Here is a 72,089-nt window from a genome sequence, read left to right as displayed (position 1 = left end):
GAATAGCAGAAGCGAAATCATTGTGGATCAGAGTTTAAGCAATTTATCATACAAAATTCCTTAAAGAAAAAAAGGGAAACACTTATATTTTTCTTTGGGTGTATCTCTGGCATTGTCTGTACCACAAATCACATGCATGGCATGTTTTTGCACCTGCTGTACTAGATGTAAACACCACAGCCTTGCAAACATACCAGGTATTTAGTGTGATTTTCTTCTCCATTTTGTTCAGATCATCTACTGTAATTTTTTTGGAATTACTCCCTTTTAGGAGATGGTAATTGCAGCAATTTCAGAGCTTTTCAGTTCATTACAAAGCTAGGTTTGAAATTATGCATTATTTTACATTGACTGGTAATTGTTCTAAAATCCTCTATCATAAAAAGAAGCAAAAGCTGTTGTTGAAGTCTTAGGTACTGTAGGCTCTCATGTCTGGATGGAGCATGTCAGATCTACAGGGGAAAAAAAGTGGAAATTGTGCAGTGCTAACAATTGGTAGAAGAAATTAGATTATGATACATAATATCAATTGAGATGTCTTTGAATATCACTGTTAAATGCTGTTTCTCAAACTGTACAGTGTATTTTATGAGGCATTTCTACCAACTCAAGTGCACTCGAACAACCTTTCGTGTTATTTCTTCCTCCAGACTTGTGCTGTTTAATCATTCACCCAACAGACAAGCACTATAAATCATTTCAATCATTCAGCCTTACCAGGCTTTCTGCAGCAGCTTTCAAAGAATGAAGAAGTCACAGGAGGAGACTTCCTCAAGTGCACTTTAAATCATGTGCAGCAGGTACCAGCAAAGATACCCTCATCAATGTGAACTCGGTGTGGTCAGGCTAGCAATCACACTATTATTTATTATTTTGGACTCTATATGCATCACTGGGCTTCATGGTTTGCACTTGAGTGCCAGAAGTTTCTGTATGTTTATCATTGGTTATAAAGAGAAAGTAATAGAGAAATAGCATATATTCATACAAAGTCTCTGCTAAAAACACAAAATGCCCTCATGGTGCCAGTAAAAAATTTTTGCTTTCACAAAGTCTTCTTTACATTTGATCCTTATGTTTCCATGCTTATCAAGGTCATAATATGCTTACATTTTAGCAATAAAATCTGGTGTTTGCCAAAGTGATTCTTTCAGAGTGCTTGGCCATAAAGAACTGGACTGCGCTGCCCCTGACTGTTTGGTCCCTTGAGTTGCACCAAAACTTCCAGGGTTGAACCAGGGCATTGTTCAAGTTTTCAATATTTGAGATACAGGATGAGAGGAATAGGCATTCTCCCAAATATCAAATCATTACTGCACTCAACAGCACTGTTTTGTGCCTTTAAGTAAGAAGGTGTTGTTCAAGACAGTGGTCTTACAGTGCATCTCTTTATAACTGTTCCATCAGCTGGTGCACCTACAACTACAATTCTGACTGAAAGATGAGGATCTAATTCAAACGAAGTAAGTGTTTTCTGGCTAGTAAAGATTTAATCTTAAGGGCACTGAGCCATGGGGTACCAGGTGGCACCAATTCCTTCACTGACTCAGTAGGTGCAGGAAGGCCTGACCAGCTTCTGAGTGACCCTGCTCTGTGCAACACCAACTTTTGTTCTTCAAGTTGATCCCTCCAATACCTGCAGCCTTTAGGTGGAAAGGGGATTCAGACCCTCCCTTAGAGTCAGGCAAGTCCCATTTCTTGTGTAAACCTGACCCTTGACTGTCGGTGAGGTGACAACACACTCCTGCTGAGATTTCACTGTCAGCTCTAGGGACAATAGAGAGAGGTGATACCAGTCTTTTTGGAAGGAGACAGTGGAGGGAGAGACCATTGCTTGATGGCTTCTGCCCTCTTGTCCTGGGTTTGCTGTCTGGCACATTCCTAAGTAGGAGGCAGTGATGCATTCACTACCCTGAACTCCTCCAGTGTGCGCTCACAAGAGTTGAGGTGTGCTGGGATCATCCATCCCACCTGACATCAGCATCAGCAAAGAGCCAGGGCTTCTCCTCATCACAGGCAAAGGTTTGATGAAACATTCTGTGTTTCATGACTCCTGCTACATTCACCTCAGCAGGAACACCTTCACCTCCAAAAAAAGGGCATTTTCCTGGGTAAGGCAGCAGCTCCAAGCCTCCAGTTTCTGCTGAGTTTGCTGTTCAAGTTACTCTTCTGTACTGCTCCTCCTGGATTCAAAATCATACTGAGAGCTGTATAAGAAAATGCCTTTTTAGGAGAAAGAAGCCTTTTTGTTCTTTTTTCAAGATCTTATTTCTCTGTTGAAAGCATTCCGCTAATGCTTTTTTTTCTTAGGCAATTTATTTAACTACAACAAAAAAAAGATTTAATGCTTGATGACTCATTTGAGGATTTAGGAATGTATCTGGAGCTCATTGAGCTTTCACTCTTGAATGTCTTCAGTGCAAGGTGCATCAGTCTTTCAGTCTTGGAGCTGCCTGTGCTCCTCAGAATGTATTTTTTTTTTGTTCATCTCTGCTCTTCAAAATTATTTAGATATGAATAAAGATGAAAACTGAATGGATAGCAAGAGTGACATACTATAGTCCAAGGATTCTTTTTGATGCAAGAAACTTTCTCTCTGCAAGATCTTTTCTGGCAAAAGACGTGTGGATTGTGACTTTAATATCTGATCTGTACTACAGGAATGAGCTTCTTTCCTTATCATATTCTCTGCATTATCTCTTGGGACTAGTTTTGTATATTATATATATCCTTAACCTTAGATTTTCTCTCAGAAGGGAGATATTTTGAGAACTCCAGAAGTTTAATTTCAGTTTGAAAATGCACAAAAATTTGTTTATTAAAATGAAAACACAAAGTATTTATAGAACTCCAAATGAAGTCTCAGGAGAACACTCTTCTTTTGATACTGAGATTCAAAGTCACCATATGTTCCCACAAGCACATCAGTTCACAAAAGCTGATTTCTTATTTCTTCAGGGCTTGAGCTGCCAAGTGTGTGTTTGTGTATTCTGAAAGCAGGATTTCAGACGAGCAGATACAAAAGGGGCAAGAAGAAATTATTACAATTTCAAGACATGAGAAACAGGGTGCAAGGGGAAAGAAGATTAGGGACGCTTTCAGTTTAAGTGAATATAAATAATACATGCTGATTTTCTAGTGGGAGATGAACATGTTGGGTCAGGTGCTGCTGGGAACCCAGGAGGGAATGGGATGGAACCAGCCTGCTCTCCTTGGCACTGTCTCCCTTGTCCATACCTGCATCCAGCCAGAAGAGGGTTGTAAGGGATGCTGCCATGGATTAGGGTTGGGGAGGGATATGTATGTAACAAGAATTATAGTATTGCTAAGTCAGTCTTTTGAGCTTCCCAGGGTCCTGCCACAGGAACATCTCAGTGACTCAGACTTTGCTTTGTGTGCTGAGAAATCTGATCAAAGGCTTCATAAATCTTGTCACCAGGGATAGGACATAAGACACAGTGTTCCTGCTCTCCTGCTCTGATTTTGGAGCAAGAAAGACAAGAAATTAATTTTGAAAGTAGAGCTGAAGCTAGTAACTCTCCAGTGAGAATTTACTCTTCTTATTTACCCTAGATCTCCATTCCTAGCAAGTTCATGGAAATGAGAGAGAAAACATGTCAACAATGTGCCAATTTGATTTTTTTAATCAAATCACAGTTTCATTAAAATCTTGGTTCACTGAGCTGCCCAGCCTTCATTCAAAACCTCTCAGGCTCTTAATGACTCATGATCAAGGATGTTTACATCTGCACTTCAAAGAGATGTCAGAGAAGCAGATCCAGTGTACAGAGCAGACTTCAACCCACACTGTGGCGCTCAGACATCACTTTGCTGGCTTGCAACACTCCACATACACAAATGGGCAAGTAATAGATAACTCTAATAAATTTTTTTTCATGGCCTAATGGTTAGAAAGACTAGGAAAGGGAAAGACAAAGAGAATAGATCATAGGATCATTAAATCATTACAGTTGGAAAAGACCTCCAATATCATTGGGTCCAACCTTTTACAGAACACCATCATGTCAATTAAACCTCATCATAGTACCTCTACTGCCTCATCCAGTCATTTCTGGAGCTCCTCCAGGGACAGTGACTCCACCACCTTCCTTACTAATGGTTGACCACATTTTCAGTGAAAAATTCCTTTCTGATGTCCAACCTAAACCTCCCCTGGGGCAGCTTGAGATTATGTCCTCTTGTCCTGTCACTTGTTGCCTGGGGACCAACCTGGCTGCACCCTCCTTTCAGGCATATGTAGAGAATATTAAGGACTCCCCTTCTGCAGGCCAAACAACCCCAGTTCCCTCAGCTGTTCCTAGTGACTTATTCTCTAGAACCTTTGCTAGCTCCTTTGTCCTCCAATGTTTTTTCTTGAAGTGAGGGGCCAACAACTGACACAGTACATGAGGTGTGTCTTCACCAGTGAGAGTACAGAGTCATCATGACTGATGATCATGACAGACTCTGATTTCTCCTTCCCCCCATTTGCTTTCCCACTGCCTGTGTGATCCACAGGTGGCTCACTGGTGATGGACCTGTGTTTGCATCCCGATGATTCAGGACCAATGACACACACACACTTCTTCAACTGAAATGTATCACCAAAAAACATTTTGGCCAAGTACAAACGTGAGCTTGGAAGTGTAAGCAGCTCTGCTGTCTTACCACTTGTTCTTTGCAGATGCCCTCTCACATGAAAACTCTTTTGATTTTTGCTCCCAGCTCATTCCCAGACTTGTACAGTGAAGAGGCTCCGAAGGTCACCATCTGCCTTTAGAAAATGAACACATTTAGTAAACTCCCATCAAGGCTACACAGGTGACTCCTCTTGACTTCATATTATTTGGTTGTATTTAATATTCTGTTAATTTGCCAGATGCTTTTTCCAGGGTTTTGAAAGTGCTTCTGCTGCAGTAAAAATCAGCACTGCTTCTTGGATCTGATTGCCTATTTCGGCACTGTCCTATGGAAAAGGATCTCACATTGTTAAACAGTTTAATTTACTGAAAGCCTTCTAACAAATTCATTTACCAAATAGTCAGAGCCATGGAATATTTTAAGGCTTTCAAATAAAAATGTCTGAAAAAAAAGGCCAGGCAAACTGATGTTCTAAGACCTAGGAGTGAATAAGGGATGATATTTAGGGCTTGGAAGTTGTAAAGATGGGTGAGGTTAGTAGAGAAAGAGATGGAGATTCATCTGGGAAGCTGTCACTGTCAGCCCCTGGATCCTGGACTGGTATCATTTAGGTCCCAGCTGAGTTATGTGGCTCCACATTAGTGATTTGATTTTTTTGTTACTTGCTCAGGACCTTTGTCAAGGGCTGGTTTCACCAACATGTAATTCACTGTGCCCACTGTACAACCTGAAGTCTTTTAATCTTATCTTCCTTTACTTTAACATATCTCTTGGTCATGATGTTTTGACACCATCTACACTTGTACAATTCAAATTGTACTGAAAGAGAAGCACTTTGGATGACTATGAAAATGCACAAAATCCATAAAAAAATCTTGTTCAAACATAGAAAGACCAAATTTAGGCTCAGTGAGATCTGACACTGGACTTCTATATTAGCATTTGCAGCCCCAGTTTCTGTCCTTGGCTTTCTATTTCTTAATTTTTACTGTCCTTTTCCATTCCTTAGGTACATTTTCTCTTTGATCAGTTTCTTAGTTTATTTCTGATCCTCCCTATACCATGTGTAAGAACCCTTCCTTTTTTGTTCTTTCTCCATGCCTTACACTTTCCCTTCCTCTACTTTTCATCATTTTTCTGACACTTTTTCTTTCCTTCCCTCTCTCTTTCCTTCCCTCACTGGTCCTGGGGCTCAGCTGTGGCCATTGGTGACTCTACACCATATCCTCAAGTGTGTGACACAGGGAAGGGACATGACCCTGTGCTCCCCTCATCTCAGCCTGAGGGCACAAAACCACACATTCCCATCTCTCCATAGCACTTCTCCTTGGGGAAAGCTGAACAGATGCTGGATTAGATGGCCCTGGAGCCACCTTCCAGCCTGGGTGGCACTTATGTTGAAGAAACCCTCATGTCTTTCCCTGGAATTAGAGCACAGCAGCACTGCTGAATGTGAGGCTGCACTCAAAGCACATCAGCAACCAGAGTCCAAGCTGGTACTTAGAGCTGTAGTAAACTGATTTCAGTGTTGTTCATGGGGACTGTGAATGTTTGGGGAGAGTATCTGTACTGGGAGGGCTGATTTAACACTTTTCTTCTCTTGCAGTCAAGATTAAATATAACAGGGAACATTTCTTGCCCGAAGGCCTTGTCATTGTCCTGCTAACAATAATATTCCCTGAATAGATTTTAACATTTTTTTCTTGTTAATTTGAAATTTGTATTTGAAAGTTTTCTTTAAATTCATTTAGACATCTCCCTGGATGATAAATTATCTTAATTCATGTAAATTCTCATTCTCATGCACAAGCTTTTCTTATGATGGCAATAAATTAAATTTAGTAATAAACTCTCATAAATTTATTAAGGTGCATAGCCACAGATCATCATTGTTAGTTCATATAATGCTTCCCTAGTTACTTAAAAGCTGTATTACATGCCATTACACTTATAATCCCACTTAATATTAGTCCACTTAACTTCTCAAACATTCAGAATTGAATTTGCAGTTTCTCATCAGTTCCTCTCTGAGGTTTATTGCAACATTTCCTCTCTAAATGTTTTTGTGGTCTGAGAAAGGATTTTCTCATTGAAATGTCATAAGCCTTGCTTAACAACTCACTTATTTCTCCCCTCTCTATTCTTTATGCCTTTTTGGTTTTTTTCCTACTAGCTCATTTATTCTGTGTTCCACTCAAACTAACCTCTCTCAATGCAGATGACAGGTCTTGGTTGTAAATCTTCAGTGCAAATAACCCTAGATCCTGTACACTACCTGCAGGGAAACAATAACTTCTGGGGATGTCATTGCTTTTGTAGCCTTAGCTGGTGTTATCTTGTAGAATAAGCTTTATATCTTTGCTTTCCACTGATTATTCATAGAAGTACACAGCAGTCTGAATCTGTGTCATGCCAACCTTTCTCCCTGACTAATGACCCTTCATTCAGGTGGGTCAGGATGCTGACAGACCCAGGCATGTGTTTCCAGACTGAAATATACAACCAGTTCTCATCTAGTGTTGCTGGCTAAATGAAATTCAAATAGGCTTGGCTATTAGAAAACCCTCTGGAGTGTGCAAACCACAATGAACTGGAACTACTGGTTTCTGTTGTGTCCCTCAGATCAGAGGGCTTCTGAATTTACCAGGTGAGGCATGACATGGGTTTTACCTTTTTGTCACACTTTCTGCTGACAACTTCTACAGGAAATGTCTGACAAAGTTCCCCCTGTCTGAACAGTTTCCTGGGCAAGTACATAACTCCTCATGATTACAGTGGTGTTTCTGTCTGTAATGAAGCACGTCAGTATTCCATTGTGAAGCCAGCCACCCATAAACATTACAGCATCATGCTTTTGCAGGGACTTTTGGAGGAAATCCTCATGAACCGTGGGTTTGCCAAGAATCTGAATGCAGATCCAGGATGTTCTTGCCAGAGCCAAAAAAGAATGTCCAAGCTAACTGCTGATCCTGTCTCAGTTCTTCTGCTTATCCTGCCAGCAGCTTTCCCCCCAGTAACACTGGAGTGGCTTCCTGCCTTTCATAGTCCTTGCTGCTGCATCAGCCCCAAGGATGGATATGGCCCAGCCTATCCCACTCTGCTCTCCTCCAAAGATCCATCTCTGCTTGTTGTACAGCTGACTTTGTCATGGAATAAGGCTGTACTGACATAATGCTCCAGCTTTCGTGGAAATACAGGAACACACTGTACATGATGGATGGATTGGAAAACAACTCCTGCCCGGCAGGCTGGCAGAGAACACAAGCACTGCTGTGTGATCCATACTGTCCTGAGGTTTTTGCAGCTCTGCTCAGCAAGGGACAGCCAGAAAGCTCCCAAAATCACCAGAATAAAGCTTTTCCCAAATAACACTATTAAGATCAAAACATGTCTTTCTATTCCTATATCTGAGTGGAGTTTTAATTAGGTTTTTTTGGCCTGGGGTAGTTTTCCTCCCTCACTTGATGCTGTAGGCTCCAAGACAGTATTTTCATATTATTTGATGAAAAGAAATGAAATTAAATTAAATGGTGCCTCAACAAGAGAAAACAAAAGCAAAAGGGCATCTTTTTCAGCAGAATAAAACCAGCCTGGTGATTAATCTCTGCCACCAGACAAGACACAGCCTCTGGGTGCTGGTACACAGCCACCCAGCAGCTGCCTGACAGGATTTTAATTTGAGATTGCCCCTCCAGCCCCGAGGGGACTGCCTGCTGCTGGAGGATAGCAATGGGGAAGCAAAGGCCCTTGCCTCTCAGTACCTTCCATAAAACGTCTGTGTCTTTAGCTAAAAGTTATAATAAATGAAAGTTTGTTTAGGACTTCTATGAGGTTTGGGGATATGCCTTGCCCTCCCAACCCTGCTGCATGAGCAACACTCTGGCAAAGAGGCCAAACATTGCACTGGGAGTGGAATCTCCCCCAGCCCTCTGCAGCCTCCTCCTGCAGCCTCACCTGCCGTGCCTGCTCCTCTGGGGATGCTTTCATTCCCATCTGGCTTGGGCCATTTCCACAAGCAGCAAGCTGGGCTAGAGCTTCTCCAGGGAAGCAAATGGCAGAAGGTGATCAGAGACTGCATGATCTGACTCTTTAAACTGCTTTATACTTTTTTTTTTTTTTTTTTTTGTGGGCAATCTGGCTTGTCACACAGAAGGTTGTATCTGTATCATTGCACCTACATATTGATAGAATTACACTGGGTCAAAAGGTAAACCTTTTCTGTGTATTTGAGCTGTAGCATCAATGATTTTGACATTTCCTGAAATCCCCTTGCATGCTTTCTTCACATCAGTTTAAATTAGGTAACTGATGATTGTTATTTCTTTGTTTTGTGTTTATGGATGCTACAGAAGGGATTGTTTTCTCCTTTGCCCTTCTTTTTTGTTGGTCTTGGTATTATGATGCTGAGGCTTCAAATAGCCAAGTTCTCTGGAAATTCATATCTCCTCAGAAGAACCACTTGGCTCATCTGCTGATAGCAGAGAGCACAAGTTGGCACACTTTCAAAAGAGAAATCTTATTTTACCAGCAGCAACTGTGCCTTTCATTCAACCTGGACTAGCAGATAGGAAGCCAAGGGACTTTCAAGGAGAAATTCCAGGCAAATTACAATCTAAAATCAGTTTTAAAAGAAACATGATGAAAAGGACCTATATTATTTCTTTGAGTTTGGTCTTGTCATTTTCGCCTCATTTGTTCTTTTTAAAGAGAAAACTAGAGTGAAACCAATCTTCATTCAGGAAGAAAGTAGAAGGTATATTGATTCAGTTTCGTGCTTTCAGATGATTTTTCTCTCAGATTTGTGAGCTCCTAAAAGTACACTTTCTGTCCCTTTGGTGACATGATATGTCCAATATTGAAATTTGTGTCTAATGATTCCTCAGTGATTTCCTTGACTTAGAAGTTTTTGGGTTTTTTATTACTGTATGATATCTGAAATGAGTTTCTGTTTGATCTAGAGGGATTCTTTAATTTCTTTAATGAAATAAATTTTATTTTCAAGAGAGTTCATAATCTTGATTCTCTCACAACTTTAATGTACTCAGTGGCAGACTGTGCCCTGTGGCCACACTTCTCAGAAGGGTAAAAGGTCACAAGCAGCAAAAGTACAAAGCAGTAACAGTGGATAAAGAGTTCCTGTTTCCTCCCAGCTGGTGATCTTGAAGAAGAAAGCAGATGTGTTGCATGTACTGAACACTGTGCCTCCCTGTGTGTATATGTGCCTTTTCCAGTTTATAGCATGGCAAAACGTGGAGCAGCAGCAAACTGTACCAGAGTTTGAAAATCAAGGACTGAGGCAGTAACTGCAGTACCCCTAATGTCTAAGTCATATTGTTCTCCACCAGGAGATCAATTCTGTATTTTGCTTTTGTGGTCTCTTATTGTAATAAAAGTCCTGAAGAGGGTACATATTCATGTGGTTCTCCATGTTATGGTGCTGGCTGAGGCCACAGAACCCATCCTGCTTGGTCTGCAGGAGGTTGTGGTGACTCTCCTGCCTAGGTGACCATCCCATCATGGTGGACACTTGGGTGCATGTTCTAGTGCAGTGACTTTGCTGTGCACAAGCAGTCCAGGGCTCAGATGTGCTGTCCTAGGGCCACAGACTGGGCACCCTGGTACCCACCTCAGGCTAATTGCACTGCTGAAGGCATGATGGGCTTGTCCACTTTCTCCTCATCATCCCATGGAGCTCAGCATCTCTCACAGCTCTTCTGTCACTGCATTTCCCATTATATGGATGCCTGAAATAATTCTATAGCAGTCCAGTGAAGACTGTAATGGAAATATAAAACACCTGTACTGTGTGAGTTGAAAGATACACCCAGCCTCCAGCTGTGGCCAGAAAAAGATTCTTATGAGAGGGCATAAGAAGCAGGACAAATGCAAAGTAGCACCTTCCCAGCTACAGGCTTCTTTCAAGGGGCTTCCTGAGCCAAATGTTGCATCCAGACTGTCACATTCCCTCACCACTGGTGGACATCCATGTTACATGAATTTGTCTGATCCCTTTTTAAATTAATTTATAAGTTTAGCCTCTGCAACCTCCATGAGCCCTTAGTTTCACAGTTTAATTAGATGTTAGGGGAAAAGGCATTTCTTTCTCATTGTTTTAATCCTGCTGCTGATAATTGGGGTGCCTTCTGATTCTCATAGCGGGTGGAAGATTGAGTAATTGTTCTGTGTTTACTTCAGTTATCATTATAAACCTCTATTATCTCCCCTCTCAGCTGTCTCTTCTTTTCAGCTGAAGAGTCCAAGTCTAATTAGTCTTTCCTCATTTCTGCAAGGCTGAAACCAGCTCAAAATAATTGCCAAGCACGATCTTAGCACACTGTCCAAATCATACCTACATTACTCTGGAGGTTATTGGGCTGCTTAGGAAACCAATGCACATCTTTGCAAAGCCTGCTGTGAATGCTAAGGGCATGTCTAGGGTGCTCAGAGCAGAAGAATAACACAAGAAATATGTGGTATTTTTGTACAAAGTCACTTTTGATCAGCTATAAGGTGTAACAATGTACTGGTAAAGACCATGTGCTTTTATATACACAGGAAACTTGAACCTGGCAACAGAAACACCTGAGAAGATGCACCAAGAGCTAAGATGTTTTGCAAGTATATAAATATAACTTAAAAGTGTCAAGATTATATAAAATCATATTAGTAGATGAACCAGAGGTACAAGAATGAACAGCTTAGGTATGGTCATTTAAACTGATGAATATCATAATCCAACTTGTCTTTAGACAAATCACAGGGAAGGGCATTCTGTCCTTTGATTATATTCTTGTCCATGTTTCTCTTTGCAAACTAATCTTTTAATGTGCACATCCATTACAAGATGTAAAAATGAGACAGACAAAACTTCATCTATATGCACTTTAAAATCAATCTGATTTCACAAACCAAATTAAGAATGAGATTGTACTGAGTGTAAAAGGAGTCTGCAGTCATGAAGCTCCAAATCTGCTGAAATAATCTATATAAATTTCAAGTGAAGGGAATTTCTTTTACATTTCACATGGCACTGCAGTGTACTATGTATTCAAAATAATCTCAGCAGCCACAGCAGCTCTTTGATTAGTATCATGTACAAAATTCTGTGCACAATCTGACAAGAGTCTGAATTTCTGCTTAGAAGCCACTTTTCCCTCTGACAGGATTTGTCTCCCACATGCCATATACACAAGCTGTATTTTCACTTCCCATGTGGCTGAGATCCAGGAGTTGGGTTCCTCCAGGCACTGGCAGGACAGTGGCACTTTTGCCTCCTGGGCTCCTGCTCCATAATGTAGGTTATTCCCTTCCAGTTCATACAAACTTTAGAAATGCAAACTTCAGAAATCTAGAATACTATTCTAGAATTTTGGGAGTTTCTAGAACACTAGAAATACTGGAACTGGAGGAAAACCTGATTTTGACACATCTAAATTCTCTGTGAGATAAAACTGACCATCTCTTTCTCACTCAGCTCTGATTCTGAGGTATATTTCAACCAGGCATTTTATCATTTGCAGAAATTCAATAACCTTTATAAACCAGAGATTTAAGTTCTGTGATGAGGCCCAAATTTTCAGATCACATTTAGACTTAAAATATGGTTGTTGTCTGGTCTGCTTAAAGGGAGACAGAGGGAAGTTCCTGAATGGTCCTGAGGTCTTTCTGCCTTGCCTTATTTGCCCTTCATCATTCTGCACAAATCAAGTGCATCTTCATCCACCTGAATGTGAATTATCTCCCTGGTAGTCAGCAGCACTTGTAAAAATCTTGCTAGGCCAGCATCTTTTAAATTGCTTGGTGTTTTCTACATTTTGAAGATTATTTGTCCAGTGATTCCCATCTGCTTCCTCCTTATCCTTCTTCTAGAATAATCAAAAAAGTGTAGTTATTAATATATTCAAGAAACATGGTATAGTGATTCCTCAGTCTTTGAGGTATCATCCTACTTGGTTATAGAAAATCAATTTTCAGACTCTTGAAATGGAAAGAAAACTTCCTAGTGCAGCAAAATGGAGCATCCAAATATTCCTTCAGCAACAAACTAAAAATTAATTCAGACTTCGGGACAGAGTCACATAACACTGTTTTCTTCTTTGCTTTTTTAAAAGTGATGTAAAATCCTCATTTATGTTCAAGGGCTTATAGTAACCTTCTTATTCTGGAATTGGGATATATTTCAAGGCATAAATTAAGAAAATGTAAATCCTGATATCTCATGGATGGTGGGCTCTTTCAGCTTCCTTTAGGATTTGGAAGGCAGGCACAGGGGGCACCAGCTCTTTTGAGTAACCTATAGTTGAACACAAAAGGTACATCTTGCAGGTAGCTGAAAAGAGAAGTCTTGAGTTTTCTGAAGTGTGGGGCTGCTCAAGGATGACACATGGAAGAAGGTAGAAATGCATTGGTCCTGAGCTTTCATTGGGTCACTCCTTATGAGTACAAAATGAGTTTGAAGTGCAGTCTGGGGACAGTTTTACAAACATTGAATATGGGTGTAAATGATTACATGGGCTGGATGTTAGCAGCAAACAAATACTGACATGGCAGCAACTTCTTAACTCCTTCTTTCCTTTTTGTGCATCTGGGTATCAAGGAATGTATTGGGATACATCAGTGGCTCACCCCAAACCCTGTGGAAATGTCCTGTGTCATACATGTGCTGCTCTCTGTTATGAAGCTGGTGACATCCCCCCATAATCTTTATTTTGTTTCAGGTTTCATGTTCAGAAACATTACAGATGTGTTGCACAGTATAACTACACGGTGTTTTACAAGGTTTTATTGAGTAAAGCAATAAGGAAGGAAAGAATCAGAGCCAAGACAGAAGCAGGAAAAGCATCTGTCAGGGAGTACAGCCTCAGTCTCCAGTGGCTTGTGCCTGCATTGACGTCAGTCAGAACAAAGTGTGTGTTCTTACATGTACCCTCGTGATGCCTGGCTGTTTTTATTTTATGTGTGTACTGCATTGTTTTCCCAGCAGCAGTGTGCCCTGGGTAGGTCTGACTCTGTCAAGGAGCTGAGTTAGAGACAGTGGGGCTGTGTCAGCACAGCAGAAGCCATGCTGGGTGGTGGGGCTGTCATCAGCAGCTGCTTGCAGCGCAGCAGGGCAGCTCTCAGGATGCCTGCTGAGTGTCAGAAAGTGCTTCTGATATCATCCCAAGCAAGCAACAAGGTGTATTTTGGTCAGTCTGTAGCTTTTCCAATTACAGATGATTCTGTAATTTTGGAAATCATCTCTCGTCTTTATTACAAACCTAAAAACTCTACTGTTCACCAGGTATACACAAAGGTGGAGAAATGGTGATGTTGAACACAAAGTGCCGGAAGATATAGCTTTGATATATGTTTTCTGTGTTAAAAATAATGAACATCCATGCTCTGAGAGGCTGGTTTTTCTTGCTGTGATTAGTGCAGATCTAGTACAAGGAGAAACAACATCTACTGATTCATTGATCAGATAAGTAGTAGATTTTTCAAGCAATACCCCCAAAGAGAGAAGGAAGAAAAGAATGTCAGTTATTGAATGTTAGAGAGACAGTGTGGGGACACTAGATCCAGCAGACATTCTGTGCTCTGCTCGTTATTTCTAAGAGCTACACAAATATTAGTATTTTTAAATTCAAGCACAGAATTCACTTTATATTTACATCATTTCAAACTAGTGTCATAGGATAAATCAGTCACTGAACAGAATCAGCTGTATCTTACTAAGAAATGCCAAAACCTGCTGTGTGCCACACCACAGGTGTGACAGGGAAACTGGGAAATCAGCCTCCTATCCATTTTAAAGGCTCTGTTTAAAAACTCCCAGTCCTGATCTATGTCACAGAGATTGCACAGCAGAGCTCCTACACAGAGCTTGTGACACAGTTCTCACAAAAAAAGCTTGGGCTTTTCTGGCTCATGCAGATCACATTAATGTGATTAAGTGAGCTGAGGCATCCTTCCATTGCAGCTGAACTGTGCTTCCATTCCTCATGCTACTCTGGGAAGCTGAAGGCCCTTCATGTGTAGGTGGGGCTCCTCTGCAGGCAGAGCATGTCTGCTTACAGCCCTGAACCCAGCAGGGCAGAAGCCCTGAGCACTTCAGCCTTTCTGCTGCCACTGCTCACAGCAGTGACCACTGCTCAGCACACTGAGGGCAGCACTGTGACACTGCCTCTCCTTCCCTGCCTTCCCACCTCAGCCACCTCTCTCTGTGTCTAGCTCAGCAAGACCCATCTTTGGAGGAAAGCAAAATTGAATCACCAGTTTTTTCCATGGATTTCTCTAGGAAACAGCTTTGTTTTGATAGAGCTGCTCCTTATGCTCAAAATGTGTAAGCTGGAGAGCAGCAAACTCTTCTCTGCAACAAGCTCTAGCTGAGTATTTGCTTTTTCCTTTGCAGATCCCCCTGGATCTACTCCATTCCATCCTGCTCATTGTGCAATTAAGAACTGAAATGGGAATGTGATCGTTCAGTCTAATACTGAGGCCCCTGTGGATGGTCACTTCATTTCTCTCCTGCCTGTTGTAATGGCAAGTCCCCACATTTATTCCCCTGGTGCTCTGCTGTGCTGCTCTGGTGAGAAAGTCATTACTCTTTAAAGGGAAAAACTCCATGGCATGTCAAAGACCTGAAAAGTCAAAAAGCTATTGCTTTTGAAACAAGAAGAAAACAAAAAAAAAAAAAAAAGGAAATGGAAAAACAGATTTTGGAAGCTGCAGCAGTTTTCTCAAGGAGAGCTGTAAATGGCATTTACTGCATACAAATACGAGCCAGCAATGATGAAAAGAAAGCAACAAATAAACAAATCAATGACAATGCCAACAAAAAAGTGTTCACCTGCCAAGAACATACTTTATCTCTCATTAGCCTAATTATGGCTTAGAGTTTCAACCCCAAATGCCACAAACCATTAAAAAGTTGCGTTATGCTTAAACATTTTGTCACTTTTTGGCAAGAAGGCAGGCTTAGGGAGAGAGGGTATGAATTGCATCGCTGCCTTGTTCTATGAAGTTACCTCACTCTTTTGAGGAATTACCCTCTTGCACTGATAAGCCAATGGCAGCCAAACCTGACAGGAGCCAACATGGTCCCTGTGCAGCAGAGAAAGTAGAGGGAGCTGCTGCCAAACTGCAGCAGCTTGTAGATTTTTAAGATGCTGAGGATCTTTTAAGGACTTAAGGATTTTCGCCAAACAAAATTTCACACTGAACTTCTTACTGCCAGGGAAAGGCTGGGAGAGGCAAAGAGGTAAGGTCTGGTCAAGGAAAGTTGTTCAGATTGTTTTTCCTGGATATTGCTTGAGCTGCCTCTTTCCGCAAACCTTACAGCATGTACAGACAGAGCCTAGGGACCCAGAGGGGCAGCAAGCAAAAGTTAGGTGCCAGCTGGGCAGGAAGCAAAAGAGCAAGCAGCCTCTCCCTCAAGCCAGAGAGAGGCTGGCATTTCCTAATCCTCCTCAAAGCACTGCTTGTAACTGTGGATAAAATTATCACATATCCCTCCAAATGTAGCCTTATGTTTAGGCAGTGAAAAAATCCGCATGAAGACAGTAATTTTTACCCAGCCTGATCCATTCCATTTAACTTGGAAAATAGTTACTGGCTTTTTGGGTGGCAATTACATTCTTGAGACTTCTATGAACAGATAAATATGAACTACATATTTCTACCTAAATACTGCACTTTCTCATCTCAAGGATGGTCCATATTGTTTCCAAAATAAATTTAAGGGAGCTTTGTTAGTAACCTCTCTGGGATTAAGGTCCTGCAGCTGAGTGAGTCTTGTGTAATGGATCCAGCTCTGAGAAGTCCCATCAATTAAAAATCAGGTGTGCTGCAGGAAAGTGCTCTGGCAGCAAATCACCATCAGAAGGACCTTTCAGAATCAAGTCCACCCTTGTTTTATTGCAGGGGCCTGCTGGGTCATTACCTTTGGAAATCAATTCTGAAGTGTGACAGATGCTTTCAGCTTGCAGAGCAATGCACTGTGGCATGCACCAAATAGCTGCAGAGCTGCTGTGGCTTTTGTGGGGTCTGCTGATAGCTGGTGGCTATAATTAGCTGAGCCCTTTATGCAACTGTCATGTCCCTGAGAGAAATCAATGCTGCAGCATTGTTTTACCTTCCTTGCCTTACCTAGGCTGCTCTAAATTGAAATGCAAACACAGCCACAAACTGCAGGCTTTGAAACATATTTTACAGTACATCATCACTGATGTATTGCAAAGTTTCACCCATAGCGTAAGGCAGTGCAGAATAAAGCTGTTTGCTCATGTAATTGCCTGGGGAATCCTCAGGGCTGGGAATCTTCAACAGGTTAGACAGATGTTTAGCAGGTATGACACAGCATCATTTATCCAGTTTAGAAGCCCACCAGAGGTTCCTGTTTTCCTTTTTTTGCAATGGTTCTCTACACGTGGGATGATCAGGTTACTTACAAATTGTTTGGCAAACTGGAGGACTAGTAAGACTTAATTGAACTCATGAGTGGATTCCCTTACATCTAATAACATGGATGGTGTTTACATTTCTTTCAGGAAAAGCATGTACAGAAAATTCTCCCTCCACAGACTTTTGTGTTGTAAATCTTACAGGACCAAAGCATTGATTGAAATTGGCTGGCTAGTACAGTAGTTATTAAACAAGTGCTGACACACCTACCTGCAAGCAAGCACAGAGAGTGATTGTGAGAGCCCTATTACACCATGAAATCAGGCTGAAATGTGAAGCTGCTGCAGGAGCCTTATGAGGCAATTTAACAAATGACCACTCTGTGGGGGAAATAGGAGGAGGTACATAAGGTTTTAATTACACTGATTATGGAGTGAATTTTTTTTGTGCATTGCAGCCATAATTTTGTGCTAATCAGGCAATTCAAAGCTTTCAGAAGCTCTTCTTAAAATTTTCTCATTTATTTTATGTCACTGGTAAAGGAACCTTGGTGTACCAGTGTATCTAATTCCTTCACTGTAGCAATCACTGGTAAAACACTAAGGACAATAATATGCATTAAGGGCTTATTATGTGGAGTTGAAGCAAAGCAGAGATTAAAAGTATTAATTTTATGTGAAATTTTATTTTTGTGTGCTTCAATAGCACCTACTCCTGAAGACAGAATGAGAGTTGCAGGTGATGAACTCACACATGAGTTTAGTGCTGATGATTTTTACTTACAGAAGGTAGAAATCTTGGGGGATGCATTTGACCCCCTGTGCAACATTGCAGGAGTACATCCACTGTAACACCTCTCAGAAAACCAAAAGGGAATATGCCAAGTAATGTTAGAACTGTGTTTTTTCATAAAACTCAATAGTGACAAACAAATGGGGAAAGTTGAGTGGGAAATTCCTTTGAATCTCAGAGGTTGGTGCAGAAGATCATTAAAAAGGTGGGTCTGAACACAGAGGACATGGAAGAGGGAGCACATCAAGGAACAGCATCCTAAGGCAGAGACTGATGCACTCCAAACCCAGTGGAGATGGGTCTTTTTTTTCCCATATCTTCTGCTGACAGAAGAGAGAATAAGTAAAGTCAAAGGAATTACACTGAGACCAGATCAGAGGAGTTAATGAAACACTATGTAGATCTATCTAAAGTACAAGATACTCAAGCAAAACTGATGAAGAGATTCAAGTTTATCTTTTTGCTGTGGTCCTTGCTTTTCCTAATTTGTGCTCTGCTTGTTTTGTCTGTGTGCATTTTTACAGTTTCATGCAAATTTATCCACAGCGTTACCGAGTAAAGAATGTGTAGATGACCAACCAGCATTCATGGCAGAATTGGATGGAAATACTTTTCTCATCTTTCATTTGCCTGCAGTAGGTCCTCCTTTCTGACTAAATACCGAATTGGTGCCTGAAAAATGCCAAATGAGATGCACTGGAATTCAAGACTGCAAACAGGCTAAGGAATAAATGTACCATTGATGGCTGCCACAGCTAAAGCTTTTAAAAATGCCACTCAAGCTTCTCCTGCCTTCCTCTGCACACATGCATTGACAGGAATCATCCACGGGAATCCACTGGAATTTGATGAACCTTATTCTAGCTGATTTGATGGGCAGAGTGTAGGCCATTGGGAATAAGCCCTGGAAGCACAAGTTAAAATAGATTATTTGTCCATTTAATGGCTTGGGGTCTTCTGCTGTCACATCTTACTGATGGCTTTTGCTTTTGCTGGTCTCTGAGATGGAGTGTGATGAGGTTCTGTTTTCAGACTGGACTAGGAGTTTCAGACCTCTACCTTTATTCCAGCTTAAATGATGAGTGAAACATGCTGCCAGTGAGCTGCCATACCTCTATTCTCTCTGGGACGTTTACGTGGAACTGGAAGGGTGGACACAATGTCCTGCAGGGAATGGCAGTGTGCAGACAGCTCTGTCTCAGTCAGACTGCTCAGGAAGGGCAGGGCAGCAAAGTAAATACTTTGTTTTCTGGGGTTGGAGTTTGTTTTTCGATATGTCTGTTTTTAATTAGCAGCCTATAGGAAAAAAAACACATTATGCAAAATAGCTTTTTCCCTTGCTCTCTTAAACTCCCTGGTGCCACCTATTTGTAGCACATGGTGTACTAACGCTGGATACAGGACTCCAGCAGCCAGGGTAGGTAGCATTTTAATAATTCAGACATGTTCTGCTTGTCAGAGCTGCTTTCTCTCTTTTCAACCAGCACAGCAGCGCTTTCCTTATGTGACAACTGAAATGTTCCCTCCAGACTACCCAGTCCACAGTCACTCCACACTGCTTTCAGAGCCCAGGCAGCAGATGCAAATGATCAAGGATGCATAAACCTTCAGCAGAAGGCAAGGCTGGTACACAATGGAAAAATGAACCACTGATCTCTGAGTATCTTCCTGTCTTGTCCTGCTGCTGGCTATTTTAGCAATGTCAGCAGCTTTTTGAGGTATACCAACTCTACAGTTCACTGCTGGTTCTTGATAACAAAGGTTCTCACCAGGGATCATTTCTGATTAAAGGATTAAAGAACAAGGATGAAATTGAGAGGGAATCAATTTTGATTTCTAAGTCTTTAGATGCATGAAAGATGTTTTCTTAGCTCTGGTTTCAGAAAAAAGCTCTGTGCTGGTATGTGTCATGTTTGCTTCATCCAGCTGCTGGAGAAAAGAGGCTTCACTCCCTTTGAAGTTTACCAGCTTAGAGCTGGTACAAGTAACTGAAGTGGCAACTTTGCCCTTTGAAGATGCCTCATTTCTGTCTCAGAGTTTCCTTAATTTTTTCCTTTGGAAGCTGATGGAGTTAAGGGAATACAGAGCCAGTGTGAACTCAATATCAGCAAGGCTCTAAAGTCCTAGTAATAAGAGCACTGTAATAAGCTGAGTGAAGCAGTAGCATTATCATCATCAGACTTCATCCTATCTATCCGTGAAAAACACTTTATTTGTTCTGGTCTTTCCATGGAGTATTGTGGTGTTGGAAGTGATTTCCTCACCATGACTACAGAGGGGTAAGTCTTGTAAGTTAGCACTGTCATTAGGTACATAAACCCAGATGAAGCCAACACCCTACAGCACCCCAACAAATCCAAATCACACACCACAGTTCCTCTAGCTCTTTGGAGATATGTATAACTAGAGCCATATATTTTACATTTTTCATTTACTTTTTCTGTGTTTTTTATTAGCAATTAATTTTACAGCAACATTCTGAATTCTTTATTATTTAAACTTCTTTTCTTTATTTAATATACCATAGAGAGAGAAAAAAAATTTAAGAAGTTCAGCCTCTCCCAGCCATTTTCATCATTAATTTCATCCATTTCTCATTTTTAATTGCTGTGTTATCTCTGTAGCTCCATTCCCACTCCAATATATTAGGGGGAAAAAACCCATCCAGACCAACCTTCTGGTTTCTCCTAGCCCCTTTGGCTAGCAGTAACTCATTCTAAAGCTTTAATTGCATTTTTAAGTAAGGCTGCTACAGCTATTGGCTTTGAGCCTTTCATCATGCACAGTATTTTGTTAGCATGCAAAGCAGTGCACACTCTTCAACAGGGACAGCCTGTCACAGAGGCAGAGATAAAAAGTGGAGCACGTAATGCTGTCTGCTTGACAAACCTGGGCAGGGAATATGGAGGTGTAGGTTAATTTCTTGGCTGTCTTGCATGTTTGGATTTAATTTAGTCACCTCACCACTGTCTCAGTTCTCTGCCTGTAACATATTCTTTCTTACCAGCTAGTGGCACAACTACTCACAAATACTTAGCCTTCTTCTGCCTCAATCATCCAGCAGATTCTTTGGCACACGCCCTCACACAGGCACCAAACAGTCCCTGGCTCAGCAGGACTACATTTCTGGCATTTGCAGGGTGCAAGGATTGCTGCCCTCTCTCACACGTGTGCCAAACCCTGCATGAGCTATTTTCCCATATCCAAAACCCTCATGTACTGCACAGAGCCCAAGAATAAAGCGAGTGGTGTGGCTGCCTGCCCCTACGCAAACCTTGCCCTTCCTCTGCACGCTTGCCTATCCTTTGTGTGCTGCAGGATGGGAGTGCCTGCTCTCTGCTGTGGACAGAGAGAAAATCCATCCTGCTCCTGCTGAGTGCTGCAGTTGTGCCACCTTAAGCAGAGTGGTCACACACCATTAATGCCCAGCGAGTGCAGAGGACGCTCACCCGGGTGTGGGTTCAGCCATCCACTGTTACTGCTCTGTGCATGACTCATCTCTCTGACCTTGTGTTAACATAAAATCCAGGCTGCTGCTAATAGGAGCTGTGTTTAAACAGTTGTAAGGGCACACCCTTGACACTGCAGTCATTAAAAACAGCATTATTTCATTTCCAATAGTACAGAGATTTTAGCTTCCCTATCCTAGCCAAATTCTGAGTATTTACTTTTTGCATCTCAAAGTGGTTTCTGTCATTTTCTCTAGCAACCATAGTTTTGCTTTCTACCCTGAACCCTATTAGATTGCTCATAGACTGTATACAGTGCCACAGAGAACGAAGCTGTTAGTGTATTTATATATTGGAAAACATTCTGAGAAGAAAAGACAGAATATAATGTTCAAACATAATATTTATCATATTAATAATTGATATATTGTTCTGAGTGTTCATAAAATGCTCTGAGTTTCTCTGATGCAATGTGAATTGTGAGAACAGTCACTGCTTATATAGTGACAAACTGTAATCACAAATGAACCTGAGGTGTCATAATTGCTCTGCCTCCAGATTTAGCAGATTTCACAATGCATTAGAAAAGCATAACCAGCAATAAGACTGCAGGGTAATTAGTTCATTGAAAGCAGGGTGGACTTCCTGTAAAGCAAGCTAACATACCTCATTTATTTCAGCTTCTTCAGGAAAATCTCTTCAGGCTTCTGATAACCACTGAGCCAGGAGTTGACTCAAGCACAACATTTAGGGAATTGGTATCAGATCAGCCCTTCCCATGATGAATCCTCTGGCCAAGTTCTGAGGAACAACTGATCAAGTTGAAGCTCACAGGTTTCCCTTTCCAGTGAGGACAACCCCAAAAATGAGAAATGGCATCTGCACAGAATAATTCTAGGAATAATTAATAAATAGCTTTCGAAAAATTATTAACATTTTAAAGTTAGTTTCTAGAGAAAACCTGCTGACTCCGATATGGCACCCAAAAAGATTTACTCCTATGGGTCCAGATGTCAGGAGATGTTTGTCCAACTAAAGCATCACTTTTGGAAGCTTTTAATGTATAATTATTTGTAGATCCCTGCCAATGATTCATTAATGTCATTAATTTCTTAATGAGTCATTGAGTTTCACTATATTCATATATACTAATTTTTGTTAAGCTCTCTGCTTTTTCTTGATACTCATAACCTTGTTTTCTAAGTGTTTTTAAATTATTTTTGGGTTTTATTTTTCTTATGAAAGAGTTCTAAAATAAATGTTTGGTACAATATTTACTAGAAAATTATAAACCTTACAGACTATTGAAGCACCCTGTGGAGTTTCAAGGAAAACTGCATCTTCTGTAGAATGTAAGAAGAAGCTTCAAGAGTATCACCAAAAAGTGCTGGTAACAGTTCAAAGGTTTGATAGCAATTCTTAGCAGAACCTTCTGAATGTGTCCATAACTCCCCTGCAAATTTATTAAGGCCTCTTGGGACAATCTCATCTCATCTCATATTTCTTGATGGATTCAGTGTGCACCATTCCCTTGAAAGTTCATGGGCTGAAGACCAAGTTGTTACATGTCCAAGATCCTTCCCTTTGTCTTCGTTGGGCACTATCAATGGGCCTTAGTAGGAACATATAAGCAAAAAGGGGAATTAGCTGCAATCTTTTTTTTTTTGTTTGGGAAGACAAAAATTATGTGTTTGAGAAGACTTTCAAAGGCATGGGAACAAGCCACTTCTCTGATTTCAGAGGGGGTTGGGCCAGGCTGTTTCCAGAAGCAGAGTTTCCTTGTATTTTTTCAGCCTTCAAGTAGTCTCAGCAAACCTTTCCTGGCTGCTTCGTGTGCTTTGCATTTTCTTTGTTCATCTATTTTTAAATAACCAAACAGACACACTATTATAGTTCAATTTATTCTTCAATATTGATTTTTTTAGGCTGGCATGTGATTTGCTCCCATGACTGTTTGCAGTGACAGATCTTTGGAGTCAGGACTTTTTTTGATAAAAGAAATTGCATTGTTTCACCAGCCACAAGGTAGGTAAGCAAGGAGAGCCAAGCAGGCTGGGCCACTTTCATGACAAGTTGGTGAAAGTCCATGTGTATGTCCTAATTAGATCTGAGATGTCTGAACTCAGCATTCTGTGGTATGAAAGGTGTCAAAATGGGAGATGCTACCTTTTCTAATTGTTCTCTTTTTTCTTTTTTTTTTTTTATGCCATAGTTTAAAGTTACCAGTTTAATTAGGTTAAAGTTTCAAGTACAGTTAGAATTCATGAGGACTGAGGTGTGATTTTTACAGTTCATTTCTGGCTAACAAGTGGTACTGCTTCTTCTGGAAATCAGAGGTCCTGAAGGGAAAATATTTTCACTGCATTATACTTCAATCAATTTAAACACAAATCCAGCAGTGGTTGAACATCTGAGAACAAGGTGTACCTGGTAGAGGAGATGGTCAGCTCTGCTCTTCTCAAGGATGAAGGCATCCACATCAAAATTTCAGGTGTGACAAACCATCTACATTGGTCTTGTTGACTCTGCCCAGTGCTGGCTGACAATCTGGCCTTGTGTACCTTTACTCCCCATTCCCACCCCTCCCTCTCCCTGCTCAGAGATTGATTTTGGGGGCATATCTGAGCTGGTCAGATGTTGGAAATGGACTGGAAGACAAGGAAGAAAGGATCATGGAGGCTTGCCAGCACTGCAGCAGCTACTACACGAGTGCACAGCACCAGGACATGTGGCAGAGCTGAGAGGTGGCTGGGGGACACCACAAATTGCTCATGTGTCCCTACCCCTAATCTTCCCCCTATACATATTCTATGTACTGTAGGTGTACCCAGAAGGCACTAAAGAATAGTAATGTCTTGGTGAACTAGCAATATGGTGTCAACAGTTTCTTTAGGAGTCACTTTTTACTCTTCAGTATGGTTTTCAGAAAACAAGACACGATTTGGAAACAGCCAGAACAGGTGAATAAGTGAAAAACCTGATAAGTGATGGGGTTTTTGTAGGCAATAAAAAAACTCAACAAGAGCTGGTCAGTCGGCATTTTTTCTGCAAAAGGACAGTCATATAAATATCTTTCATATTAATTATCTTTTTTTTATTATTTATACAGTAAGATTGCAGAATGAGAAAAAAATACTACAATTGCTGAAATTCCACTACTCTATGTAAATAGCACTTCATATGCACAAGCATCACTTGTAAAATACAAAATAGAGACATTTATAGTAATATTCTGTACTGTCTTTAGCTACAGATGAATAATTTTCCTCAACAACACAAAATACATAGAGAAAAGCAAATGAAAACAAATTATACCACAGGAATGAGAAAGCATCAACTATTAGATTACCTTTTACAGCTGATATAAAGACACAATCTCCTGAAAGCATGCCACAGGGTCATAATTTTCCAAAGAAGAAGGCTATATTCTGGAACTATATGCTTTGTAAGGACTATGGTCTGCAGAAATACTAAAATGCACTGAAAGGAGTGACATTTAAATCTAATTATAGACAGATTTTCTAACTCAGCAGACAATATAATTTCCTCTATAGTTTAGTGAAGCTATTTTTAAAATAGCTTTCTTGATTATTCCATTTTCATAACCAGAACCATTACAATATAAAATGATGAGGTGGAAATGCGGTTTTCTGCTTTAACATGAAGCAGAAGAAATACATCTTAGGGAGTTCATTTGGGGGGCTAGAGGAGAGATCTTTCCTTGCTGCGAAGCATCACACCATTTTTCATCAATTTAATATCTAAAAGAAGTGCTTTGGGAGCAAAGTCACAAAAGTATATTGCACAATTGTATGTAAAATGCTGTGATATATATTTTTCATAAATGTTTAATGTTTTAGGATAGTTACATCCAGATTATCTTTCAGTACGAACCTCCCAGAAGACAGGGAGGATTTATATGATCCTGTGGTAATAGCCCATTTTGTTCTCCCAAAATAATGTCTATCTATCACAGAATATGAATGGGAATGTCTAAGAAAAAGAAGCCTGTGGCTAAAAATTTTGGAGCGTCTATCTTCAAGTTTCAGAATTGGCACTTAGGGAATTAACCACAAGAATCTTGGCTTTCCTGAGCTGTTCTTTTGTTCTTTTGTGCAGTGTTCCTTCAGGTCTGTTGTCCCCTTTGCCTGTAGAAAACCATACATGAGCCACACAAGGGAGAAGGCAGCAAGCCAGCAGCTGCAGTGTCCCTGGCATGTGTCCAGCACTTCCACCCCAGCCCAGACACCACGGGAAGTCACTCAGGCCAGCTCTGCCTGAGGTGCTGTGCTGGAAGGTAAAGACTGCACACCAACAGGATTCTTCATCCATTGCCATTTAAACTGGAAACCACTGCTGTTCTTTAGTGGGGGGTAATGCTTGTTGGATCATTAGCAGGGAAGGGTGTCAAGCAGAAAGAGCTGATGGTGACTGGCGTCAGAGCAGCTGGGACATGAACGAGTTTTGCACATGCCTGCATGCATACAAACATCCAGAAAATCCTGCAGGAATTACTGACAGGTAAAGTATGTGGCTCAGAGAAGGAGCAAGGTAAGACCCTGCCAGGGAACAAAGCTTTCTGACAAGAGGTCAGCTTGGAAATCAGACATCCCTTCCATATGCAGTAGAAAAATATGCTTTCCCTGTGCTTTGCACATAGATTTTATTTCCAGGCAGCAGGAAACTGATTCCATCATTGCTTTCATGGACTTCAGTCACTGGGGATTAGAGGCTTAGGAGGCAGGCAAGTCCTTCATGAGATTGCAGAAAAGTACTGCTATCAACTCCTAATGATGTCAGTAGGGGTTTGCTGGCACTCCTGACTACATTATTAAATGCCTCTCCCCATCTCATGTTGACTGGCTTTCAGAAAGTGATCTTCTGCTTCTATGATACCATTTTTCAGATATAAAATCAGAAAACCAGAATTTCCTCACTCACAAGCTATCAGGAGATTTAAAGCACTGAAACTTTCTCTTTTCAGTGCTCAAAATTGTTCAGTAATTACGGCAAAGTAATATCATAGATCAGATAATTTTTTTGGCTGGATAGATTGTATAATAGCATCAGGATATAAATATCCAACAATATTGGGACTCTTTGCAACCCTGGACCAAATTGCTATGGTTTTGGATAGGAATAACCATCATAATTTATTTCATCAAAATAATCCCATACAACCTCACCCATTGTGTGATTCTTGTAACTCTTTCTACCTGACAAATAGTATTCCTCTTCCAGTTGCCTTAAACATTTGAGACAATTCCACAAGATCCTTCCACTGATCGTGGCTAGAGGAGATTTGTCCTTACTAAAATTCTGACAGGGATCATTCAGCCTTTAGCTGCTTGCTGCATATTCTCCTTGAGTTGTCATGCTTGTTTCCCTTGTGGAATGGGACTGAGAATTCCTTTGAGGACTAAGGGATGTACTCAGCACTAAACTAAATTCTTAATGATACATGTATCACTGTGCACTATTCTCACAAAAATTTTGCTGAAACATTCTTTTATTACAGTCTGATTCTTCTGGTTTTACTCCTTGGAATGTACTATATTTTACATTACATTGTTGTAATCAAAGCTCAGATTAACTGCAAAAGAGTATACAGCCCATAAGTTATTTCTCTATTAACAATATTTTCCTTTTCAATTCAGTAATAGGTTTTGGATGTACTGAATTTAATCAGCAGATTTATTTTTGTTCACCAGCAGTGTTTTGTATTGTTGCAGGTAAATGGCACTCCATTAATAATGCTTTTACAAAAAGAAACATTTAACGTGGTATGGTAGGCACACAGCATATGAAAACCTTTGTATTTTATAGTCAAACTCAGTAGGGTAAAAATTTAACTGTGGTGAAACAGAAGACATCGGTACAATGTGAAAACTATTCATTGGCCCCTTTAACTAGTGATATTAAAAGTTACTCCAACACCCAATAACATTAGAGTTTCTCTTTTGTCTTTCCTTCCCTGTGTACTGCCAAAAAAAACCACTTCCCTTTACTTAATAAACACAAAATAAAAGCAGTTCTCATTGCAGCAATACATCTGATTACTATTAGTTATAACTTTATATTAATCAATAATATTTTGATTGGTTTTATGTTGATGAGGTGTATGATGTTGACTTGGAAACAGAAGTTCACCCAAAGCATAAAACCTATGAGGAAGATTGTTCCTAATACTAAGCTGTGTATCTACTGTCCCAAAATTAATTTAACATCAATTCAGTTTCATTGGAAAACCTATGCTAATGGTCAGTTCTGCAGCCTGGTTTAAGATTTGATCATTAGTTGTTTGCATTGAGGTAATGCTTAGGACTTCATTTATGAAAGGATAGCTTGAAATATATACATAGTATTATTTTATTTCATTTTTCTCTTTATGAAAATGCAGTCCTAAATTCACTTTATGGGCTGTATAGTAGAAGAGGACTTTAAGTAGGAGCAAGAAAAGAAACAGGTAGGACTAGTTTAAACAAAGAAGTGGGGGAGGTAGAGACAATCAAGATGTAGCAGAAAAAGAAAATGCACAGTTGGCAATGTTCAAAAGGGCTGTGAATGTTAGGCCTCAACCTAACATCTTTTCAACATTTTTGTAGATCTGTCTGAAAAACAGGTGTGAGACATCAGAAGACAAATGGTGGCACAGTGAGAAATGTGGGTTGTTTTCCCTGGAAACTGGGATATTTCAGTCTTTTATATTCCTGGCCAGGCTGGAGACTTTTTGAAGGATAGCACACTAGATTCTGGGAAAGAGTTTCTAAGAGGAAGGAAGGAATGATATTCCAGCATATGTTGAAATTGTTTCTTATATATTTTTCATGAGTCAGACAGAATAGGATCAGGTCACTGACACTTGTTTTGCTGTAACAACTAGAAAAACAGATTTTGGTAGCGAGGTGTTGTTTTTAAATACTTCATGCATTTTTGAAAGTACAGTGGAAAAAATTGTCAGGTTTTTAGCAGAGGTTCTTCTAGATGGCATACCTTTTAAGTCATTTCTTTAACAGCTTGTAGGCCAAATATCCTTTATATCTCTGTATCTGGCAAATATTATAAGAGTGTACAGTGATGACACTGACAGAAATGGGTAAAACAATACTACTATTGTATAATATTTAAAATTTTTAAGCAACCCAATAGTATAAAGGCTGATATTAAACCTGTCTTACTTCACAGAGATTTTTCTCTGTCCTGTGGTGTTCCTTCTATCTAAGCGTACCTTTCCAAGGAAGAGTGTAGGATTTGGCCTTGCTGAAATTGTATTTTTTGTAAACTTTATAATATCTCACATGACACAAGACTTGCAAAGGTATAAGGCTGAGCGACAAAACCTTTCTTTTGAACTTCTGATCTGTTTGTTAGGTTGATTGAAAGTCAGTGGGTGATAATAAGATTCAGCCTCAATTTTGATTGATGAGTCAGATGACACAGATAAAGTAGGACACTGTAGCTTGTGCTCCCTCTAAGTGGATAAAAATAAAGGACTAAATTTTCAAAAGATTCAGGTCACTGAAATAGGCTTTGGTATTCATTATAGCAGGTGCATGTGGCAATAGTACCCATGGGCTGTTCCAGACATTGTTTCAGTGAGGCAATGAATAGCACTTATTAAAATTTAACACTGCTGAGACAGAAGGGTTACCTGGAAAATGGACCTGTCCAAATAGCAAGGCTAGGTGGGAGTATCACAAATTAGATGGTTTTGCCTGTGTTTCCTCATTGCAGAGTAGTAATTCCTGCTGACTTCATTGTGGTAATGGGGGCCTTCAATTACAAGGAATAAATGCCACAGCTGAGAGTATCTGGCACAGTGTGTTGGTTTGTGCTGCACTCCCAGAGAACTATTAGACCTCAGAGCTATGAAAACCACAGATTTACCCAGCAGGAATAATGAGAGAAGGGTTCCTGTTTCAGTGCTCCCCACCATGGGGAGCACAAAGCCCAGGGAAGAGGTTGCCTGGGTCCTCCATCCTTCTGGGGCATTTTCAGGGAAGCATGGGAACTTATGCCACCCTACAGTTAAATATTAAGCTCCTTTAAACTGTAGGAGCCAAACAGCACAGGAAATATGCAGGGTCAGACACAAATGTTGTTTTCAGGCATGCCTGAGTATCTGGGTTGGAGTGTATCTTACATATTAGAGACTGCAAAGATGAGCCTCTCTTTAGGATTGCTCTCTAGGAGCCTAGAGCCCTGAAAAGCCAAGCTGCAATACATCCCAGCTATCAGCTATGGATGCAGCAGGAAACAGAGATCTTTTCCCAGATTTTCAACTCTACTTCTTCCACAGCTGATTAGTTCTTGGGTAGCATCTAGGCAGCATCTGAAACTCATCCTAAGAACTTACCCCAAGTGAACCCCATGCAAAGAGCCACATCCAGAACCAGACTTCCCTACTTCAGCGAAGTATCCTGGTCTGGAGGTGATGTGCACTATCCACTAGGTCTCCAATGGGCTGGAACCATTGTGCTGCAGGCATGAAGACACTCAGGGCTACAAATGATAACAGCCTCAGGAACATCCCTAGTCGCTGGAGCCCAGCTGCCTACGGCAGAGCCAAAGAGCAGTTAGTGCCCAGACCTGGCTCCAGCACACTGGCCCCAGTACATCCTGTTGTGTGCACATGTTGTTCTGTGCAAACTCACAGCCCAGGGCAAGGAGGCCCAGGAGCACAGAGTCAAATGGAGCTGAAGCTGAAAGCTGTTTTGACAAGTTAATGTGACCTTTCCGTGAATGGGTAAGAGGGTGTGTGAGCTGACAGAGAGAACGTCACCAGTGCAGGGTCCAAGCTTTTGTCTGCCACTGTAACAGAAATTCAGCTCAGCCCATTGCATTAAATTGATTTCACAAGTACACAAATTCTACAGTGATGCAAACTGAATAAAAAGAGGCAAAAGGATGTAGCACTGTTGCCCAACAGCACCTCTAAACTTAGACTGGCACCAGTCCCCAGTTAACCAAAATCAGAAACCATGGAAATACAGCCAAACTACTGTAAAAAGTCATTATAAACAGACCATTTAGTGTGTCATCCATTCTAAGTCTGTATGTTTTAAAACTGGCCCAGTGAAAACTGATGGGCTTTGGTGACATCATCATTTCCTGTGTGCCCAAGAACTGGCACAACATCTTCAAGACAAAACCAAAACTGATTCCAGAACTGGCAAGATCAGGATGGAGGCTTGAACACTCACAGCTGTGTGAGCCCGCTTCAGTTTCTTCATTCTTTTATTTCCCACCATAACCACCTTTAAGAGCAGACTGCCAAGCTGGGGGAAGAAGGACAAAAAAATTCTACAGAGTAGATGGAAGAGATATAAAGTATTTTGTGACTTGAATCCTTGCTTTTCAGTACAAAGTATTAAGTTGTCTTTTGAACATCTTGAACAAGAGATTAAAAAGACCAATTCTGCTGGGTGGCTCTCACAGGACTTAGAAGGGCAAGGTCACTTTATTCAAAACATTGAATTTTATTTAATGTAATTCTCTAATAAGGTCATGTTGACATCTGGAATTCTCTGAGCTGGTACATTTCTTTAGTGTTAACACAATCCTACATGTAACGGGTAATTACCTTTCTAAAAAGATACAGCACAACTTGGAATATAATAGTGAGGAGTTTGAAGAAGCATGCTATATATATAAAATTATATAAGACCATGTATGTATATACATAGGTTTGTGTATTTATGTACATATACACAGCCCTCATCCCCATTGGACCTATACCTCTTAGAGAAACCATGCTGCTTTCTGGATAATGCCATTGGTAAACCTGATGGCAAATATACATGAAATCACTTTTTCCATGACAAAAAATGCTTATCTTAATAAAATGGTTATCTATCAGTTATTCTACCTGGACACCAAGATCATTGGTTAGATATGAATACCTATTGCAACTCTAAGGAAAATTGTATTTACGATGAACAAGGATGACTCACTCAGGAAAGAAATTGTGCCTGACCATGCATATAAACTTCCTTGATTCTAAGCACTACTACTTCATGATGCAAACCTTCCCCTAAATACAGCTCCAAACTAGGCACATTCATTCCTTTGCTATCACACATCAGTGGTCTTAACCTTTGTGGACAGTGTTGCACCCTTAAGTAAACAGCACAAAATGTGGGTTTTTTTGAGGAAACCACTAAATCTCAAGCCTTCTCCCTTCCCTCTCAAGTAGAATTTAGCCAGGCAGGTTTTGTTGGAAATGGTATGAACACGGACACAGATTTTGCTGACCCTTTTTCTTCCATAGCAATGTATCTACTGTCACCAGTGTGGCTGCTGTTAAATTTTGAAGACCTGAATACATCTGTACTCTCCTATTCCATCTCCATCCTCCTGCCAAATTAAGGTGGGAATGCAACCCCCTCTTCACATATTACTTTTTTCCCGAGAAGCTAGGCTCTGTTGTTTCAACTTTATAAGTTTTACTTTATTTGACCCAAATTCAGATGATACCACTTAGCCAAAATAGAACACCTTACCCATTAGAAACAGAACACATGGCAACCCATTTGACTGCTTCTCAACTTAACTACCTTTGTGTCATTGCCTGTGAGGATGTGATTCTTACAATTCACATCCTGCCTGCCCACAGAGCCATGACATTCAATCAGAGCTACTAGTCAACCTTGTACTAACTTCTGCAAAAGCTTGCAAATTGTGTATTTAGAAACAATTGATCAGAAAAATTTTCATCTATAAAAGGAAATGTATTATGTTCCAGCCTTCACTTTATAGATAGAGCAAATAATTAAGGATTCTACTTCTTATCAGTTTCATTTTAAAAATATTTTAGGGGCAGAATCATTAACAGAAGTGAATTCAGATAATCTCTCATTTATGGCAATTTTTCTTCATGTATACTTAATTTAGAACCGATCAGTCAGACTTCAAACTTGCCATAACCACTGAATTTATATCCATGCCAAATTTGAAGAAAAGTTCTGAAGGACAAATCAGCTCCCTGCTGCTATTCAATATTCAGCTGTCAGGGTGACACATCTTTGATACTGCCTCATGTTCTCTCCACTAAAGTTTTTATTGCCTCCCACGCTGTCCTGCTTCATCCCACCCTTCCTCACTGTACTGTGAGGTCATGCTATAGGTATGCCAGAGCAGAACAGGTTTGGCAGGATAAGTAACTGGTAACAAATTTTATTTACCCAGCTTCTAGGACTTAAGGTTTTCCAACATAACGAGAGGAAGAGCATATTCTCCCAAGACTGATGTTAAAAGTTTTGTGATCAGGCCACGAGACAACTCTTGATATATAATAGTACCAAACATGGGAGTTTCCCTTTCCCCAGACTCATTCCTGCTCACAGACTAGAGCTCAGCAATTACAGCAGCAGAGACCTCACGTTAAATCTCCTCTGGCCTCTGCCACCCAGCACAGACCAGGCTTTGGGCACTGCAGCACTGCTGAGGGTTGTTCTTGCTTTTCACTGAAGCTACTATTGTTACCTATTGTCATTTTCAGTCACTGAACAAAACACTGGAGTCCAGTGATCCCCCTCCCTGGTCACTGTCTGCCACCAGGCTGTCCTCTTCCTCTAGCCACGATCTCCTTGTCTTCTGGTGTTTCAAGCATTTCAGCATTTCATTGGAAATATTTAAGTAGTTAAAGATTATTGTAGTTAACCACAAATCTCAGAGAGAAACAGACTGCCATTAACACAAAGTCTCTTTACTTCAATTTCACTTCTCCTAACAGAAAATGTCAGTGATCCATACAGCTCTGAAAGGGCCTTGTGCATTCATTTCTTATGTACAAGAGAGGATTTTCTCAGCCTCTGGACTATGCTATAGAAGCTGCTAGCCCAGTGATGGGATAGGGGAGTTGTCCTACCTCCCTAGGCAGCAGAGTTGGAGACTAAATAACTTTCTCTGTGGTTTTCTAGCACCCAAGCACACAACTATGGTTTCTATCTCAGAATGTCTTTCAATGGTGGAGCAGAATGTCTGCCTTCTTTTCTGCCCATGTAGACAGGCAGCTGGTATTTGCATTTTCTGTAGCTCAGAGGGAGTTTTGTGCAATGGAGGGCACCAATAATGGGTGTCTTCACTCTGCTTGCAGCTGGTCTTCTCCAACAGTAAGGAGCCCAGTCACCACTGAGCATTGCTGGTGGACAAGCAATGTGATGATGTGGTACACTTTATTAACTGGATTCACGTTTTATTAAGAGGGATGATCACTGTAAAATGAAACTTCTGCTGGGGAAAGGCTGTTCTGCAACAGTGTGCTCCCCAATTTCAGTCACTCCCTGCTGAAGCATGTTGTGACAACCTGTTATACATGGCATAACACAGAATTCAGTACACTGAATCCTTGACCAGCCGAATCTTTGATTAGAAAAACATGAAAAAGGATATGGCATGCTATGGAATGAAGCTGCCATGCCACAACTGCAGTCACATGTGATATTATAATGATAAATACAATCAATCAAAATCAGAAAACTGAATATGAAGACACTTTTCTATCCCAAAGAAATCTATAATTAAAGTTTTGAGTTAAAATATGAATATCAGTAATGGTGGCTAAAACTCAGACTGTCCAGATGTTTGCTTTGGAAGCAAGAACTGAATGCTTTGGTGACACAGCTGTGACACTCTGCCATTGCTCCCTTCAGCCCATGCCTCTAAAAAGCTTTGGGGATAAAAATTGAGTTAGGAGAGTATTGCAGGCTCTGTTCAGCAGACAGCCCTCCTTTTCTCTTCAGCCCAGCAAGCCTCCAAGTGTGAGAGGCTTCTAAAAATGGAGAATGACTGATTCACAAAAATGGAAAACTGAAGGAGGCTGGTAAATAAAACTGTTCAGCTTACCCAGCAACAGTTTCCTATAACTGAAGAGAGGTGTGTTCTTAGGCAAACGTTTTCTACCCTTTAAATAAATATTTAACTTGAAGGTTGGGAAAATACTGTTTTATAGCAAAGACATGACCACTGCCTATCACGAATACCACACACATGTGCCCCCAGCACGTCATGGAGAGTCTGCCTGCTCGCCCTGTCTCCTGTGCACCTCCCACATCCCCCAAGTGCTCTACTGACCAACCATTCAGGCAGCTGCTGTTTGCATGTAAGAACACATTTACATTTTAATGGGGGGTGGGGGATGTGTTGAAGGCCCTGGAATGACCCAGCTGTGGCTGACAGTGGGGAATAGACCAAGAACTGGATGAGCTATTCTGCCAGGCCAGATGTATCCCATAGCTTCACGTAGCTGTTGTATAAAAGGAAATGTTGACATATTGTTTTAAGTTTTTAGCCTGAAAACTGTTTTTTTGCCTTCCATTTTTCTATTCTTTTCCCACAGTAGTCCTTAAACATAGAGGGGTACCTCACAGTTTAAGATAGGTTGCTGGATTTTTTTTACTCTGTCCAAACTCCCTGGCCCAGCCCTAGTAAATTTCTAATTTGCAAGTTACTCCTTTGTGTTTGTACAAGTTGCCATCGGCTGAGAGGTGAAAGGGCCATGACAGAACCTGTGACCAGGGAATCTTCTCTCTCTCCTTTACTAGAAGTGGTTTTATTCACCCTAAGGGATAGTTTGAGAAGCTATAATTTTTACTGCTCCTTTTCATCTGGTGGGGAACTTCATCTGGCAAGTTCACTGTGTGGTTGCTGGCTGGAGCTCGAGATGGATGAAGAAAGAAGCATTCAGAGTGAAACTTGCGAGGATCGCTGGCTGGGGCTGCACAGAGGGCTGGCTGCACAGCGCATTTGTATTCACTGTGGCTGCGGCTCAGCACTAGCCAGGCACTCCACACCATTAAAAAGTGAATGTCTCCAGGAGCCCTGCATAACAGCAAAGGCTCCTTCAGCTTGTTTGGGGAGCTGCTGGAGGCCAGCTGGTTCAGACCGCACCCCCAAACAGGCCCCATTTTGAAGTTACAGACCTGAGGGAGTTCTCCAACACCTGACATCTGGGTTTCTCCTTGAACTCATCACGTCCTGCACTGAATGAAATGCAGCCTCCTGCTTCACGCTGCGTCACCTTACTCTGCCTTTAAACGTGATGAATGAATGAAGCAATAGGTAGATAATAACAACAATAATAGCGGAAGGAGTTGCTGTTTGTGGGGTTTCTTACTGCAGGCGCGGGAAGCAGCGGGGCAGGGAAATCTCCAGGGAGTTTAGCGCGGAAAGGGGAATAAGCGCCCGCCGCAGCGCGCGGGGCGGGGGAGGCTCTGGGCCGGCTCCGCCGAGCGCCAGCGCGGGATTCCACGCGTTACTCGGAGACGGGGAACAGCAGCGAGGGAAGGCGCCGGCGTCCCAGCACGCGGCGGGAGCAGCACCGGCGGCGGCAGGAGGAGGAGGAGGGGGGGGGAGGCCCTTCCTCTCTCCCTGCGTCCCTCCCGCCCTCCCTCCGCCGCGGTACCTGCGCCGCGCGGCCACGTGAGCGCCACATCAGCGCCCTCAGAGTCAGCCAGCGCAGGGGGCAGCGGCGGCCGCGCTCCCCTTCCCTTCCCTCCCCGCCTCCCTCGGCCCCCGCTCCCCTCGGCGGCACGGCCCGGCCCGGGGCTCCGCCGGCCCCGGCTCGGGAAGATGCTGCAGTCGCTGGCCGGCAGCTCCTGCGTGCGGCTGGTGGAGCAGCACCGCTCCGCCTGGTGCTTCGCGCTGCTGGTGCTGGGCTACCTGCTCTACCTGGTGTTCGGCGCCGTGGTCTTCTCCTCGGTGGAGCTGCCCTACGAAGACCTGCTGCGCCAGGAGCTGGGCAAGCTGAAGCAGCGCTTCCTGGAGGAGCACGCCTGCCTCTCGGAGCAGCAGCTGGAGCAGTTCCTGATGCGGGTGCTGGAGGCCAGCAACTACGGCGTCTCGGTGCTCAGCAACGCCTCGGGAAACTGGAACTGGGACTTCACCTCCTCGCTCTTCTTCGCCAGCACCGTGCTCTCCACCACGGGTAAGGCAGAGGCGGCTCCTGGCGGAGGCCTTGCGGGCAGGCCGGGCCGGGCCGGGCTCCCCCAACTCTCCCGGGCACGGGCGTGTTTTGTGCATCACCCGCGACTGACCGCCCGAGCCAGGCTGCCCATTCCCCCACACGAAATCCCTGGCGCTTTCGAAAATCCGCCGAAATGCCCGTCTCTTCCTTTGAACTTTTGAATGCTTCTAGAGGTGTCTCCTATGCCTTCTCCTTCGTTTTTGTTTTTTTTTTTTCTTTCTTTTTTTTGGAGGTGAGATGGGGGACACACACGGGGATGGACGCTGCTAACCTGGTTATAATGAAGTTAAACTTCATTTTCGTGTTTTACGGTCAATTTCCATTTAACATTTAAATATAAATGACTAAAAGATAATGTTTCCTTTCTTCCAGACAGCAATTTGCATTGGTGTTTTGAGAAGCTCGAGGAAACGTTCTTCTGACCATACTTTTTACAGGCACTTATTTTTACAGTAATTGCATTTCGCATACAGTCATAGGGGAGAGTCCTCTCCTAAAGGACGAGTGCAGACATTTGTGCTGGGAAGTTGAGTTCTGGTGATTTGAATGCAGGTCACTGGCATAAATAATAAGGGCTGGTCAAATAAGAAAAGCTTATTTAAAAAAATCACCCTAAAATTTGTCCAACCAGAGAGGACTTTGTGTCTTGCTAGTACATTGATATTACTGCACAAGATCCACTGTTTATTTCTTTTTTTCCCCCCTCCCTGCTCCAAGTTAACACTCTTCTATTATGGGAAATTTAATCAGCTGATATTAATAATGACATTTAATAATTTGTTTACCTGATCGTATGTTAGTGCTTCCTGACTGATCTACAAACGGGCAATGTTTGTCCTATAAATAGTTGTCATTGACTATATGGATTAGGGTTATAAAGAAGTTGTGTTTTTAAAAAGTAAAACAGGGTTATGTGTGTCTCCCCAACACCTTCCCTTCCCACTTCTTAATTAGAGTTTGTAAGAAGAGAGAAAGTGACACACTAAAAGCTTTCAGTGAGTAAATTTCTAAACCTTAATCAACATATAGGAATACTACTGATGAAAAAAGCATGGAATTGTGGTAGTACTTCAGCACTCATTTTTTTTATTTTTTTCTTTTTCTTTCAGTAAAGCTATAAAACACTTAAAAGTTCAGGAGCTGGATTGACCTTATAATGCTTTTTAAAATTCCTAATCAGTTATACTGTTAGGTACTATGAAACATAAATTATTTTGTCCAAGAGTTATTTTTATATTCAAATTACTTTTTCTGTAATTCACATAAAAAATGAAAAGATATTGAAAAAAGTCCTTTTTTGTTTGTTTGTGTAATTCAGTCAAAAAATGTCCCCAGTTGGGACAGTGGGGCTGGGTCTGAGTTGGTAACACCTTAACACTTTTTGCTGATACACAGCTCCAGGATGTTTGGCTTCAGTAATAAGCTCAGGCAGGGATATCTCTTTCCCACTGCATGTCTGCTGAAGGGCAAGGCATAACCTGGCTCTGCATGTTTAACTGGCTTGATCATAGAGGTCTTAACAGGGGAGAAGACTCAAGGTCCATTGTTCAAATAGAAAACCTTTTAGAAAACGCCACTTACGTGGCATGTGCACAGAAAACCCAGAGGTTTGACATGCATGAGGTGAATTTCCATTATTTCTGTCAGCTTCATAAACTGAGGCCATCCAGTCACCACTGATGTAATAGACCAGGCATCGACTGGTGGTACTTCCTTCTTTGTCTGACAGTCCTTTGACTTGGGCCCCCTTTAACCAAATCCATCTGTTCCTTGTTTTATGCAGTGGCCTTTAGCTGTACTTAATCCCTATTTAATATAAATTAGAGTTTGTACAAGTAGACAAGTATAGATCCAGGCCAGTGTAGTACGTCCAATGCTTGTTCAAATTCTTCCCAGAGCATGTCTATTTCTGGTGAGGTGCATTTTTTTCCCCCAATTAACTCTGAACCTTTGTAAGAAATCTTTCAAGTCTCTTAAAATGATCCTTAAAAGGCATGACAAGCAGAAGAACCTGCCTGGCCACCTCAAACAGTTGTTCAGAAGTGTTTGAACATTCAAAATAAGCTGTATTGTTATAAAGTGTATGCCTGAAATGCCCTTCCTTTGCCAAGTCCAGTAAGGGCAAAAGCAGAAGAGAGAACCCTGCTGCTGAGGGTTATTTCTGTACTTAAGTGAAATTACCAGGAGCACCTGGATGTTCCTTATGTTCAGCTGGCTGAATTTGTGTCTCATATATAAATAAATGCACACCTACCCCTACAGATGACAAGGCTTCTTGCATAGCCTTTCAGTTTCCTATGTAAAGCATGTAGGAAAGTGTTTAAGTTTAGCAGTCCTGATTTTTCTTCTTGTTCCTTCCCATTCTTATTATAGTTTGACTTCTTACTCACTAGAGAAAATCCTTGAAGAAAATTATAAAGCCAGTTAACAATTAAAAAAGAAAGTCTTAAATGAAAGGAGATTGCAGAATAAGGCAAATTGCTACTTGAAAGCAATTAATATTGATGTGCACATGGCTGTCAGAGGACTGTCACAAGCCTGAAGGACGGGCAAACAAAGGGCAGTGAAATGGACTGGTGGTGAGGCTTCAGCACATTGTAGCAGTCACAGGCAGCAGGTTTCTCTTCTGACTTTATTCCTCTCTATGCAAGTTAAGCAGTTGTGCAGAATGCCATATGAGCAATGTGTAAGGTGAAGCAATTTGGCCATTAATAATTGACAAGCTAAACACTGAGAATATACAGTTGTGTGCATTTAAGTAGTGTCTGCCTTGAAGACTCCCTGTAATTAATTCCTGACACACATCTATGGTCAGCTTGTCTCAGTGCTAGATGCCATCAAATCATTATACTAAAGCAGTTCTTTCTGGTTGGCTTTGTTGTGGTGCCATATGTACTGAAGTCTTTTATTTCTAACAATAAAAATGAAGTCATTTTTTGCACTCACCCCTCCAGGTGGTGTTTTCATTTGTCTTGGCATGCTGTCAGTGTCTAACATCTTATCCCATATTGGTGCAATATGGGAATACTGCATTGCATGAATTGTAAGCAGAATGAAACAACCAAAGAAAATGATACTGGTTGTGTTGGCAGATATGAAGAGGACACTGACTTCTGCTTGTTGAAGGGAAAATAGGGAAGGAAAGGAGCTGCCAATTTGGGAACTTGGGGCCTGTAGTTCTATGTTTGTTTCTGGAAAGAGTCTTCTCAGTGCAAACACACTCTGGCATTTTATGCAGATGGACCGTAAGATTTATTCTGACTGTCCAGCTTTGAGGATTTTTGCCTTCATCTACAAACATGGCTGGAGATTTCACATAATATTTATACACCAGAGGGATGCTGAGGAAGAGCTTCTTTAGATCCTTCTCTGCTGTAACAGAGTTGGCAAGATACCCACTAGAAGGAGGTGAGCATAGCCTTGTCCTGATTTAGGGATTTGCAGAGGAAAGGTGAGAAGTTGCCTCTTCTAGGATGGCAACACATTTTAAATATTTTGATGAAGGTCAGCTGGCCTCTCATTTGAACCACAGGAGTTAAGGCAATAAGAGAGGGTTGGATTGTCACCTCCTACTGGTTGTCTGCAAAGTGGTTTGTGAAAGCAGTATTTTCTCCAGAACTCAGCCTGTACCTGTCTTGTTGGTGCTGAGGATGGCTGTATTGTGCTGCATTCAGAGAATGTCACCCAATGGACTGAATTTGGGTTTCTGCTCACTGTATTCTGAATGGAGTAAGGAACAGTAGTAATTCAGTAGTTACAGATAAATGCTGGCAGAGGCTGTTACTTTGAAAGTGCTTTGTTGAAGGGCTAGTAAAGATACAATATGGCTTTCAGGGAAAGTTTTGCATTCAGATTATTTGACTGCCAAACTGTATGAGGAATTAATGCATTTATAATTTGATTTATAAGGGTGTTCTCTGTTAGTTCTGACTCTCATAAGCATTGCTACTGATGATTTGCAAGAGAAACTAAACTATGCCTTTATTTATGACAGGCTGTGAGGTTGTGATATGTTGCAAAAGAAAGTGCATTCTGTATGAGGAGACCAGGGAAAGAGAAGCCTGGCAGTCTGCATAATTATCTCCATGTTCTTTTCAGAAGTGCTTGATTTTCTTGTCTTTCTTCCCCCTCAGGGGAACAGGCCTCACATCCAGTCCATAGTGTGCATTACAGATCTTAGCAAATCCACAGAAGATGGATCACAATATGCTCACAATAGAGCATTACAAAGATGACATCAGATTGATAGGCTCTTACAGTGGAGCCCTCAGGTGGAAGAAACTACTGGGGTCTCTCATACCTTTATAGAATAATGTGAATATAACTTAGATAGGATAATAAATAAGAGGACAATGAAGAGGCTTTAGGAAAAAAGTTTTTTTGTCTGATGCTTGAATTCAATGAAAAATGCATGTTATTTTTGCTGCTGTCAGAATATATGGGCTGTGTCCCTGGTGATGCCTGTATTATCTCATTAATACACACCACATAAATGTGTTTCATAATTCATACCAAATGTCCATCTAGAGACCTGACATAAGGTTCTCTGTTGCCTCTTATCTGAAAATACACAAACTTGGTGATGGATTAAACTCAGATCTCTCTCACTGGTAGTCACCTCGACTCCAGCAGAACACTGAAGCTTCATTGTGCTGTTGCTCTGACTGCAGTACTCATAGATTATTTAAATTGGTGTGATGAATTGCAACTATTCACCAGGGTGAGGTTGTTAAACTTTGGGAACTTTGTTTTTCTTTTAATAGTTGTTTGTTATTTGGAAACAACATCCACAGGAAAAGGTAATTTGCTGGGAATAGTTGAGGAGGCAAAGGGAGATTGTGCTGTGCTCTGTAGCAGTGTGTTTTTTATACAGGAGTTATTACAAGACCAAAGGAAATCATGAGGTAGATTGAGAAAGATGCCAGAGGAAAAGGATTACATTCAATAAGACAACTGTTTGGATCTGAAGACAAGTGGTTGAAGCCTACAGGGTTTTCAGGGACTGGGTAATCACAGCTACTGGCCCCAAGGCTTCAGATCAATAGACTGTCCTGGAAGCAGGCATCCCACATCTTGCATTAAGTGGTATAAATACAAAGTTCAGGAGTCATTCTGTCTGCCTTTATGTCTTCTTTCTTCTCAGGGGAAGTTCCTTCATTCTATACCCATGGAGCAGTTCCAGATTTGCTGCTGTCATATTTTAGTCTGGCCCCAGGGTTTAGATGCTGTCTCCTGGGATGAGTGAAATTTCAGTTGAGTTTGGCTTAATATTATTCTCAGGACAAGAATTTGAGCTAGAATTTTCTAGAACTCCTTAGGAAGAAGAGATCAAAGTACCACCATCTGGGAAGTTGTGGAAGAAGCTGAGTATGTATAGACTAATACTGAGAAAGTAGCTTAGGTGCTTCTGGTATCTATTCTGCCTTACAACACATAATCATGGGAATGTTCAATTAAGTAGTAAAAAAGAAAAAAAAAAATTTAAAACCAGAGAAGAAGGGATTTGATAAGTTAAAAAACCCTGCAACACAAAATCAAGCAAACTTACCAGAATACACAAACCAAAAATATGTGGTGTGAATATCTCCAAACCCCCTGTATTTTTTCAAAATCAATGTTAATAAACATTTTTGAGAAAGATATTAGGCTCTGGACTTCAGGACAGAAGGCACTCAGTTATCAGAGATGAGTAACAGAGATAAGATACAGCCAGCAGATTGGTCACATTATCTCTTGTATGCCCAGGACAAAGGTCTTGTTTTCTCTACTGAAGTAAGCAGTAGCAGAGAGGAAATCTGGGTCTCTCCCTGTCTTGTGTTCCAGGCAGAGTGGTAGTTCCTGGTTTCTCATGGGACCACAGCAGTCAGCTGAGCCAAAACCCTGCTTGTGCTTGCTGAAACAAAGGGTGTCAAGAGTCGCTCTTATGAGAGTTTTGATGCCTTCAGGAGTAAAGAACATTAATATAAGGTTTATTGGGATTTAGCTACGTAAATCCCTATAGTCTCTCTGAGTCTGACCTCAGCTGCTTGAGAGTTACGATATTTGTACAAAATCGACCTGGAGACCTACAGTCTTCCGTTAGTCTTCAGTAGTAGCTCCTATAGTAGTTACTGATGGTGACCCAGAAGATCTAGGAAAAATGTACCAGTTGTCTTTTTCACTGAAGAACCTTGCCTGAACCATAAACAGATTGTTTCTTATGGGGTCAGAAGAGTAATGTGGTCCTGGTTAAGAGCAGGACTGAAAGTAATGAATGGAGCAAAGCATTTTGAGTGGCTGTGCTTTACAAAAGTATCCAAGTTCCTCTGGGAAGAACATATGGATTTCCTTTCCCTTGGAAAGACACACATTCATCTCTGAAAACAGAATATGCCAGTGTCCTTGTAGGAAAAGCACATATGAATCCAAGTGGTACACCAGCTGTCACCACACTCCAAACATTTACTAACTGATGTTTCCTAAGAATTGCCATGGTCTGTACTCTAATCTGGTTCTGTGCCAGTCATTGGAGCAGCTTTGGAAGTTACCACATCATCTTTGAGGAACCAGGGAAATGCCAGTTGCAGGTTGGGCTGGGAAGCAGGTTTTACCAGTGGAACAAGCTGGCCCAGTAGTCTTCCAAGTACCCTTTGCTTTTGAGTCTCTGCTCTCTGACAAAGCTGCATATTATTTACTGCTAGAAACTCTACAGCAGAATTCCATTCTCCTGCAAATTGTGAGTGCACACTGTTATGATAACAGCAAGTAGAAGCTTTCTGCTGTCCTCTTCTACAAATTGAAAACTTCTGGTGTGACCAGAATCTCTGTGTAGAATATTTTCAACTGTAATTTATTATCATTGCAAATGCAGCTTTTGAGAACACTGGTACTATAAGAATGGGGTTTTGCCATATATTTTGCTCCTCATGCTTTTCATGTCTGACACACTGAATATCTTTTCTGAATATGTTAAAAATAACTCAGAATTAAATGGAAAGGTTAAAATGTATCTCTGAATTTCATTCTACTTGTAGTTTGAGTACCTCCTTCTGTGTCTTTCAATTATTTGATCACTGTTTAAATTGTCTCAGCTGAATAACCTTAAATTCTTTAACAGTAGCTTCTTCAAAGAAGGTTTCTAAGACTAGACATATGAGTTGGTTTAAGGTAAAAGAAGGACCAACCAGAATTAGATACTGAAATGATAAGGTTAAGACACATCCTTGTTCACTTTTCTTTTTTTTTTCCATTAAGCAGAATGAGAGATGAATCTAATTTCCAAACTGTGACTTTTAAAAAGAAAATACATTTCAGGCAATACTTAGATTTTGTGACTTATTTTCTTTGTTGTACTGACTATATGATATGTCTAATTGTAGTATGTCGAAGTGACTGTAAAAGGAGTCCTTTTCTCAACTTTATTGAAAATCTTTCTAGGAGCACTTCTCCTATGACAAAAGGCTGAGAGAACTGAGATTGTTCAGCCTGGAGGATAGAAGATTCTTGAATGATCTAATTGCATCCTTCCTGAAGGGAGCCCACAGGAAAGCTGTAGAAACTTTTTACAAGGGCATGTAATGATAGGACAAGGGGAAATGGCTTACTACTGAAAGGGCGTGGGTTTAGATTAGATATTAGGAGGGAATTCTTTACTGTGAGTGTGGGAAGGCACTTGCACAGAGAAGTTATAGATGCCCCATCCTTGGAAATGTTCAAGGCTTGATTGGATGGGGCCCTGAGCAACCTGGCATAGTGAAAGGTGTCCTGCCCATGGCAGGGGCTTTGGAACAAGATGATATTTAAGGGCCCTTCCAACCCAAACCATTCTATGGTTCTATGAAATATGTGCTAAAACTATAATTATTTCCAAATGTGAGAAGATTTCTCAGCATTAAGAGGCAAAAGTAATTCTTCAGAAAGTCTCAAATGGTGCAGCACTGACTGGGATGGGACTTTGGTATGATTTTATTTTAAAGTCTGTGTTGAATTTTCTCTTATGTGACACTTGGTCTTCTACTTTCTTTGATGTTTAAAACTACATGGCACACTATGAGCACCTATATTGCTCAGTTGAGCTTTTAAAATGTGATTGGCAGCTTTAGACATTGCAACACGCAGTATTAGTGCCAAAGTCCAGGGCAAGTTAGAGTAGGTATCCTCTTTTATTTACAACATAGTTTGAAAAGGAGATCTTACTTTGGAGTCACCAAGTTCAAACACAAGGCAAAAATCTGATTTCACCTCTTCCCCAACAGGTGAAGACTCTACTGTATGTGGTTTTAAAGCAGAAAAAATGTCCTCATGTTCAGAAAGAAGAAACATATCCAGTGATCTGCTAAAAATTAAATAGTTTGGATGTTTAACTCCTGGGAACTTTATCATAGAAGTATATACATCTCCCTCCACAAAAAGAGGAAAAGAGCCTTAAAAATGTATCATTGTATTTAAGATTAATATGGGAAGGCCTTAGAATCTCTGCTTTGTATATTATTTAAAGTAGCTATTTTCCCAACTGAATGCTGTACAAGAATGGCATAGACCTTCTCCTTTGAAGCTTACAGCCTAAAGGAAATGATAAAGCTCTAAAGTAAACCAGAGAACTTCCATCTCTTGTAGTGTTTTGGAAGCTCTAGGCAGTATGATTTACTAATGGGCAATTAAATTTTAAACACTTCACAGCAGGTCTTGTTACTTATTATATATTTATCTATATATAATATATAAGTTGATGGTTGGACTTGGTCATCTTAGAGAGTTTTTCCAACTTTAACAGTTCTCTGCTCAGTGATTTCCATGGCTCTGTTTTTCGTTAGCGTTGGAATGCTGACTGAGCACTATAGCAAAATGGACAGGGCTGAAAGAAGTATTATTGTGTTTCTATTTGAAAATCCCAGCTTCTGTAAACTCTAAATGGTGCATAGAAATCAATGCAAAATAATTTGAGTGATTGGTACTTAGGAATTAATTTCTCTAATGTGAGAATTGTTTAATTGGCTCTGTGCATTTACACATCTGCTGAGAAATCCAGGACTCCAGCCTGGCTCTTGGTCCACTGCAGCAACTCTGGTTGGGTAACCAAAGAACTGTGAACACTATAGGATGCTGCACTGTGTGAATGAACCATTCATGTTGATTAAAAAAAAATAAATCCAAGACTTATCTCAGACCTTTAATTTAGGCCTCAGTTTATTGTTATAGTTGCTATGTATTTACGTTCTGCCTACCTATAGTGAAAAGATGCATCTTTAGTTTACAGTTGTATCTTTAGGTGCAGCTCTGTGTACTCAGTAAAGCCACCTGAATGTTCAGGTCAGGTTTTCTAGCTGCTGCTAGGAGTTATTGTTAGCCATGAATCTCAATCAACGTCTCAAACAGAAGTTTGAGCTCCAGGTTTTAGCCCTGGATTACACCATACCACAGGAGGAAGATGGTGATAATCTTCCACATTATTATGGTAATGTTTTATCAGTGAATCTTGAAGCATGTGCATACCAGAAACTGCTTTGCTGATTAATGCACTACTGTTATGTTCTGCAATTTGAGAGATTACAGTGACATTTTTGTATGCATTTTGCTAAGGGATGAACTAAGACAAAGGGAAAACAATCGTGAAAGATTGTGTATGAGCCATTAGTATGTTTGAGAATAGGAACCTGTGTATTTTGTCTTGCAGTTCTCCATTTCTGCTGCTTGGTTGTGTTCCCATACAGTAAGCTGATTTCCCATCCCGTGGATGCACTTCAGCAGGCTTTTAATTTCTTCCATTTGATGTTATTTTTTCTTTTCCTTTTGTAATAGCTTTTCTGCTCAGTAGTATTAGAGGAAATCACAGCTACTTGAATAGAGTTTTACAGAAGCCACATCAAAGTGTGCAATTGCATGTTTCTGTATTTTCAGTGGAGAATCCAGAAATATTGCCTCTCCCTTCTAGAGAATTGTTCAGTTGTGTGCTATGTATAGAAAATAAACTACACACTACAAACTGCCCATATAACTGACCAAATGTCTGAGTAGCCTTTGTGAGAAGGTGGCAGTATTTTCTCTGCTTTAGCATGCTGGATGCCTCTCTTTACCGAGCAAAGGGTTTGCTCAGGGTGTTGTAAAACATAATGGGCTGAGCTGACCTAACAGCTTTGCCAGTGGTAGGAAGATGTCTGGAGTCCAGCCCTGTGCTAGGTCTGTTGCCAATAGGACCACAGCAGTAAGCCAAGTCAGTTTATCAGACTGGAAGAAACATATTCCCTTCCTGCTGAATTAGTTTGCTCTGAGTTACTACATTTAAGCAAGCTGCAACCAATTTAAGAAGGGGCAGAACCAACAGCAACTTGTTCCTAGCAGTTACTCTGGGATTAGTCAGGCATTTCATGTAGCAATGTGGTAAAAGCACAGAAAGAATCAAAAAAACACAGCCAATCAACAACAGATATAAGAAAGTAGGTGATGACCTTAGAAAGTGTTTCCTGTACTGATAAGGTATCTGACAATTGCTGGCTGTCCCTTGTAAAGGAGCATTGTTTCACACAGGATTAAAATATTAACTAGCAAAGCTGAAAGAATTTTACCTGGACTCCTTTTTGTTAATTCCAATGCCATCATTAAAACATTTCTGTCCAATGTATTTCACATCCCCATATCTTTAGGGAAACTTCATTTTTTCCTGCTGGGTAACTACTGTTACGTGGTAAATTGCTTTGTCTTTGGAGTTAGTAAGGGAGTAATGGAGTCAGTCATACCATTGTATTCAGTCTACAAATTCTTATCATTGACAGTTACGAGAAATTGGATGCATTCATAGGACATTTGCAAAGAAATCTGCCCCTTGTAAAGATGTGCTATCAGTTCACTCATTGCTGCTCAGGCTCTTCAGTGCTAGGCCTTTCTTCTGAAACTAACAACAATTTTACTTTCTCCTCCCCTTTATGCTGAGGTCTGAGAGATGCCGTGTACAGCATACTGATTTCCTTACAGAGCCACAGCTTGTGTCAATCCTTTCTTTTCCATATTGGTCACTGTTTGCAAGTGCTGGCAGGAGGGTGCTGAACATGAAACCTTCAGCACTAAGCATTTCTGATATGTGTGCTGCCTTACTGGAAAAGGATGTGAGGAAATGGGTCTCAAAATCTTTGGTCAGTGTTGATGGTCTTTGACTGACTTGGTGAGTCCAGAGCTGTTATTGGGCAACTGGAGTATTTTTTGATGAGTTTTCATACTGATTTAATGTTGCCTGCTTTCATTATATGCATGGCTATCTTATTCTGGCACTGAGAGGTTAGAATTATGTATTTCCACTAGGAAAGTCATCCGGTAGTTGTAAGAATTTTTTTGAATCCTCAACTATCCTGCCAAGAGAAATTTCTGTAGCAAAGTGAAGTGCATTGTTTTAAAACAAATTGCCCTTAGTCTAAACAGACAATATAGGTTTTGAAAACCACAGAGTATTTAAGTTGCTCTGTTTGTCCTTATATTGCTGGCAAAATGTCTTGTGTATGTAATTTATCTTTCTAAATGCTGCATTCCTATTTATTTCTAAATAAGCAAAAACCTCTATATTTCATCTGCTTGTGAACATAAATAGTATGTGCAACCATAGTTCTTTTTCTTTCCCATTATTTATTGATAGGACATACAGCTGTGATTATCCCTGATGTTCTCATTCCTAGTGTAACTAATCAAATTTATGTTTCCCACAATTACTGTTTGCTATGTGGGATGCCTTAAACATGTGAGTAATTTAATAGGACTAGTGCATATAAACAAATCTCTTTATGGTTCAGTGAACTAGTTCTCACAACAGCTGAAGTGTTTCCCCATTGACTTTTGCAAATTTGTGTCTATTTTGAGCTTAAAATGGTGAAAATATTCAGTTAGACTTTATTCAGATGTGAGTATGTATTATGGTGACTGACTTATATATGAAATATTGACACTTTTTACAAAAATAGGCAAGGACTATGTGTCTTACTCTGCCAAGCAAGAGAGCTGATGCTCATAATTTCCCTGAGTTCCACATGTCAAATCAATAACAAGATTAGAAGTAAGTATTCCTATTCCCCTGCTGTATCTAGTAGATAACACTTTCTTCTATGAGGTTGCATTTTAATGCAAAGATGCTGCTTACAGATTTGATTTTAACTCCACAGCGTGAAATGGCCTAATTTTTTAATGTTGTGTGATAATTCCTTTCTGCCCACAGTACAAGTTTTCTTCACTGTTTTCATGCTCTCTAATTTCTGATGGTGCAATAAAGCAATCTTCATTTCAAAGTGGAGGTGGAGAGCCTACTAATTTGCAGCTGGTTGTTTCTTTTTATTTCCAGATGGTAGGAAGAAAAACCACAGCTCATTTCAGTGTGAGAAATTATTAAGTTAGCAATTCTAGATATGTATTATTCAGTAACTCAATATGTGATTAAAACACTGCAGTAAGTGCCACTGCAACACATTCAAAGCTTTTTACACATCCCAGGGTGCATTTGGGATAGTAACAGGTGTGAATTATAAATTTTTAGAAATCTCTTTTCCAGTGAACTGTACCAGGCTTCAAGCAGAGTGCACAGGTGCTGGGTTCTGCAGTGGCAGCTGGCACATCCCTGTGGTACACCATGCATACACAAGGTCTTTCAAGTGGTGGAAAGTTGAAGTAATTGATAGAACTTTAAAACCTGTTACATGAAAATTAGAGGGGTTGTGGAAAGACAAAGTTGCAGCATTAAATGAATAAAAAGTTGCAGACCTTTTCTAGGAAAAATAAAAGAAGCTCTGTCTTCTATGAGTCTCTTAAAAGTGTGTCCTCTGAGCTTCACTGCCAATTAGATGCCAAATGTGTCTTAGCTATTAAAAGGAATTTTTACATAGGTGCAGACTTCTGGAATTAAAGACAAAATCTGGATGTGTAAAATCTATTGTGTGAATATACCACTTCTGTGCTGCAGTCAAGGTGAAAGCCTCATCATGTTTTTTTACTGAATCAACACAAGAAATGAGAAGATCAATATCATGGACAAGCTACTGGCTAAGTCTAATCAATAATGACCTTTTTACTCTGCCAAAGCATTGTCCATATTAAGGTTTGTCTCTTTCCTGCTTTGGATATTTCAGGATGTGAATCTCAGGGAGAACTGTAGAAAGGCTTGTACCCTGCCCTGATTTCAGCTGGGATAGAATTTATTTTCTCCTTAGTAGCTGGTGCAGTCTCTGTTCTATATTAACCATGAGAATAAGGTTGATAAAACTCTGACATTTTAGTTGTTGCTCAGTAGTGCTTACCCCAAGTTGAGGACTTTTCAGCTTCCCATGATCTGTCAGGAAGCAGGTGCACTGAAGAAGCTGTGAGAGCTCATGGCCAGGACACCTGACCTCACCTGACCAAAGGGATATTTTGTACCACAGAACCACATGCCCAGTGTATGAACTGGGGGAAGTTGGCTGGTGGAGGCCAATTGCTGCATGGGAATGGGATGGCCATCAGTCAGCAGGTGATGAGCATGCTTCTTTTGTCTCTCTTGGGTTTTATTCCTTTCAGTCTCCTTTTCATTATTATTATTTTCATTGTTATTATAATTATTATTATATTTCACTTTGTTTCAGTTACTAAAATTTATTATTTCCACCCATAGGTTTCACTTTTTGTTTCTAATTCTCCTCCCCACCATGAGGGAGGAATGAGCAAACAGCTGTATGGTACTTAGTTGCCATCTGGGGGTAAATCACAACAACTGCTTTCAATACCTTGAACTTGGTACTGAAGTTCTTAGGAAGGTTTTTAAAGAACTTGTTTCTTTGATTACTTTGATAATCTTGGTGATCAGTAGCTTTAAAAATCCATTATTAAGGGAATGCTGCTGCACATATGTTGCTGAACATTCCAGTGCAAAAACCTCATCGTGTTTTCTGATGTTTCAGAGGACTACAAGTTAAACTTTCCCAATAAAACTCACTTCTATTTATCTTTTACCAAATTTAAGTTGCTGAGATGTACGTAGTTTGTTCTATTAGGAAACCTTAATAATAAAGTAGTCTGTTGGAGCCTTTACTTTGATACAGATTTTTGACCATCTGTTGCCTAGCGGGCAAGTAAACCAATAAAAAAATAATTGGAATTTTCCTGGCTGAATTCTCAGAGGAGCCCTCAGGAAGTCTCACCTTGCTTTTGACCTGTTGGTTGAATTTTATTCAACAGACTTTTATTATTTTTTCTTTTTTCTCCATTGGAAAATGAATCTGAGATAACAGAAGATAATTGTGGAAACAAGAAAAGTGTTTGTTTATTTATGCTAAATCTTTGCTAGAGGCAGATCTAAAGATGCAATGTTTGTGTTTTGCATAGATATTTTAGGTATTTCTAGAAGTTTGCTGTTATTGAGAGTTCTGTGGGGGAAAAGAGCCCAACACCATATGGATTCTGGTTGGATTGCAGCTAAACCCTCATAGGATCTTAAATCCAGGATGAGACTAAGAGGAGCTGATTTCCAATATAAAGACTTTGGACTTTAAAAAAAAAAAGAAAAAGTGCTGTTAGCTTTGAAGAAACACAAACTCAAATGGCAAACCCAGAAATTCACACATACCTCTTGACTCTCATCTGTGGTAGAAGTAAGGCCTGAATGCTTTGGCACAGAGGTTTAGCAGACCTCTGCATGCTGAAGTCACTCACATTTAGTCTTTGCTCCTTCCCTGGAGCACTGTGGTGCACTCAGACAGGAAATCTTTAATAACACATCCAAAAAACATGACTGAAGTTGTGAGGGCTCTGTGGGAGCATAGGTCCAGCCCACACAGACTGCATGACAGGCTGGAAGTTTAGCATGTCCCAACAAAAATGAGTTTCTCAACAGGCAGTCTGGTAGGAGCCATGTAGCTGACAGGCAGGGCTTGAAAAAACCTGCTCTTGCAGGCAAAGTGGGAAAGCTTTGCCTGCTCTCCCAGTGCCTGGAGAACACAAGCTCTTCCTGCAGGGAACATGTTCTTTATAAAGGCATATTTACTAGCCCTGAATGGTGAATGTGCCTCACCTGGAGCTTTGTCTCACACATAGTAAGCATCTTTGTTGTGGCAAGGAATGTCTGTTTTCATGTAGACTCTGCTGGAAGGCTCTAACAGTTCCCTTGGGTTGATAATACCTGTTTTGGTCATACATAATCTGTTAAGGCAGGATGAGCAAGACCCAGTGTTGGAGGGTGACAGGAAAGAGTGCTATCATTTTCCAGTTAAAGTTACTGTCTTTTGGGTTGTATTTCCCTCTGATGCTTCTGTTGAGAAGAGATAATACTGCACCAAACACTCTAATAATAATCTCAGATGTAGGGGGGAGATACTGATTTCTGTGCTTAATCTTATGTCTGCATTTGGTTCCTGTGCAGTGGATTCCATCTGCTGCTCTAGTAACAAGTACTTCCTTGTACACACCTCCCACATCTTAACTGATATGGGAATGACTTGATCGTTAGCATCACTGCTGTAGGGTTGTGATGTTTTTCACTTACTTGTTATGGGTAAATACTGTCTGAAACAGCAGTTACTGTAAATGGACAAAATGTCAGTGCTTGATGCCATTTGCAATTCCTATCAGACTATAGGTGTGCCTTGCCTTGCAAGGTGGTGTGACAGAGACATGGATGATCTTTCTGATGACAAGAAATGTAGAATACTGTCATGAGAATTAGGAGGTACTAGAATGGCTCAGAGTTATATTTAGTTTCCTTTCAATTAATAGTGTCCTTGTGCATTATCAAGTGGCCTGGGGTTCAGGTAGCCTCACAGACTTTTAATACTGTTGTTCATCTTATTGAGCTATGATGGAAATTGAGAAATGATATGTGAAAGTCTTTCCTCCCAAAAATCTAGAGGGACCCCCATCAGGGAAGTGTGAGGAGCTGTGATATTAAGCCAGTCTGGCACAGCTCTGCTGTGGAATACCAGTAGAGGAGCTGATGCCAGGGAAGTATTGAATTCAAATTCTGAAAGCAGCTGAAGTCTGCCATATTTCTTGACCCTGTGCTTGGGTTCAGATCAAAAGTGCACTACAGATAATTCCAGCTTCCTGCTTTGGTTCACACTCGTAGAGCAGTTTTGGACCATATGGACTGGACTTCTTTCTAATTAAACAACCTGAAGTAGTGGTGAGTACCTCAGCTATTACTGGGCATCCAGTCTTTGTGAACAGAGTAGAGCAAATCTGAAGTAAATCCTGGCTTCCCTAAATATGTTTGAATTCAGGTACATGCTACCAAGTATTCCACACTATGGATCAGCACTTGCTGTGCTATAATACTAATGTAAACAAGGTGACCATGCAATTTTTTGGTTCCATGTATTTTTTCCCTGTGGCTGTACTTTGCATTCTAATGGTTAAAATAATTATTTTGGGGCAGAAATTGGCAGTTATCTGATCTCTTAAGTAATATTATCAAATGCTACTTTTTTTCATGACATTCAAATACAAGATCTAAGCTCCTATTGCAACCAAACTATTTTAATGTTTTAAAGTTCTGCTCACAAGCCCAACACAAAAACATGTTTTTTCATAATGGCATCTTACAATTTCTCCTGCTGCCTTGGTGGTATGTGAAGAGTATAAAAAATTATCATGTTTTGAATAGTAAATTACTGCCTATAAATATGTAGTGTCCAGGAATCCTCCTACAGTGACTGGAGATTATTTCTTGCTGATTTAAATGATAACAAGATATTTGCACTACTTCATGTTTTTCCAGTCAAATTTGAGTGAAAAATGTCTTTAACTTGCATTTTTATATTAATCTTTGTGGATCATGAGAGCTCTAACTCTGAAGCAGAGCAAAGCTTTCTTTATCAGTCTTCAAGAATGTGTGCTTTTTCCAGTTTAAAAGTCGTGTTTATCATTTGATCTCTGCATGACAGAAAATATAATAATAATTAATAATAATTTATAATAAAGTATGACAGAATTTAAAGAAAGAAATACATTTAAAATTATTTGTGCTTTATTGTCACTTTGCCTGAGTATAAAAGATGACAACAGTTTCTCCTGCTGCATTATTGGTACAGAAAAAATGTGGAATTAGAAAGACATGCCCAGGCCACAGAACCAATATTGCCACCTTCTATACCTGCATATGTTTATATATGAAGGTGTACAGTAACATTAATATATTACAGGGTACAGAAATTTCTCCCTGAACAGCTGATTCTCCAGCATTAGCAGCTGGGTTGGAACAAAAGCAATAACCATCATAATGCATTTCCTAGCTGAGAAGAAAATATTCCCTGGAGATCATGGAAACTGGTTAATGGTAAGCATAAATAATGTAAGAATTTCTGTGCTATAATTTTGGAATTATGAAATGTTTTTTGGAACTTGAGAGTTCACAGGATCATTAAGCTGCAAAACAGAGCAGCATTTATCTCTCTAGAAAAATATAAATGGTCTTACAATAGCAAAAAGATACAGGACTGTTGTAAATAAATGGTTCTGTAATTTTTCTGTAGTTAAGAAAATTAATATATACATAATGCATGGCTTTATTCTGATCCTACTCATTTGACTAATTTGAAAAGACTTAATGCACTTTCAGTTTTCCTTGCATAATTAATGGGGCAGGAGAGCCAGATGGCAGAGAGGGCTAATGGTACCCTGGGCTGCACCAGGAGTGCTGCCAGCAGGCTCTGGAAGATGATCCTTCCCCTCTACTCAGCACGGGTGAGGCCACACCTGGAGGACTGGCTCCAGTTCTGCACCTCCCAATGCAAAAATATCCATGGAGCTATTGGAGAATCCATCCAAGAGCTACTGAGGTGAGGAAAGGACTGGAGCATCCCTCATGTGAGAGTTGGGAGACACTGGGACTGCTGAGCCTGGAGAGGAGAGGTTTTGTGGGGAGCTCACCAATGGATATGGTTACCTGAAAGGGCAGGTTAGGGAGTGATGCTGCAGGTGGCATATGGATGCTGCTGTGTTGCACACTGCCTCTCTCACATCATTCTTTCAACCTTTCCATTCGTGTTCACTGGCTGGCTAGTACTTTTTTACTTAAGGTGGACATTTTGAGGGCAAGGAAATATTTTCATTCTGCTTTGGTAGTAAGTATTACTTAACTGAAAAGAATCCAAACAGTAATGCTAAGTATTACAAATACTTTCACATCAATTTTAGTTTAGTTTTAAATATTTGTAATTTAAATTCTAAGAGCTTATTACATTTATTTAAAAATATTATATACACAAATTGTTTGCTAATTTTTAACATATATTTTATATGGGTAATTATTTTCCACCAGAAGTGTCTTCTGTTTAAAGGTCCTGGTCAATAAAATATTGTCTCTTCATGTAGGACTCCAGAGAAGTCAGAGTTGGGATGGGCCTATTGCAGGCTGGCTTTTCAGAGGACTAAGAATATACTCAGTGGGATATTGGAAGCTTTACTTTATTACTTCAGCTTTATCACTGCTTTTGCTTCCAGCCTAATATTTTTGATGTTTTTTATTACTATTATGATCACCATGATTTCTGAATGATGATGTTTTGCACGTCCATACAAAGTAAACCCATTTTCACACCGGTTATTTAAGCTGACACAGAATGCATAAGAATGGGAAGTGAACATCAAATTTTGCTAGCATTGGTACAAATCCACTGGCAGTTTAAACAATACCAAATACAAGACTGTAGAGCAAGCTGTTCTTCATATAAATATGAATAAAGTGTGAAAATATCTCTTGTCCTCATACAAACATTTTCCCCAGTTTGTTTTGTTAGTGTCCCCTTTTCCCAGCATCTGTGGATGCAGTTTCTTTGGGCATGTGAAATATTGCTTCTTGTGCAGGAGCAGACAAGGCAGATTTTGAATGCCTTGCAAGATAAAAATGTTCTGACATACAGCTGTTCTGATAGAAATTGATTTTGAACCTGGCTTTGACCATAGAAGCGAACATATCCATGCCTTGTTTCTTTGGTTTAGATATTTCTGACAGTCAGCCAAATTGCTCATGTGAGTGTTTATTTATTATTTAGTATTTATTACTAAACCGACTGTGTTAAAAACCATTTCAGCTTTCCTTGGTGCAGCAGGTGAAATTTGTGAGCTGATTATATGAACATGGTCCTTTCCAGGGAAAGTCCAAACCTAGCTGGCAGGACACTGATTCAGAGGAATTAGCAGTCTTTGGCTTTCCTAACTAGTGGCAGCAGAGAACAGTCCCAGAAGGAATCAAAATCACATAGGAGATGTATGTAAATCAGTGTGTGGGAATCTCTTTGGGGTTTTGTTTGGGTGGTTGATTGGTTGGTACTTTTGAAAGAAGTCCCTTGACTCTAGATTCTATTCTGAGGCATGAAAAGGTGAGATATTGCTGTGAAGATCTAATCTTCATGGTTACATTAAATATAGTTTTACTACTTTTATTCTAGTGAGGTTTGAAAGGTACATTATTATTGAAGAGAGTTGGATCAGCACCATACTAAATCACCTCAGCTTGAAGTCTGAATCACATTTAAGTCACCTTTACTGGTGCTCTGTGAGAATGAACCTAATGGCTGTTTTCTTTAGTGGCAAAACTGGTTTAAGAGGTTTCTGCCACACCCTTCATCACACCTCTAATTGTGCCAGTGCAAGTCTTTGAGGGCTGCATAGTAAGCTTTTATTAGTGAAATGGACTAGATTTCAAACAAATCTCCTCATCATTCTTCGCTTCGCTTTGCTTCGCTTCTCTCTCAGATTATTTTATCAATTTAGTTTACAGCATCTCTTCCTCTTCACTCTTCTAATGCACACAAAATCAGTTACATTAAATCAACTGAGGAGGTAGCAAAATGCAATTTCAAAATGGATTTCCTCTGCTTGAAAATGCCTGTCACAGTGGAATTTTTCCACCCCATTTCTGCAGTATAGGGTGGCGTATTTCAGCCTGACTGGAAATCCAAGTTCTCTGATTTGTTTAGCAAAGCAGCATTAGGGAACTTTTCCAAAGTGTTCAACAATGAAATTCATCTTTATTCATAACACTGGATCTCAAACAATTTTCTTGTACTACAAAGGAAGAGCATAGCAGCAACCAAGGTGATCTCTCTTACTGTACAGATCTACCATCACCTGACATTTCTTTTTTTTTTCTTGGAAGATAATAGACCAGTTCTGAAAAAGGATGTATTTCACTTTTAAACACAGTGGAAAATGTCAAAGGCTTATAAAAAGTCTAGAAATTATGTAAATATTATCATTGACCATCTTCATCATACTTTAGTGAGTCATAATATGCTTGGGATGAATTAAATGTTTTTACATAACTTAAAAATACATAGTACGTGATACACTTAATTTATTGGGGCATTTTGAGATTATGAGCTGACTTAAAGGTCTGACTTCTCTTCAAGGACACTGACTCAGATCAGCAAAGGGATGAGCACACGTGCTGTGATGCTGAATGGTGTGATCCTGCCATCTGAATCTGTGTGTTGTGGAGGACACTGGATGTGCTGAACAAAACCCTCTCCATGCCCTGAGAATCTCAGGGTGCTGCACAGGTCACCTGGGGCCAGAGGGAGGTGTGGCTTGACAAAACTTGTCCTAGAAGGAATATTACCTCTAAACTATGAATAGACAATGGAAGAGAGAGTCAGTGCTGCAGCCTGGACACAATTGCCAGGCTTCATCCCCATAGCCTGGGAGAGAGAGGCTGGCTGGGGGAGGCTTCCTCAGGGCTTCCTGTAGCCCTTCTGTAGCACTTCTTGCCTGTCACTTGCCTCACTTGATGTCAGATCCATCTCCACCATTCAAACATCCACTCTTTGAGGCATCATCTGTGGATTTGTGTGGAAGTCTAGGCTGGGTTATTACTGCACAGAACCATGGCACCTCTGCACTCTGGCACTAAATGCTCAGTTCAGGGTCCTGAAAGACCTGTAAGGCAGCCACTGCCTCTTAAGACAGAGAAGGACTCATTAATGAGCTGCAGGAGAGGCTGAACTGGAGAGACAAAGCAGTGATGATACACAACTTCTTAGGTTGGTCAAAGCAGTGTCTGAGGGAAGAAAGGGAAAAACACCCATTGCCAACCATTGCCAAGCTAACAGAGGACAGAAGAGTGGGAAATCCTCAAAGGAAATGCTGGGTTTGGCACAGGCTGTTATGAATTGGACATTGTTGGAAGCTACCTAGACACTCTGGAAAACAAAGTCTGATGGCGTATATAAAGATGGAGGGAGAAAATATATCTTACCTGGAATATAATGGCCAATTCTATGTATTTATCTACAAAGAGATCTAACAGGAACAATTAGTCACAGCTAAGGCAGAAGATAAAATAACTGAAAGAGAGACTTGCACAAGAGGGGTACAACCCACTGAGGGGTGTAGCAAAGTCTTGACTGAGACTTTCTAGAAGATGTAAGAGCAGAAAAACTAACTTGAAGCACAGCAAGGGATTTTTTTTTTTATTGAGCACATCATTGACGTATATAACTCAGCACCAAAGTAAATGTAAAAAGATTTCAGTATTTTAAATTACTTTAAAAAAAAGAACAGTTTTGTATGTACACTGTCACTTTTGTGGCAACCTTCAGAATTACATCAGAAATGATAAAAACATTTTCTATATTTATGTAAGTGTATAATAGTAGAAATACTCCAAGTAATAAGAGAGCAAATTACTTTTAAGGAAAAAATCCCCACATATGAACAGAACAGAAACACAACTGTCAATATCTTGTGGGGTTTTACTCTTTGTGTAATCAATCCAGTATTGTCTATCTCAAGACATTGAGCTAGATGGATCATTGATCTTATTTCATTTGGCAAATTCTGCTGGTCTTGTATGCATTCTTTTCCATTATTTCTTTTTTGAAGGAATAGGACCCCTAAAGTATGAATAGACAATAGAAGGGATTTTTTTTAGTGATATCCTTTATCTCTAGTGCTGCTGTGAGTAGCAGTGCTTGGAGAGGTTATCTAAGGGTTTGATTTTTCAAAGGTCAGTGCTTTTAAATGGATGATTGTTATTTGATATTTTCATTATACAATATGAAAATATAGCATTCAATAAATATTTGGGTCTTTTTATAATCAGTAATACAGTTTCAGACAGGCTGCATTGATGGAATAGGACCTCTAAAGTATGAATAGACAATAGAAGGGATTCTTTTTTGAGTGATATCCTTTATCTCTAGTGCCACTGAGTAGCAGTGCTTGGACAGGTTATCTAAGGGTTTGATTTTTTAAAGGTCAGTGCTTTTAAATGGGTGATTGTTATTTGATATTTTCATTATACAATATGAAAATATAACATTCAATAAATCCTGTTTTTTTCATAATCAGTAGTACAGTTTCAGACAGGCTGCATTGATGATTAAATTCTGGTCACCCATAGCAAATACCCTTGACAGAATAAAAAAATACCTTCATAAGTAGTGCTGTTCTGTTGAGCATCCTTTTCTCATAGCAAAAATAATACCTTAGGATTGCAACTGTAATGCCTCTGATCATGGTTGTTTCCACTCAAAAAGGGGAATGGGCACACACACCTCCCTGAAGAGGGCACAGTACAAAGCACAAACAGGTGCAGGAGCAATGGTTGGAGGCAATGGAGCACAAGTGTCTGTAATTTCCTCTCTTTTAAAGTGTGGCTGTTGGCTTGGGGTGTTTTAATGATTTTTGTACTGTGATAACTAAGATTATAGGCAATTTTCTTGATAGGTAAGATTGTAAAGAAAAATTACATAAAGCAGTTGCACACTGGGAAAAAGTAGGAATCTTTTTCTTCCCCACTTGCCATAGCCTTATAAATTGTGACTATTTCAGCTTAGGATTTTCCATATCATCATTCCCAAGCAGTGACTCTCTTTCCCAAGCACTGATCAGACAGTTGCTTTTGGAAGATGTCATTTTACTGCTGCTGATTGAGTGGAGCATGTATTCTCTCCTCAGTCTGAAACTGTCAATGCTCTTTAGTGTGATAGTTCCTGTAATTGGAAGGAGCTGGAGAGCAGTGTTCTTCCAGACTCACTTCCTCTGAGGTGCATACTGTGTAGCAGTAATTTCTGCCCTTCAGAAAGAATTATGAGAATGGTATCAGAGAAGTAACAGAATCCTTGTCAGATCCAAGAAATGAGTTTATTACTGCCTGGATTAGCACAGAGGTTGGAATTAAACCACCATCAAGCTGCTCTGTGTGTAATGATCTGACAAATGTGTCTGATACTGTTGTTTGTATGTATGCTACAGATATTTGTGTTCAAATTTATTCATTGTACAGTGCAAACACATGTTAATTCAGGTACCTAGAGTTTGCAAGGCACTTTCTAGGTCTGCAAGCTCAGTTTCTGCTTGTAATGTATAGCTTCATTATCCTGCACCATCCACAAAGTTACCAAGCTTCATACCTTTACCAGGCTCCATTTTAACATAGGTGTTTGGGGTTTTTTTCACCAGTTCTGGAAATGGGTGATTGCTCCAAAACTCTTCTCTGAAGTTTAAAATCCTTTTTCTTATTTCTAGACTAAATGTATTCATGTTATACCAAAGCTTTTTTTTTTTTTTTTTTTTTTTTTCCTTGGTGGTACTATTATATATCTTTATCTAAAGCATTTATATTTGGTGGTACTTGTATGCTGATGCATTAACAGGGAGATGCTCCATCACTTTTCAATGTCCATTCACTTGTGCCTAGAAAGCCAACCCTTTATCTTCCCCTTATTTAAAAAAATCTCTATTCCTGTGCTGGTTTCAGTAACATTTTTCTGCTCTTCTTCCAATATGCTTGCATTCTTTAAGCATGGATATACAGAATGAGGTAGGTTATTCCAAATGAGGTCTGATCTGCAGCTTATTTAAATAACATACCCATAGTTCTGCTTTATTGAAGACACCTTGATGTGGTAGAGCAGTGCAGCTGCCTTTTTTGTGTTTGTGTCACATGGATCAGTTTTAACTATCCTATGATATACCCACAACACTCTTTTTGTCTGCCAAACTTGCAGTTGCAAGCTTGTCTCACAAATGATTTTCAGGAAAACTAAGTAACTGGTACTTGCATGGATGTGAGGTATGTAAAGGGAGCAAACAGAGTAGGAGAAATGGTTAGTTCTTGAAGGAATGGTTTGTTCATTCCCCTCAGGATTGTCACAGGTGGTGTTCCTTGCAGATCTGTGCTGTTTGACTTATTCCTAAATCACCTGGAAGAGGGAAGCAACTAAGTTTACTAAAAATACAATGTTAATTAAGGAAGTAAGGAAGGTGGAAGAGCCCCATGGCACCCGAGCAGTAAAGTGTTACTTGAAAATGAGTGTGGATAAAATCATGCTCAGTCGTGGTTTCAAACATTAAGTGATGGGATATGCCCTGGTGGATACAAGATCCAAGAGTTCTGATAGACTGGGCCAAGAAAGCATCAGCTTGGTGGTAGTCAGAAATGCCAGTCAAATCTCCAGTGTTATAAGGCACAGAGTAGAACACTTCTCTACAATTTCATGAATCTGATTGAGCTGCTCTGTGCAGTTTTGATCCTCTTATCTCAAAGCAGATAAAGCAAACATAAGGTGAGCAGGAAAAAAAAGCCATTAAGTAATACGATTTACCAGGACTCAAAAGACTGAGCTTGGGTAAATTATTCATAATATCATTAAAATTCAAGTACAACTGAAATTCCCTGTTGGGTTAGCTAACACAGAGAAATTATACCTCATGTGTTTCTTCTACAAGACTTTGTACATTGTAGTGATAAGACATTTTGTCAGCCTCTCATTGTCTGGAAGTGTCTTTATGCATCTTAAGAAAAGGAAATGTTATTTTTTATTTACTCCTCTGGAAAACTTAAAAAGCAATGATTATATTATTAAATCCATCAAAGTAGAGAAGAAATCTCTTTTGTTCATATAAAACTTGAAGGGACTTGCAGAACAGCCAGTTTCACAGGAGAGCAGGTAGACAGTCCCCAGGAGCCTCATGTAATGTCTGCCCAGTCTAGTGCAGCACTGGGCAGACTGGGGAGGTACAAACTGAGTCCAGTTCTGAAATCAGAAGCAGCATAACCCTGAATTGTCTGGGTGTTCTGCCTGGACTGCTCAAGATAGCTAGTTGCAGTAGGTCTGGAAAATGCCTTACTGTACAGCAGTAATATAACCCAAATGAGCTGGCTGATCTGGGGCATTTCCTTTTCCTAGCTGCAATGAAAACAAAACAAAATACTTTCTTTTCATTTTTTTTTTTTTTCTTTTTGGCAAACAGAAGAAAGCATTCTTGGTTTATGCTGGATTTACTGTTCCTTTCTGTGGTCATGACTTACATTTAGAACCAAATGCTGTCTGTCAGTGTGCTTTGACAGCATAGCCACTTCCACTGGGTACAAGTACAATTGCACAGGATTGTGACATAAGGATGGATGGCTGTGATCAGCCACTACACCATTGTGTACTCTGCATTCGTCACTATTCATCCTTCTGGTGTGTAAATGATGAGGCAAAAATCTAGCCACAGTGGCTATATCCTTGGAGTTTTGCTGTGAAAAATGTTTGTTCTGCTTTTAGATATCTTTGATGGATTATAATCTGTTGGAAGCGTGGAATTAAATAGCTTGGAATGTCTATGATAGTATTTCTATGTAGTTTAATTGATTTTCACAAAAGGGATTAGAGTGTGTTATGTAGATGTAGGAACACTTTTCTGAAGTATATATTATTTCAGTTTATAGGGTGGGTAGAGAAGTTACATCACTTTGTAAAACTAAATAAAAAGCTCAGCAGGAAAACCCAGAATCAAATACAAATTTCCTGACATAAACTTCCAGTCCTGACTAGGCCTTTCTTCCTTCTCTGAAACAAGCATTTATACAATGATGTTCACAATGCTGAAATATAAAAATATTTGGGTTTGCTTGCTCATGGCTAGTACTGAGTTTTGTTTGCCTGCTTAAAACAGACCTTTGAACAGCGTTTGTCAAGAGTAGCAGAATTCAGAATCATTGTTAGTGTAGTTTATTCTTCTCACTTGATATAGGCAATATCAGAGTGTCACCTGATCTCTAGCTGTAACTCAGCCCATGGCTGCTGTGCTTTGTTGCAGGTTATGGGCACACAGTGCCTCTCTCTGATGGGGGAAAGGCTTTCTGCATCATCTACTCGGTCATTGGGATCCCGTTCACGCTGCTGTTCCTGACGGCCGTGGTGCAGCGCATCATCGTGCACGTCACCCGGCGGCCGGTGCTGTACTTCCACATCCGCTGGGGCTTCTCCAAGCAGCTCGTTGCAATCATCCATGCCATGATCCTCGGGTTTATTGCTGTCTCCTGCTTCTTCCTAATCCCAGCAGCAATATTTTCTGTCCTGGAAGATGACTGGAATTTTTTGGAGTCTTTTTATTTTTGTTTCATTTCCCTGAGCACCATTGGCCTCGGAGACTATGTGCCAGGAGAAGGCTACAATCAAAAATTTCGAGAGCTGTATAAAATTGGAATTACGTGTAAGTGCCAAACAAACCAGATAAGTAAAAGGCATTATATATATATATATATATATATATATATATATATATATATATATATATAGAAAAAATCAACATCTAACTGACCATCAGACTTCTCCTGTCCATTCTATGAATGGTGATCATTTGTCAGCTATCAAACATGGCATTAATTTAGGTAGCTCTGTAAAGAGTAAGCTGTTAAGTAAGGTCAGTTTTCTTAGTTAAGAAAGGAAAAGCTAAAACTAGAATTCCATTATTCTAACCACAGCTATTTACTCTCTAATAATAGAAAAAAAAAATCCCTCATGTAACTGTTATGGAAATGGTTAAGAGCATCTTGGGCTAACATTTCAGTGCATCACAGAGCCAAGATGATCTGTGTAACCTAAGGTCATCCTATAAGATTAGATGACAGGTGGACAGAGATGAATCAAGAAACCATGGAAAATGGGGCTGAATAGCAAAGTTTCTGACTCTAGTAACAGAAGGTAGCTGAAGCTGGCACTGGTACATACCAACTGTCAAAGACAGACAAGTAGACTGATATGTTAGAAAGCAAGACCATGAATGCTAAATTTAAATTGTTTCATTGTATTTGACACAGAAGAAATGATGGTGATCAGTGATTTTAAGAAAGTGAAGTTTTTTAAGAAGAAATTTACCTTTATGTTGGTATTCTGAGTAATGGATGCTTGAGGGCAATACTTTTCAGCAACAGTATTTTGAAACATTGCGGTTTCTCATACAGCTTCAACCTGAGCCGTCTTTGGGCTGTCAGTTAAAAGATCTGAACAGCCAAAGTTAACCTTTCCTGTCAGGTCCATTTCTTAGGCTGGTCTGCATTTGACTGTGCCTCTGTGCATGATCCAGCAATCATAATGTAGGCAAAGAGTCTGTTAACTCGGTTTTGTACTTTACCTGAAGAGAGGTTTTTTCATTCCTTGAAGCAGGGCCTTGAACTATCCAACAGAACACTTTGTTTTATTATCCTGCTTGGCCTGTTGCCATTGCAGATTTCCTCCTCACCCTGTCATGTTTATCTTATGAATGGTAGCTTTTAATTATTAACCTGCTGATCTGCAGTGTTGATTTGGGGATGCTAAGTGGTGAAGTGAATGGAAAGTCACACATAGCAAAGGCCTTGTTACAGACTTGCTGTTCTGAAAAAAACATGGCTCAGATTAAAGCTTTTTCAAGCTGCAGAACAATTAGGAAATAAATTGCAGGAAATACTAAAAGGAAAAAGTAGCTTTTAGGCAAAGTTATGACCTTAGAATACCTAATTTTAATAGGTTTTAAGTTTTTAAGTTTAAAATTACTGTTTTTACTTTCACATGAACAATTCAAGGGACCAAATAAAATGTTTTCTCCTGAACCTAAATTTTCTATAAAATAAATTGGACTTCTGCATTAGAAAATGCTTAATGAGTACTTTAGGCCTTTCAAGAATTTTTAGAAGAACACAAATCCCATTCTAAATCAAGTGGCAATCAACTGGACTGAGTTTCAGAGATAATTACAAATTCTCAGTGCAGATTTATAGATGCTTTTAAATTGATACAGCTTTGTCAGTTCTTGCTTGTGTTAATGCATAGCTCCCATTTGATGTTGTGATATAAAGCTTAAAAACATTTAATAAATTTTAGCTGTAGTGCTGATTTAGATGAGTATTTAGTATTACAAAATTGATTAATGGTACTCCTGGAAGGAAAAGGAGAGTGTTCCTGCTAGTGAATAATCTGTAACTAAGGTGAGATATTTATGCCTTTAGGTAACAGAACAGTGACCATATGGAAATTATAATCATTAATCTGTGTTGATTTTTCAGCACACTTAATGTTCAGCCCTTGGATGAGTGCGTTCTGCTAATAGTTACACGCTCAGCGTCTGCTTGATTTACCTCATTGAAATGATGAAATAACTAAGTAGTCATGCTCCTCATTGAATTCTAATGATCAGAAGTAGGGATCTAATGAAACATTGAGATTAATAAATATTCATTTTAACACCTTCCTTTAAACTATACACTTATATATTTGGAGAGGATAAAAAACAGAGCAAATTGTGCTGCTGTTCATGATCTCCATTTCCAGAAGTCTCAGACTATGAGAGCTGACTATTACCTCTAAAAATAAGTCAGACAGTACACAGTTAAAGTAATTTGTAATATATTTTAGATAACACTTACAGGTTTTGGGTAATCTCTGTACCTTAGTAAAATATTGCAAATATCCCCAAAACATGGAGTAACTATGTCAGGTTTTTCAAATTCCAGGAGTAATTTTACACTAATCTCTCATTTTAGTTTTGTTAGATTTGTACATGTTTCTAGTTGCTTTGTTTTTCCAGGTAATTCAGGGTGTTGTATGTCTAATAATTTTAGAGGAAAATAATTTCAAAGTTTTCATGGAATACTAAGTGATTTGTCCTGCTAAACTGATACAAATAACCAATGATCATAATTAACTCCCATATTTTTACTTCTGCTTGTAATATGTAGGAGTGTTGTGGTAAAATTTAGTTTTCCATCTTTTGATCAAAATCTTTTGAAGGGCACTTAATAGTGGAAGTCATAAGTGAGTAGGGAAGTGTGCATGTGGTAAATTTTAATATTCTGGGTTTTTTTAATACCTTTACACATTGTTTTTCTTACACAGTTGTAACAGAATTGAACAAGTGGCATTACTTTTTCTGTTAAAGTGGGGTCTTGCTGGTTTTAGAATTAAAAAGGAGAAAAACAAAGATATCACAGTTCAAAGCTCTGGAATAATGCCATAAAGAAAATGAACATACTAGTCAGAGATGACAGGGTTGAGAAAAGTCACAGGCTCAGAACTGATCCAGCCCTACCTGGTTTGCTAATAATTAATTTTCTTTTTTTTTTGTTTGTTTGCACTCAGGTTATCTGTTGTTGGGCCTTATCGCAATGTTGGTAGTTCTTGAGACTTTCTGTGAACTCCATGAGCTCAAAAAGTTCAGGAAGTTGTTTTATGTGAAGAAGGACAAGGAGGAGGACCAAGTGCATATAATGGAACATGACCAGCTCTCCTTCTCTTCCATCTCAGACCAAGCAGCCTCCATGAAGGACGATCAGAAGGCAAATGAGCCTTTTGTGAATTCCCAGTCCCCAACTTCCAATGACAGCTCTCTAAACAATTAATACACGGGTATCCATGCCAGTGTTTTGGTGCATTTATGCTACTTACCATAAGAAATAGAAAGCCTCATATTTTTTTTCTCAAAATATAAAAGCTGGATCTGTGCTACTTTAACAGGGATTCATCACTTCTGAAGTAGAAAAGACATTTGGGAAAAATGTGGGAGCCACCCTGGGAAAAGGGAATAAATATAAGATGTGGCTGAGAACATAAGGCCATTTTGGTTGAGGGATAAGGATTTAGGTGTACCACAATCAGAGATGCCAGAGAGAAAGGCTTGCATAAGCAACTTCATTGAACATCTTTAAGAGACTAGGCCTTCACTGACATCTGGCTCATTGAGTTGCACGCCCCATCTTGCAGCTGGTTTTGACAGCAGGGATGTGCACTTCTGATAGTCACAGTTTTAATCAAATTAAAGTTAGCATCTTAATCTGGAAAACATTTTCAGAGCAATATCTCTAGATGTGGTGGAGGGGGGAATATCTAGGTCATTCCTCTATTACCCAGTAACTTGCAGGTGCAAAAGATAATTCTAGCACAGCAAAACCAAGATGGAAGTCCCTCCTTTGCCCGTGCCATTTACATCTGAATTTCCTACTTCCTTAACAGGTCCTTTAATCACCAGGAAAATGTTGTGCTGGAGAGAGTGTGCCTTGAGTCTTCCATGCTGTTTGTTTTTTGTATGAAACACTTTTCTGAGAGGTAGAAAAAGCAATTCAAAATTCTAGATAAGGTGAGATGCTAGGGAAGGAAAGACCAGATGCATTTCAGTCTTCTGAAATGGACAGGGGTGGGTATGTAGCTGCATAGAATGGAATGAAAATGAGTTAGCATATGCCACACATGACTGTGCCAGTCATGTGCTTATGGCATTTTCTAATAGGTGGTTGGAATCTGTTCAGCAGAGGATTCGGTGCTGTTCCTCCCACAGTCCAGCCCAGCGTGCGCTCTGCTGAGGAGGAACAGACACAGCATCACCTTTGAACATGGCTCCTATTTCTTCTTTTGCTTTTCTAAATGCTACTCAGAGCACTTTGGAGGAGAAGGGAATGTTTCAGGGCAAAATGATTTTTCAGTTTTTCATATGGCAAGAAAAAAGGAAAAACGTCACATTTGGTTCGGATGGAACCGAATTTTTTTCCCCTTGGGAAAAGTCACTAAAAAGTCAAGATCTCGCTCGACTTCTGAAGCTGGAACCTCTTTGGCTGCAATAGGAGAGGTGTTTTAGTCCAGCTACCAGTCACTGTGCAGAATGCAGGGATCTCAGAGTGAATTTCAGTGAGCATGAGACGAGATTTAAGTGGTTGTAGTACTTTCTCTTCTGGCCTTAAGAATCTTACGATAGGGGAATCTTGACAATGCTTTGCAATGAACAAAAGATCTGGAGCACAAATAGCCATATTAGGACAGCCTCCCACATAGGAACAGTGTAGAGGAGAGCCTTTTACCTGCAGTGCAAGCATGCCAGATTGCCTGTAATTTGGCTTTTAGTGTTTAGAGCTGAATAATAATTTACTGTAAAAGAAAAAAAAATGCAGTGTGTCTAGATTTAGCGCACGTGGGAAAAATACTTGAAAGTAAATAACCCAAAATATACTGTGTTTGAGCTTAATTATAGCTAGCATCAAACAAATTTTTATATTTTACTGGAAAACTTTATGGTTAAATCAGCTGAAAGTCTTCAATTGAAATTTATATTTATAGAAAATCAGAACTAAAGGTTTTGGTTGTTTTGTGTTTTATAGATTAGGTGAGAGCATATTGTGTTTGCATGTTCCCAGGAAAGTGGCTATTTTTATACTGCTTAGGTTAACACAGTTCTATTTATAATGAATGTTAACCAATATATATGTACATATATACATAAATATATTTATATACTGTACATATATCATAAATCACCAGAGTCTAACAGATTTAGGAATGGCATTTTAGATAATTTTTCCCCTAGTCTCCTCTTTATACAGTCAATATTTGAAAACGATGGCATTAAAATGACACTGACATAAAATTAGAGTACTGTACTATAAGAAACATTTATACTATTTTTTCCAGTGGAACTTTATTGATTGTTTTCATTATCTTAAAATTCAAGATTTCTTTTGATTTCCTTGTTATGTTAAGCTCTAAAGGATATGCACAGATGTTAAATTATGTACAAAGTTACTTTTGCAGCGTGTACACAATTGCAAAATGTAGACACGTGAAATGAAAGCACAGAATTCAAAGCAGAAGCGATAAACTAAGCAGTATACTGTGATTGTAGGTGAATATTTGTTATTTTAAACTTAAATAAAAAGTCTGGCTTTTGCCTGCCTGCACTATGAAGTGGGAGTATTTTCTTTAGTGGCGTGTGTGCCTTGAAGAAATCCTGTTTGTGCATCCTTTAGTTAGCTTTCCTCAGCTCAAGGAGGCTCTATTAATGTCACTGTTGTACCTAAACTTGATATAATTGTGGCTTAGTATTGTGCTGGTTATTTCTTAAAAAAACAAAAAAACAAAAAAAAGAGAAGAGCAATCTAACGTATGTTTGGTTTTGTTTCAGATGCTGACTGATTGATTATGGCAAATAAAAAATACTGACATAGCATTTATCATGTCCTTATGAGGCAGCTGCTCCAATATTTGAGAAGCCTGAAAAACTGACAATAATAGCCCTCATTTCATACAGCTTTTACATCTTCTCATGAGGCCAGCATATAAGATGAGTTAAAACTGGAATCCAGATCAGAAGGAAAAAGATTATCATGCAAGTACTTCAGTATAAAGCGCATCTCTCACCTAGAGGCAAATTATGAAGCAGGTGCATGTAAACCCAGATGGAGAACATGGCTCATAAAGTAATGGTGCTGAAAAAAAGTTGCAAGAGAAAGTGAGAAATGCAAGCAAATTACTTGTACACTTAAAAGAATTGCCTGGGTTCTGTCCTCACTCTCCTGTCTTCAGTTGTTCCAGGCATATATCCCATTAATAACTTTATTTCTGTGCTACAGCTGACATTTGCCATCTTCTCTTTGTCTGTCAGTCATTAAATATAAACTTGTTTTCTTGTTATTTTAAGGGAAAGAACAGGCAGGATATTCATTGTGTTGGAGGAAAAAAAAGTGGAAAAACCCACTTGAATTTTGATTTTGGAGCTGAGTGACAGCCATGTTGTCCTTAATTAACATGTTCTCTTCCTGAAGTTTCTTCCCAAGGTTCACCAGTGGCACATTGTGTGGGTGCTGAAGATTTGCTGGAGGTTGAAATGAGTTATTTTCTGAGCAGATAACTCCATAGACTGGGGCGGTTTGCAGCCCTAATGTCAGCACTACAAAACATCCCAATTGGATTTTATGTCAGAGGAGTTTCGTAAGACCAGCAGTTCTGGATTGCATTAAATATTTGTTTAGCCCAATGTTTTGTCTCTGGCAATGGCCAGGAGCAGTATGTGAACTTGTGTAAGGAAGGGGCAAGTGTATAGCAACCATTCCCTCGGATGTTCTTCTAGCTCCCAGCAGTGTGCAGCTCTGGATCCATGACAGTATATAGGAGGGATTGAAGGTCAATGCAGGTGTGGTGTGTGGAAGAGATTCTACACTGAGGTGCCTGCTCTCTGCTTTGGTCAGTGAGAGACTGTCCTGCATAGGATCAAATGGAGATTTCCCATAAAGCTGTTTCAAGTTAGATGCTTTGCAGTTAGCAGGTAACTTGAATGGGATGGGTTCTTGAAAAAGGGAAGGAGGGCGAAATACTTTTATGCACTGTTACTTGGGCAGTGCTGTCCTGCAGGTAGATAGGAGCTTGCACAGGACCTGTTTGCTAATGCCAAATCTTGAATCTCCACGTTAAAATTTGCTTTGTAAACAGTTGCCAGAAATGTAGTGAGATTGACCACAAGTTGCTAAAAATACTACTGCCCTAACATGATTCCATTATTATTCATTCTTCTAGATTTTGCTTTCTACTGAAGCAAAATAAAGTTACTGTAACGGGAAGCAGTGTTACACCAAGTGTGCACCAGTACAAGAGAGTTGGGTTTCTCTTCTCTGCACTACCATCTGTATTGCAGCATACATCAAAAAGCACCTAGGTAGCAAAAAAATTCTTGTTGTTTACGGTTTTGAACAGAAACCGTATTTTTGAGGTCCCAGATACTGCCTCTGCAAAGCTGTGTCTTGCTTAATGCACATTAGGTACATGGTGGATGTAATTTTAATGCCTACCATGTTAGTCTCATGGCTTCCTAAGTCATCATTCTACTTACTTTTAATCACAGGGTTCTTACTACAATTATCTGCAAAGGTCATCGTGTTGCCACTGAGTCTGAGGATTGTGATGCAGTTATTTTGCTGGTGATGATATAGGTTTGCCAGAGCTGTTGCCTTAGCTGATAACAAGATGATCTCACTTGTTGCAGCTGAGGCCAAATGACAGATTTAGCTAATGAGGAGGGACAGTGTGGCTGGGAGCAGGTGCACAGGCTGACAGCCAATGTCAAGGAAAAATCATCCTGGCAAACTGCAAAGTGACCACACAGTTTTCACTGGGCTTCATTGCCTGTCACTAGGAGTTAGAGGAAGGAAGAGCAAGGACATTGCCAAAAGTCATCTGAAATGAAGTTTAATGGAAGTAAGTTTTTCACCATTTATCTGTAGCTCTGTTACTTCAGTCACACCATATATTCTATGAATCAGGATAATGGTTTGGCATTTCCCCAGTGTAGATGGCTCCTGTGTCCCCTGAGGCAAGTTATGCTTGTTATCTTAACAAGTTTTTTCTGTGTTAAGTTTACTGAGTGTTCAGACCCATGAGCAGGAGCGTAGGTCAGTGTCCCTGCTGCAACTTTCCAAGGCCAAGTGTGGCTCAAGGCACTGCCTGTCCTTGGTTCAGCCTTTCATTTTGGTGCCTAGGCTGTCTGGAAAGACAAGAGTTTTAAGACACCTTAAAAAGTGAAAACCCCACTCTTTTGGGAGGCCCAAAACTCCCCAAATCCATTTGGTGCTTGTACGTATAGTGCGTATGTGCAAGTATTTGGAGTAGTGCATAGAACTGCTGCTTCTTTTCTCTATGCCTGGCTTTTTCTGAGACTGGCTGACCCCTTCTGAATTTCTCTTCATTTGGGAACATGGCTCATAGTATCCTCTGACTGTCCTTAAGCTCTCACTAGAACCTAGCTGGGCCACATCAACAGGTGGCAAGGTGGGATTCAGAGAGTAGAAAGGGACTTCATCCTAATGCATCTTTCAGCCCTAATGATGGGGACTAGGTGGAGGGACAGGAAAGTTCCATCCCTGCCCATTAGCTTTAGCTGCAGCCACCTCTTTATTTCCAAAACCATTTCCAATGTCTGGCACTGTATGATTCACTTGCCTGCACTGTGCATGTCAGCCAGTGCTCCTGCTAATGGTAACATAATGACATAAAAACTAATAGCTCATCTAGAAGAATTAAATTGTCCTATTTTTCTATCTGAGTGCATTGCTGCTTTGCTTATGAACATTAGACTGATTGAATCCTGGCCTGCAATATTATATCTGAACATATTATCCTACAACTGTAATGCTTCCATCTCAGTCCCACGTGGGCAAAAATAAATTCACATGTTTGCATAAACAGAAGACAGCAAACTGTAGTGCCAGTTTAAATCGGAATTAGCAAATCCTAATTCTGCATTTCTGGGCTGGTTTCCTGATTATGGGCAAAGATCTGTTAAATTTGTTTAGTGATTGCCAGCTGTGATTTGAGGCATGCTTTCTGAACAGAGATACAAAAAATATCATTGCCCAGTAATGAAATACAACATCACCTTTGGGATAAAGTCTCTCAAATGTTTAATAGGATACTTTTGCAAATTAATGCTATTTGCATGGGATAATGAAACCCTGTTTGAAATTTATTATGCAAAAACAAAAATCCACACTCCATTAAACTCAAATTCCTACTGTATGTTTAGTGAAGAGAAAAATCAATAGGAAAGAAGAAAACGACCCTTGTTTTGTACTCCCTCTTCTGAGGAGATCGATCTGGTATTGCTGATCCTGCTGAGAGCTGAGAAAACCTGTGCCTGAAGTCAGTCAGGCAGTCTGCCCCAGGAAGGTTTGCAAGCAACATCTTCAGCCTTGAGAAGGTGGCATAGTGCAGGGAGAGCAGCTTCCATGGGGCACAAGAGGAGAGACCACAGCTGCTCAGAGGCCAAAGGTAAGTGGCAAAGATGGCCAGTGAAGGGGGGCCACGGCAGGACTTGGGGGACAGTCAGGTCAGGGACAGTCAGCCCAGCGTCCAAGGCAGAGTGAACGGAGGAGGAGAATAATTTGA

The 72,089-nt window shown here is 40.1% G+C and overlaps 1 protein-coding gene across 1 annotated transcript; it reads left to right on the top strand.

The window, feature by feature from the left end:
* The first annotated feature begins 35,531 nt into the window (after nt 1-35,531).
* On the top strand, nt 35,532-68,310 carry KCNK1 (potassium two pore domain channel subfamily K member 1). Its single transcript, XM_079297980.1, has 3 exons — nt 35,532-36,189; nt 62,233-62,628; nt 65,532-68,310. The coding sequence occupies exons 1-3, from the start codon at nt 35,835-35,837 to the stop codon at nt 65,789-65,791; spliced, it is 1,011 nt and encodes a 336-aa protein (XP_079154106.1). The 5' UTR covers nt 35,532-35,834; the 3' UTR covers nt 65,792-68,310.
* The last annotated feature ends 3,779 nt before the right edge of the window (nt 68,311-72,089 follow it).

This window comes from Erithacus rubecula, assembly GCF_903797595.1.
Source record: "Erithacus rubecula genome assembly, chromosome: 2".
Taxonomy (NCBI): Eukaryota; Metazoa; Chordata; class Aves; order Passeriformes; family Muscicapidae; genus Erithacus; species Erithacus rubecula.
Note: the sequence above shows the minus strand (reverse complement) of the source record. Positions and strands in the feature narration are given on the sequence as shown.

Excerpts from the sequence above, each read along its gene's own strand:
- KCNK1 (XM_079297980.1), top strand. The coding sequence starts at position 35,835 with ATGCTGCAGTCGCTGGCCGGCAGCTCCTGCGTGCGGCTGGTGGAGCAG. Across the intron at positions 36,190-62,232 it reads CACCGTGCTCTCCACCACGG|GTTATGGGCACACAGTGCCT; the intron begins GTAAGGCAGAGG and ends GCTTTGTTGCAG. Across the intron at positions 62,629-65,531 it reads GTATAAAATTGGAATTACGT|GTTATCTGTTGTTGGGCCTT; the intron begins GTAAGTGCCAAA and ends GTTTGCACTCAG.